The 72,089-nt window shown below is 45.3% G+C and overlaps 1 long non-coding RNA gene across 2 annotated transcripts; it reads left to right on the forward strand.

The window, feature by feature from the left end:
* The first annotated feature begins 23,085 nt into the window (after positions 1-23,085).
* On the forward strand, positions 23,086-23,842 carry LOC139436057 (uncharacterized). Of its 2 annotated transcripts, none has more exons than XR_011645266.1 (3): positions 23,086-23,112; positions 23,210-23,318; positions 23,592-23,842. It is a non-coding gene; the product is annotated as an uncharacterized lncRNA (long non-coding RNA). The 2 variants fall into 2 exon arrangements; XR_011645267.1 differs by having other exon boundaries at positions 23,091-23,112; positions 23,207-23,318.
* Positions 23,843-72,089: the final 48,247 nt, after the last annotated feature.

The raw sequence follows: 72,089 nt of genomic DNA on the forward strand, positions 1-72,089 counted from the left end.
GACGTGCTGCAGCCTGCAGGCACGAAACACATTACCAGTAGAAATACATTGCTTTTAAAATCGTGCTGTGCAACACGAAAAAAAAAGGGCAAATCGTGTTGGTGAACACGAATCAATAGATTAAAAATCTTGTTGGTGAACACGAAATGCCGTGAGACTGGGTTGTACCTTATTCTCTGCATCTAAACAAAAAACGGGTTTAAAATATGACACTCTGGGCTTTCCATACTAAATTGAATGAGGGACACAGCCAAATATGGGACTCAAATGCTAATGATAGCTCGGGCACAACGCCACAAGCAGAACTTTCAAAGGAGCATAAGGGCAACTTTATGGGAGAGGAAGCGGGAACACTGTCGTCACGAGAAAGTCTAAGGCAAACAAAAAATAAGACGGCAATCAGGACAACTTTGCTGGGAGAGGGTGCGGGGACACAGCCATCACCAGCAACAAGCTGACACAAACCGGTCTGTCGAGGCTCTGCACAGCGCACAGCCGGCCACAGCTCCTGGAGGACGCGTTAACGACCCGTAGCTCCGACTGTCAGTCGCGAAGCTGCACGCGGCCAGCTGCTTGAAGAGCAATCCCTCAAACCTGAACGCTGTAGGCTACAAAAATGTAGCCACTGTACTCTCGCGCAGCGAGAAGATGAAAGGAACAGATCCGGTGTCACGTGGGTCACAGGTGACTTTGTTGTTATTGGTACTCGAGCTGCGCATGCGCGCGATGGACATATCCAGTGCTTAAAGCACCGCCTCTGGCGGTCAGTAGGGATGAAATAGAACTCCTTCTAGAGCACCATTGTGTTCTTTTTAACCAATCATCTCGCAGTGGTGTGGGGAGTGGCACCTTATGTTCATCTAAAGCAGGGGTGCCCAACCAGTCGATCGCGATCGACCGGTCGATCGCGGGGAGATTCCCAGTCGATCGCGAGATGTGTCTAAAAATAGAACAACAATATTCAGTTGTATCGTTAATGTCCAATACCATAATCTTCCTGTGCCAGAATAATGCACTTGAACGCATCAAAGCTTTGTGATTGGCCGGCGTGACCCCATGTGTCGGGGCGTGGCTTGTGGGCAGTGGGCACTAGTTCGCTGACGTTGTCCGTGTCAACACACTGCAGGAGTGACAGTCCGCACACACACAAGACCGCAATGGCAGAAGCAAAAAAGCCCCAAATATATAATTTTCACTCCGAGTGGGAGGATGATTATTTTGATCTATTCCAATTCAAAGTCCATCTGTCTCATCTGCACTGCGAGCGTGGCTTTATCGAAGAACGGTCTTTTAGGAGCGGCATTTAAAAAAAAAATTGCACACACGCTACGAGGCGGAATTCCCTCCTAATTCTGCCCTACGCCCAAGCCCAACAACAAGAGCAAGACTGCTACCATAGCATTTTATCGTGTCAGTCGCATTCTTGCGAAACACATGAAGTCTATCAAAGACGGCGAAGTTGTGAAAGAAGCATTCCTGGAGGCTGCGATGCACTTTTGGGGGACAGTAAAAATAACAGTAGCATTTCAACAGGTTTTTGATACAATAAAAACTCAAGTTAGATACCGTTATTAATCAGCTGTAAGTTTTAGTTTGTTTGAACTTATTCATTATAATTATTGTACAAAATGGTATAAGAATGCAAACATTAAGATCTGTTCTGTTTAAATTGATTATAGTCTATTATCAATTCAGGTTAAGAAAATAGTGTTGCTTGCATCTTATTTTAAAGGCATTTATTTTTATACTTGACTAAAATGCAACAAAAAAAAGGGTTTGATTCTATTAATTTTGTCTTTTTTATTGCACGTTAGCAGCAGATTCCTGTGTAGCTTCAGATCTGAGTTGTCTTATTAGTAAACCTAATTTATACTTTTGTAGCAACACTATTTTTATATAATGGCAAAGAAAGGGTTCAGAGTCTTTTCTTTTTTCCTGTGTCATATGTGGCAGCACTGTTCAATGTTTCTTGAAAACATTACCCACTGTAGTGTGACGTGTGGATAAACTCCAACTCTGTATCAACAACACTGTTGTGTAACTTCAGTTAAATACTTGTATGTGTGTAGATTAGAAAGAGGAAAGATAAAGGATCTGCAGTATTTTATGGAGTATTAATCGTACAAAGGTCAGTTTTATACAAGTAGAAGTGTGTATTTACCTGGCAGTAGGCTGTCAGTAATGGCTACGCCTCTCTATTTGGACTGGTAGATCTCGGCAGACTGGCAACTTTAAAAGTAGCTCTCGGTTCAAAAAAGGTTGGGCACCCCTGATCTAAAGTAACAGACACAGAATCAGCACTTTTGAAACAGGGCTGAAACAGAGGGGATTATGGGATGCTACAATTATCTGTTTGGTATTTAGAGCCAAACACTTCAGAGACATGTTTTGCATATATCTGAGACCTATACTATATTGATGAAAAACAGTATAATAGGGGACCTTTAACCCTAAAACTAGCTAGTGGGCCTCCCTGTCGATCAAATAATCTCTAATGTCAACATTGTGACTATAGTGTAGATGAAAGTGTTTGCAGAGAAGACGCGCACAGCTAGCTAGCTACCTTCAAGGCCTCACATCTGACCGTTCTGCATTGCACTGTCATCCATTCGTTTTTTGGGTTTTGTGATGTCATGTAATAACTAATTAATAGGAGCATAATTTACAAAAAAAATAACATCATGCTGTATTGAAGATGCCTTGACACCTCCAAAGGTGAAAAGCCCTATAGACACTCTGTGTTCTCTCTTCTTTGTACAGTCTTCTTACAGTTGAGCTTAAGTATTAGCATGAATAATGTTGCCCCATTATCAGTATATGCTGATTTAGCATATTTTAGTGTTATCAGTTAGTGAATGTTAAGTGTACAGACCCTATTAAAAAAGGCGGACCATGGTAATTCTATGGAAATACAGTGTGGAGTAAAAAGATAATGAGCGTTGGGTTAGCATTAGAAACCGTAGAAACAGAATTGTAAAGGATTAGTGTGTATAATGTGCCGCTAACCACTTAAGCAAATTTGGCTGGATAAGAAACAAATTAATATCTCAGTATTATTCTATTATACCTAGATACTTAACCCTTTCATGCATGAATTATGAAAGCCTCAGTCAGTATTTTTTTACCAAGTGTTATTATTGCTTTTGGGGCATGAAAAACAAGATTTGAACTTTTTTTTTTTTAATCTAGTTTTTTCAAAGAGATTTTTATATGTCCACTCAGGTGGACAGTATGCGTTCAGGGTTTGAAGGTTGAAGAGATGTACATTTTGAAAAAATGATAAATAAAAATGTGAAAACTTAAAATTACATTATAATAACATACGTTTATTGATTTACAGCCCAAAAATATATTGCAGATGAAGTATTTTCAAGAATAACCAGGGCCAGGGGCCAATTTGAGGCCCCACACACAGTTATTTGATGAGTGCTAGTGGAGCCTCGCAGCGGTGAAACTGTGCCTCGCCACCCTAATAGGCCCCCCTCCGCAAGGTGTGGTCTCCTCCACAAGGTGAGGCCCCACACAGTCTGCATGATCTGCCTGTAGGGAGGGACGGCCCTGGGAACAACAACAGCAGCAGTACCAGTATGAATTGTAGTTGAAATATAGCCAGTGATGCATGACGTCCACCGTAGTGGACAGGTGGTTAACCATGATTTCCTGCAAACATGACAGCAATACTTTAATCATTTATGAATTATATGATTCCTTAGTTGTTACTTGATGTCACCACCTTTTTTATACCTGCACTTTCCATAAAAGGATTGACAAGATATAGATGGGTGACTTGGTCCATTGTTTGTTTGTAGCCTTTATTTCACCAGGTGAAAGCCCCTTGAGATCAAAAGATCTCTTTTTCAAGGGTGACCTGCAGGACATTAGTTACACATGTAACATAAAAACAACAGAACAACAATAAGGATGACATACAACATAATGTACAGGTGACAGGTACCATGAGTATCAAACAGCGTGTCACCCAGCCGAGTTTTAAAATGATGCAGGGGAACCAAAGTGCTCAGTCCATGTGGCTTTCTGTCGTCCATTTTGGTTTAGAGACATGTATCATGCACTTACACTGACTTGGCAGTGTATGGGATGATGCAATAGGGTCCTATGTAGTGGCTGGTGGTGCAACTATGCAAAAAAAACAATGCATATACAAGAAAACACCTTTTGAATAGCTGTCCACTGTAGTGACCTCTATGCATGAAAGGGTTAATTATTCAGCTCGTTTTAGCAGACTTAAATACTTACCCAGAGGTGGAAGAAGTACTCAGATATTGTACTTAAGTAAAAGTATATACCAGAGTGTAGGAATACAATTAAGTTAAAGTAAAAAGTCCTGCAGTTCAAATTGTACTCAAATACTCAAGCACTCATTTTGCAGATTAGCCCATTTCAGAATCATATATATTTTTGTTTTGATTGTAGTTATTGATGTATTGTTGTGTTTATCAAGCTGGTAAAACTAGAACTACTTTCATTTACTTTATTAGCTGCTGGGTAGAATGTGAAATCAATCAAGGTGTATCTAAAGTTTGTTTAAGTGTTCATCCTATTGTTTATCATTAAGCAATATCTGCAAAGTAACTAAAGGTACGAAATAAATGTAAAAGTACAATATTTACCTCTGAATTGTGCAGGTACTTGTACTTTACCCTATTCGTAAGAGAGTAGACAGAATAATTTTATGTTTCAAATGAACACTTTAAGAAAAAACAATAAATAAAAATATGTATCACATTACTAATGACCAGGTTGGTTTAAGGCACCCTGCCACCAGCTCTCACATCCCCAACAATGTTGCAGCACATTTCTGAACAGGATTTTTTAGGAGACATCAAAAAAGTTACATTCTTGTTCGAAAACAGATAACATTAATTCTGGCTCAAAATCTCACATAACAGCCAGTCACAAGGTACCTTGACAATGCATTGTGGGGGCAGTTTTGTATGTGCAGTAAGCTTATGTCTTATACTCAAATGATTGCTAGTGTACTATAGATCTGGACATTTCTCACATACTGTATACTAAGTAAGCAATTTTGAACACTGTGTGTGTGTGTGTGTGTGTGTGTGTGTGTGTGTGTGTGTGTGTGTGTGTGTGTGTGTGTGTGTGTGTGTGTGTGTGTGTGTGTGTGTGTGTGTGTGTGTGTGTGTGTGTGTGTGTGTGTGTGTGTGTGTGTGTGTGTGTGTGTGTGTGTGTGTGTGTGTGTACACCTTGTCCTTTGGCTATCTCAGCCAGGAACATTTATTTTTCTCTTGCTTTAATTTAGCATAAACAGAGGTTAGTGTTTTTATTACTTTTTATTTGTGTTTAGAGATGAGGGGAATAAGTGATGTAAAATTAGTTGGGAATAAAACCAAATGTACAACTATGTGCAATAACATTCAACTGCTTATAGTCCTGGGAATATCCTACATCTTAACAGAAAACATTTCGGCAGCAAATCTTCCACTGGGCGTATAACGATAGTTACGGCTGTAACTACGGTTCTATGAGTCCCGGATGACCGCCAGAGGCGGTGCTTTAGCACTGGATATGTCCATCGCGCGCGCATGCGCAGCTCGAGTACCAATAACACCAAAGTCACCTGTGACCCACGTGACACCGGCTATATCAGCCGGTATTGTCAGAGGATCTGTTCCCCGAATCTTCTCGCGAGCACACAAGAATTCTGAGTGACAGGGAACTCTGGCGGTCATCCGGGACTCATAGAACCGTAGTTACAGCCGTAACTATCGTTCTATTTCGTCCCTACTGACCGCCAGAGGCGGTGCTTTAGCACTGGATGACCTATACCAACAATGTCATGAAGAATCCAAGCCCTTGCTCACCACTGGAAGCAGCGGAGCTCGGCAAAAGGACCACGCCCAAAGAATGGGGAGTGGCGACATTGACCTGATGACAACTGGAGAATGTGCCAGAAGACGCCCACGACGCCGCGGCGCAGATGGTCTCCAGGGGCACCCCTCGCAGGGCAGCCCAATATGTTGAGATGCTCCTTGTAGAGTGGCATATCAGCCTGGTGGCAGGGGGCGACCACTGGCCCCGTAAGCCTGTGAGATGGTATCGACAACCCAGTGGGGAAGCCACTGGTTAGAGGGCCTAACCTCCTTTAGTGCCGCCAGGGCAAACTCAAGAGTTGCTCCTCCTGCCGTATACAGGCAGTAGCCTTGATATACGCCCTTTGGGCACCCCCCGGGCACAGCAACTTCGATGTGCCGTACTCCTGAATATCAAAGCGTGCCAGCTGGGCAGGCTGATTGAAGTGAGTTTGTGGAAGGACCCCGGGCGGGAATGCCACATTTGCCCCAAAGGGCAACGCATGTATTGTTTATGGAGAGGACATGCAACTCCCCGACTCACTTCCCTGAGGCTATGGCAAGCAGAAATGCTGCCTTTGTGGGCAGCCACCTAAGCCCCACCTGGGCCAGGGGCTCGAAGGGAGGAGGTGATAGGGCATCCGGCAGCAAGGGCAGGTCCCAAGCCGGAGCCCTCGGGGTGCAAGGGGGACGCTGCCGTAAAGCCCCTCTCATAAAGAGGGACACCGACCTGTGGCACCCCGCCGTGGCGCCGTCGACCCGAACATGTCGGGCAGAATCGCAGCCACATAAATTCAGAGTGGAGTGAGAACGTCCACTATCTAGAAGGGACTGTTGTCTAAGCAACAATGTACATGCTGTCACCAAGGAACACGCACATTCTTGCCCCCCAGTTGGGGTAGAAAGTGCATGAGTGCAAGCTGCACGGCCCGAAGCTCTAGCACGTTGACCCGGCGCGCACTCTGCTGGGCAGACCACTGACCCTGAACGGTCCTGCCCTGCCGCACTGCACCCCACCCTGAGAGACATGCACCTATGGTGATGGTCTCCTGGCGGGATGGGATGGCGCCCATGGGCACGCCTACCAGAGATAGGCCCTGCCCCCTCCAGCGTGACGGAGAGTGGAGCAATGCTGCGACACCCTGACTTCACTTGGCGTCCAAGTGAAGGCTGTTCAGCCACATCTGCATGGGGCACAACGACAGCGGGCCTAAGGGCCCAGCGGCCGAGGCAGCTGCCAGTCTGCCCAAGGGCCGGAGGAACTGAATATAAGGCACCCTCTTGCCCGGCCCACGTGGAAGTAGGCATCCCTCGGTTGGGAACCACTCCACCTGTGCGTATGCAGTAGTCAGCATATAGAATGGCAGCACCTTCAGGAATCTGTTGATTCCTCTGAGGTCCAAGATCGGGCGAAATCCGCCGACTTTCTTGCTCACGAGAAAGTATGCCGAGTAGAACCCCCTGGCTAAGCAGAGGGTATACTGGGTTGATTGCGTCCTTGGACAAAAGGACGGACAACTCTTGGCCCAGAGGTAGGGCCCCTGCAGGATCGCTGACGACTGTCAATTAGACCCAGCCGAAGGCTAGGGGCCGGGGCTGCGGTCCGTACCCCTGGGTTAAGGTGAAAATCACCCAAGGGACGGAAGTACAGACTGCCCAGAAACTGAGCTGCTGCTGGGAAAGCAGCCGCCGACCACCCCCGGGATTTCAGAGCCCAGCCCCCCGGACCCTGGAGCCTCTTGGGGGGTTCCGGTCAGGCTCTGGGGCACGAGGCCGCCTGGAAGGCGGGCGACATGGGGCACGAAAGTCATTGGGAGGCGGTTGAGTGGGCCGCTAAAACCTCTGCAGACCACCCCTGTAATCCAGCGGCTGAGTGCGGCTGCTAGAGCGGCCCCTGGGCCTGCTGGGAATGGGCACAGGTCTGCGAGGACCCGAGTGCTGCTGCCTGGTCTGCCTAGCTTGGGCGGCACACTCCAGTGCCTCCGAGGGCAGCTGATCTAAACAGCTCCCCTGGCTCGACTGTAGCAGCCCCTACACTGGGCCCAGGCTGAAGGGCCAAGAGGCGACTTCATCATGCCCCTATCGGCAGCTAGCCGATCCACTTTAGAGGACAGCCTATTTCTAGTCCTTCTATTGGGGGGAGCACACAAAGCCATCGCTCCCTCAAGTCGCCGGGAACGGCCGAATTGATCTGGAGGAGTACGTGACAAGGAGAGGTGTCTGTTGGCTGCTGCCAGACGTTCCACCTCAGTGATTCGAGCCACTCTGAGCACCCGAGGCATGCAGCTACAGCTCATGCAGGCGTTTACCGTGAGAACCTCCCTCAGATGCTCGAATTTCGTCCCCACTGACCGCCAGAAGCGGCCGAGGCAGGAGGGGCAGCGGTCGTGGCCGTCCTCGGGCTCAAGAGAAACCCTACAGGCGCTACATGAATGAACCATTCTGTGGGTAGCCAGATGCAGCGTAGCCTGGAGCGGGTGCGGGAACACGCCTTCACCAGCTACCTGCTTAATGGAAAGAGTAGAGCGTTGCTGCTACTCGCCGAACAGAAAGAGGGATGTAATTACACCCACGTTACGGCAGAGGGAGCGGGATCACTGCCTTCACCTAGCTGGATTAGTAAATAAGGCAGTTTACCAAGAGCGGGGGCGAAAACACTGCCTTCACTGGCTGAGCTAGAGGCGAGTGCCAGATGCAGCGTAACCGGGAGCGGGTGCGGGAACACAGCCTTCACCAGCTACCTGCTTAACGGAACCAGGCAGTTTAGCGTCTACCAGGAGCGGGGGCGAGAACACTGCCTTCACTGGTTGAGTTAGAGACGAATGCCAGATGCAGTGTAACCGGGAGCGGGTGCGGGAACACAGCCTTCACCAGCTACCTGCTTAACAGAAAAACAAGGCAGTTTGGCGTCTACCAGGAGCGGGGGCGAGAACTGCCTTCACTGGTTGAGTTAGAGACGAATGCCAGATGCAGTCTAACCGGGAGCGGGTGCGGGAACACAGCCTTCACCGGCTACCTGCTTAACGGAGAAACAAGGCAGTTCCGCGTCTACCAGGAGCGGGGGCGAGAACACTGCCTTCACTGGTCGAGTTAGAGACGAATGCCAGATGCAGCGTAACCGGGAGCGGGTGCGGGAACACAGCCTTCACCAGCTACCTGCTGAACGGGAAGAGTAGAGCGGTGCTACTACTCGCCGAACAGAAAAAGGGATGTAGCTACATCCGCATTACCGGTAGAGGGAGCGGGAGCGAGCGCACTGCCTTCACCTAGCTGGGTAAAATAAAGAAGCTAACAGTATACGCAAGACGTTAGCCGAGCGGCTGCTGCTAACGATCAAGCGAGATCAAGTCAAATAACACACATGTTTAAGACCAGATAACTAGCTTCTAAAGAATAGAATAGCACAGAGCCGTAGTTACAGCAGTAACCATGGCCAGGGCTCACACGGCATCTAACCGTAGTTACAGTAGTAACTATGGCCAGTACTTACACGGCTTAGCACCGTCGTTACAGTCGTAACTCTGGCCAGTACTTGCACGGCTTGGATACTTACACAGCATAGAGCCGTAGTTACAGTAGTAACTCTGGCCAGTACTTGCACGGTTTAGAACCGTAGTTACAGTAGTAACTATGGCCATTACACGGCATAGAGCCGTAGTTACGGTATTGCCTATGGCCAGTACGTGCACGGCTTGGAACCGTAGTTACAGTAGTAACTATGGCCAGTACTTACGGCTTAACCCCGTAGTTACAGTATTAACTATGGCCAGTACTTACACAGCTTGGAACCGTAGTTACAGTAGTAATTATGGCCAGTACTTACGGCTTAGAACCTTAGTTACAATAGTAACTGTGGCCGGTGCCTAAAAGTGTCAGCCAACGGCTGCCCACTAGACAATATAATATTGGGAGGATGAAATCCTCCTTAATGGCCATACATGCAGAGCACACAGCACACACAGTGAAGATTGTTCTCTGCATATCGTCCTAGTGCTAGGAGTCTAGTAGGCCTACTAGGAGCAGTAAATACCACGATATAGCGCTACTGCAACCATACCATGCGTTTACCGGGAGCAGCAGCGAGAGCACTGCCCTCACCGGCTGAGTTAAATAATGAAGCTTAACCGTACATGCAAGGTGTTAGCCAAGCGGCTGCTGCTAACAATCAAGCAACCAAGTCAGAACACAATGTTAAGACCAGATAATTAGCTTCTAAGAAAGAGAACAGCCCGCATAGAACCGTGTCTGGTTACAGTAGTAACCGCACATGCCGAGCACACAGCACCCGCCGTGAAGATGTTCTCTGCATATCATCCTAGTGCTAGGAGTCTAGTACTAGGAGCAGTAATACAACGAACTAGCGCTACTGCAATCAAACCCTATGCTACAGGGAGCGGGAGCACTGCCCTGAGTTAATAGTTAAGCTCAACAGCAAGGTGTTAGCCAAGCGGCTGCTGCTAACAATCAAGCGACCAACTCAGAACACAAATGTTAAGACCAGATAATAGCTTCTAGAAAATAGAAAGTACTTACCTTACTTTCTGCATCTAAACGAAAAACGGGTTTAAAGTATGACACTCTTGGCTTTCCATACAATCGAATGAGGGACGCAGCCAAAGCTGGGACTCAAATGCTAATGATAGCTCGGGCACAACGCCACAAGCAGAACTTTCAAAAGAGCATAAGGGCAACTTTATGGGAGAGGAAGCGGGAACACTGTCGTCACCAGAAAGTCTAAGCCACAAACAATAAGACGGTAATCAGGACAACTTGGCTGGGAGCGGGTGTGGAAACACAGCCATCACTAGCAACAAGCTGACACCAACCTGTCTGTCGAGGCTCTGCACAGCCGGCGCAGCTCCTGGAGGACGCGTCTAACGACCCGTAGCTCCGACTGTCAGTCGCGAAGCTTCACGCGGCCAGCTGTTTGCAGAGAAATCCCTCCGATCAAACGTTCAAGCCTGAACGCTGTAGGCTACGAAAACGTAGCCACGGTACCCTCGCGCAGCGAGAAGATGAAAAGGAACAGATCCTCTGACAATACCGGCTGATATAGCCGGTGTCACGTGGGTCACAGGTGACTTTGTTGTTATTGGTACTCGAGCTGCACATGCGCGCGCGATGGACATATCCAGTGCTAAAGCACCGCCTCTGGCGGTCAGTAGGGACGAAATAGAACTGCATCAGATCCACAGCAGGTCTCCCATCTGATCTGTTTGCACCCTCCTGACATTTACCGGGATATGATGAACCTAAGGATAACGGCTTCAATGTTTTATAACCGTAAAGCTACTGCCACCATGTGTAACATGATTTGCTAGAAGAAAACACCCAGCAACACTTCCACATGCAGTTCTATTAACATAAAGAGCATGCAAACACTCACAGGCTGTGTATTTAGCCCTGCTGATTTAGCCTGAGGTTCATCAATGGTAAGGGAAAGGTAAGGGGTTTTATGCGTATAATCGAAATGTTGTAATATAACCAGGATTTCCCCCTTATTTTAGTCCCACTGGAGTTATCTCTGTATTGATTTTTAACTATGGTGTAGGAATAGATTAGCGTTCTACTGTTGATCATAAATTAAACACCGGATCATCGATTCCTTCAGACTGCAGTCCTCGATCAGTGTCATGGACAATGTACAGTGTGTGACGGGTCACTGGTTTCTCCGCCTGTCAGTGGGAAGGAGTGTGGGATAGATAGGCTGGCCTCCCCCCAAGCCTCTGTCCTGGGAAATGCTCCATCATACAAATAAAATGATATAAATTGACTCTACCAGCTATGGGGGAGGATTGATTATGACGATTTGGGTCAAAGAGTTGAACTGTTTCAAAAAGATGGTTGCAACTTTTAGAAGTTAGTGCCCATTTTGGGACTCACAGGTGCACAGATAATATTGCAATTTTAATCGTACAATTATGAATTGTAAATGGTCTAACAGTATGAAAGTGATACACCAACTATTAAGTTCCTTATAGCTAACTGTTTTTTCATTTTCTTACCATGCGTCTATGTTACTCTATTTTGAAAACCATTTTTCTTCTTTTAAATATATTCACAAACTGGATTTCAAGGACCCATAGGAATCATGCTATAAGTCTAAAATGTCAATGAGGCCCATCAGTCCCTTTCCCAAGTCAACTAAAAAGAAGTTAAGTAGCACGGCGCATGCCATATAACCACAATCTCTAAGGTTTGTTTCCGGCCTTAGGACTTTTTATACATGTGAGACCACTCCCCTCCAACAATTCCAGAACTGAATTGCGCCCAGGCTTTGATTCTGCTAGGTTAGTAGAGCTGGCGAGTAGTTTGGGTTCAGCAGCAGCAGCAGCAGCAGAATGGTTCAAATTACCCAACACATCAGAAGATGTTCCCTTCTGTTGTTTTTAGACACGGTAATTATAACAAATGAAGTCTGGACCGAGTCGGATTATTTGCTTTTCTTCCACATATGGAGAACAATTAATTTCTAGTGAAGGGCCCAATTCGAAGACAAACGAGTGTACTTTACTTCCCTGTACACATAACGCTAATCTTTGCCAAGGAATTAATGTGATGCAAAGAGCTACTGACTGCAGGATATTCATCTCTGCAGCATAACGTTCAACATCATTTGATTTAGCTTTGTACTTCATGCTATTGTGTCCAATAAAGTGTGATCTTATCTGACAGTAAACAAACAGGGCCGTGCATACAACATATCCATATCATGATCATCTCAGTGATCATCAATAGATGCTATTAACTCTGGTGTGTGTGTGTGTGTGTGTGTGTGTGTGTGTGTGTGTGTGTGTGTGTGTGTGTGTGTGTGTGTGTGTGTGTGTGTGTGTGTGTGTGTGTGTGTGTGTGTGTGTGTGTGTGTGTGTGTGTGTGTGTGTGTGTGTGTGTGTGTGTGTGTGTGTGTGTGCGCAAGCAAATGAGCGGTACAGTTGCCCCGATGTCATTGGATGTCCCGCCTTGGACCGACGTCATCCAATCCCTGCCTGCTTCCGGCACATCTTCCGGGGGAGGAGTACAAAGGCCGGGGACGGAGATCATTCGGCAGGCTCTGTGTTGTGAGACAGACACCTCTAGCCTCTTGTTGTGCTCACTCGTTATGCTCGATAATTCAGTGAATGTTCTGTGTTTTGTTATACTGCTTAGCAGCGTGTTAAAGTAGTGTTCTGTGTTTAGTGTTGTGTGGGTAAAGAAGACCTGGGGCCTATACTACGAACCTGGTTCAACCTAACCTGGATATGTTTGAGTTAGCCGGTTGGCATAATCCAAAACATACGCGCTCTCGCTAAACTGTACTACGACGCTGGTTATCAAGTGGATCGCTCAAGCCAGCCGTGTCCCATCTAGTTAGGTGCGCGTTCACATGAAAGGGGTGGTATTTGGAGCATTCGACCAATCACAAACATGGAGAAGCGTACTACTGACAGCGCAGCGTCATACTTCCTGAATGAAAAGTGAACTTTAATACTAGTCAAAAATGAAGAAGTTAAACTTTAAACATCCATGACTTAAACACTTTATCCAGGATAAAAGCCACATAGCTGCACCTGCAAGGTGAATACAGCTGGCAAAAGAAAAAGTGTTTGAATGCGTACATTAACAGGTTTATGATATCACTGCCCCGTCTAAAACACGATCTGACTTCAATTACATTTGTCTCGAGTGTTTCGTCAACTTATGTGTTGCTTAAAATAATACTTCTGCATACAGTATGTGACACTGTGAGTGTTGCACGGCCAGATACGGCTCAGCTGACTCAGATAAGGAGATATATGATACATTATGAAGTGATATGCCGCGGACTGTACTTAATGTACTCTGATCCGGTTACTTATGTTGTGGCCGATATTTAAGTAAGCTTTCTTAACGCTAATGTTATAATAGTCAGATTGCTCTGAAGATGGGAGGTGATATTCTATTAATGTTCACGTTCACACAGTCTGTGATATTTGCCGGCCGTCTTTCCTGCGACGGCAGTTTTTCTGTATTTCCTTTCTCCTGTAATATGACTTGATCGCTTTAAACTCCGCACACTGAGCTCTGATTGGTCAGCAGGCGGTGCTTTCACTGAGTTGAGCTCTTAGCCTGCAACCTAACCTGGTCCCGACCAGGTTAGCTGCTTAGCATATATTACCATGGAGATCTAGCCTGCTAAAAAGAGAACCAGCTTCGGATGACCGGAAAGCCGGAGTTTCCCCTGAATTTAGCCGGCTAAGCGAAAATCCTGCTTCGCAGTATACCCCCCAGGTTAGCTTAGCGGTTAGCGCCTGTTGATTAGCATCAGCTGTGTTTTGTTACAGCCTTTTCAGTTTCATGCACCACGTTTTAGTGAGGTTTTTGTTTCTCTTTTGTACTAATTATTAATAATAATAATAATAATAATAATAATATATTGGATTTATATAGCGCTTTTATAGTACCCAAAGACGCTTGCTGTGTATAATCTGTCAAACTCTCTTTTGGAGTCTCTTTATTTTGGTTGTTGTCAACCAGTCTTATTATTTTGTTTCACAACTAATAGTTATAATAAAACCACTTATAACTTTTACCAATTCCACTCTGGTTTGTGTTGCTTCCCTTTGGTTCCCTTAGCCCAGTAGGGAACGTAATACTTAGTCATTTATTCTTTGTCAATGGAGATCATGAAAATTCAGTTATGTGCAAGTAATGTGAAGCTTTTTGTCATGCTATTGGAGAAGAAAACTCCAATGTAATTAATATTGATCTAGAAATCCACACACTTTATAGGATTGTAACACTCAATTTCATGACATGAAACCAGAGTTGATTAACAATTAGACATAATATTACTGTCTACTGTGTTTTCTGGTTTTACACATGAATAAATATTGCATTATAGACTAATGTTATACAGAAATTGATAAGTTATTAAATGTTCACATATTATTCAGTTTATGATACTGCAGTATTTATATTACATACAGTCAGGCTTCTACCACTGTAGAAATGGCCCTTTTATACACAAAGAGACCATGCAAATAGACAAAGTATGATTAAAAGTATAGAGCTTGGCTGCAATCTCACTTGGTCAGAGTTTAACATATTAGCATGGTTATTTAAGCATTCAACTATAGCAAACAAGTCCAGTTTATCTTAGTCTTGAATTATACATTGAGTCAAGTCTATTATTTATAGGCTATGTCTGAGGTAGATGAAAAGTAAACGTTTTCCTCACTAGTGGAGAGTTTCTAGGAAAGCAAAGTTGCTTTATAGGAAATGGTTAGGATCGATGAAAGGGCCAAACAGATTCTAAAGTCAAACAGATTCTTACGTTAAAAACATCTAACTAATTTATACACGGCATCTATTGCACGTCTGGCCGTTCTGGGAGAGGGATCCCTCCTCTGTTGCTCTCCCTGAGGTTTCTCCCATTTTTCCCTTTAAACTGTGGGTTTTCTCCGGAAGTTTTTCCTTGTACGATGTGAGGGTCTAAGGACAGAGGGTGTCGTATTGTCATACTGATATTCTGTACAAACTGTGAAGACCACTGAGACAAATAAACATTGATTGATTGATCTTGGTAACATTCCCATTCACAACAAATTGTTACGTCTGTATGATCACCTTTACACGTTCAATGGAGATCAATCTGTATATGACTTTAGATATTTTTTTAACTCATTCATGTATGTTTGGTATTTGTCTCTCCTCTGTTCACATTGAGATACGCACTGCCAGAGAAGGGGTAGGTAATACAGGGAGACATCAGTCTGAAAACACCACCTTTTAGGGCAAGGGGGCCTGGAAACTGTCTTTGAGGTATGTCTTCACTCGCACACAGAAAAGTGTGGATAATTTCTCTGAGAAGCACAAAGTTTAGCCCTCCTCATGTCCAGACAAAAGTTTGAATATTTGATGTTATTTACTACTGGAGCTCTGTCGCCCAAAAAATGGTTCTCTGGATATCCCTGGCATATTTGTCATGGATATATAATTCGGAATGAATTTGTTATTTCAAATATACTGTATTCCTAACAATGTACAATAACAGTAGGCCCTACAAGTATTTTGCAATAAATCACAAGAGAGATCATTCGTGTTTTCTAAATTGTACTACAATGGCTAGCTAGTTTTTTTATTAACGCTTATGTGCCTAACTAACAAAACTGCTAGCAAACGGCTGTGGTTAGCTAGTCAGTTAGCTAGCTAGCTTAACCTGCTAAACCAAAAACTGAAGCCTTCGTAATAGTGTGAATGGCACATTCTTCAAAAATATGAATTTGTTAAGAATAATTGTACTTGTACACGGACCAAAGATCGATGTCTTGCAACTAGAAAATACATTTCTTAAAGTCACATGTGCATTAAAGCTCAACTTTTGTATTTGGCAGCATCTGAAAAAACGCTGTTTATTGTAACTCTAAACACCACAGCATAACCATGTAATATGTTTTGAAAAATTAATAAATTGCTTTACAGTAAGACGTTGTGGGTCAGCAAAAAGTGATGTCACAGTAAAGACAAACTCAGAGCTGTGAATGTACACTCCATCTTAACTTCGTTCCCCCATCTTTGAGCGTCCCTTTGTGATTCACCACCAACACTTTTAATTGAATGTCAGTCAAAATGAAGGGGTGTTTAGGGGATGTAATGGTATGGTAGAGTGGAGTGGAGTTGGAAAGTGTAGGGGTTGGGGGTAGTCAGGATTTCATTCCAGCCCTTTAATCAAGGGGTGATTTACACCTGGGAGGCCAGGTGAAAGCAATTAACTTGCCAGTAGGAGAGAAAACCAACAGTCTTGATTTCAATCGATTTAGTAGCACTGCCTTAAGGTACCTACAGTATAGACTGTGACAGCAATCTTGATGTTTTAGAAGACATTTTTTACATATCACAGTAATTGTAGATGATAACATGAATGACAAATATATTCCATTAAGCTACTGCATTTCATTGTGAATGCTGGCTCACTGCCATCGCTTAAGGAGACACTTAAATAGAGCAGAGCCATTGTCAATGTTGTCAATTACACCTGTGCTTTTCCTACTATGGCAAGTCAAAATGTGTGCTGGCTTAAAGGCCTAATGCACTGAGATGGTAACATTTGTGTGTGATTACTTTTCCATTTATCCAACTCATTTATTAATTTTCTTATTGTGCTTGCATTTTTGTGATGTATTGCTTTACTGTGACATTGTTATATATGCTGGAAAGAAACGTCATCCATCCATCTTCAATCACGAGAAGAGGGCCGCAAACCTCCTTTCCATTCCATAGCTCTGACTGGGATTCCAAGGCGCTCCCAGGTCAGCGTGGAGATAAAATCCCTCCACCTTGGTCTGCGCGTTGGTTTACTCCCAGCTGGATGTGCCTGAAACAAAGGGACGTACACAGGTACGGGCTAATGTTGCCCGGGCAACGGCCCGTTTGCAATTTGTGTCTGACCTGCCCCTCTGGAGAGAGTGAGTTTTTTTTTTATTTTCTGTTGTGGCCGAATAAACATGATAAGCCCACAATTAGTATTGTAGCGTCTCACTGCGGGAAACACACCGGAAGTCAGCGCTGTCATCTGCCCCCAGTAACGTGACTTTGTTTACAATCTGACGGCTGGAAGCAAAGGAAAGCCCTCTGAGTCCGGCCTCATATGGCTATGGTGATCATGTCAAATGCCCGCCTGGCTTTGGTGGCCAATCCCCGGGTCAATCTGTCCCCGTTTTTAAATATGCTTGTAAGACCACCTCTAGTGTCGCATTTTGGAAAATAGATTTTGAGTTTTTTCATGGCAGTTATAGTGTCACATGGCAATGTATTTTAATTATTCATTATTGCATGGTTTTAAGTATGTGTGTTTTATACATTTTTATTGTGTGATTTTACTCTGAAATGTGTTTGCCTTTTTAACTGGTTTTAAGTTCCTGCTGCATGCTTTTATTTTGAAATGTTTGGATTGGCCTTGCCATGCTGTTTGACAATGAGTGACCACACCTGGAGCCAATTTACACGCCTATAAAAGGGAAGGAGAAGAGCAGCAGAGGACAGACGGAAACTGAGAGAGGCTGAAGGAGACAGCTGAGGCAGAGCGCACCAGGAGCAGAGACGGAAACTGAGACTGAGAGAAACTGAAGGAGACAGCGGACAGAAACTGAGACGGAGAGAAACTGAAGGAGACAGCAGAGGCACACGCAACAAAGGGATTAAGAGACCACGGCAGTCCGAGAGAGGGTCGACGGAACACCTTTGCAACACCTGGAAAGACTCTGGTTTTGAGAAAATACTTTTAACCCTTTTAACATTTGAATTATTTGTATTGTTTTAATTGTATTTTAACATAGTTTTAGACTATCTTTTTACTGAGATTATATTTTAGACAGCTCTGATTTTAGTTCTCATTCATAACACTCTGTTCGATGTCTGTAAACCCGTTCCCGCACTTTACCAAGCTGGGGCTCCCGGTTAGATCTCACCATGTTCTCACCCGCGGAGGATGTCCTCGAGTTGGACTATGAGGAGGACGAGGAGGGGGACGCCCTGGCGTTCCTCCTGTCCGAGTCGGATGACCAAGAAGAGGACACCTTCATGTCATCGTCCCAGGCTGCAAAGCCTGGAGCGAGGGCTGCTCTCCCGGGCGACAGCACACCAGCTTCGCCCGGTCTGAGCATGGACCTGCAGGCCGTGTGCAAACGCGCTGCGGTCAGACTCAACGTTCCGTGGCCTGAAATGGCCAAGGAGACCTCCAGGTCCCGCTACGAGGGGAAGCATCGGTGAAGGTGGGCCCCTCACAGTAGAAGGTGGGCCCCTCACCGAGCAGGAACCCCACGCTGCCAGCAAAGGCGGACCGCTTTCAGTCCACAATGACTGAAAAGTCCTATAAAGCTGCAGCGCTGTCCGCCAGGGCCCTGAACGTGTCCTCGCTGCTAACCGCCTACCAAGCGGAGCTCTGCGAGGACCTGTTGGGTAGCCCGGGAGCAGCCACTCTGGACGAGATGGCAGCGGTCACGGACATTTGCCTCTGTGTCCAGCGCTGCGCCGTCCAGGCCACGGGCAAAGTCATGGGGATCATGGTGGTGCAGGAAAGAGCGAGATGGCTCAACCTCACCAACCTCCCTGACCGAGAAAGGGAAGATGTGCTGGATATGCCCATCGTTCCCGAGGGAATTTTCGGCTCCGCTCTCGCCTCCATGCAAAGGAGGTGCGAGACGAAGAAGAAGGAGGACGAGGGACTCCACTTCTGCCTCCCTCGAAGGGTCCAGCCGCTGCCCTCGCAGCAGCAGTCCTTCACCCAAGCAAACTCTGCCCGGTTCAAAGCACCGGTCAAGCAGAGGTCGCAGCCCACCCCGAGTCCCCAGCCCAGGCTGGAGACAAGGGCAAGTTGGCCGAGAAAATCTCCGGTTCCGGCTGCAGCTCAGGCTCAGCCAACCCAGAATTTCGGCCAGCAGTCGAGGAAGAAGAAGCGAGCGGCGTGACAGCCCCTCCTTCTCCCCTCCGTGAATGTGTTCCCGCCACCTTGAGAGATGCCTAAACACCATCCTCAAGTCTGCACAAACACATGTCACATGCTGATTGATTCCTCTGTCATAAAACATTTGCCGCTGACGCATCCAGGCCTAGGGCGCAGCTCAACAAAAAAATGAAAAGAAAACCAACAAACAGCCTGCCAATTCTTCCCCTTTTGAGAGCAGCTACGGCATCTCTCAAAAGGCGGATTATTGACGGGTCTGTGAAGGCACCACCGCCACGCGCAGTGCCGGCTGGGGCTTTAAGGGCACCACCGTCACGCGCATGCGCTGTGCCGGCTGGAGCTGTAAAGGCACCACCGACACGCACAGGTGCAGTGCCAGCTGGAGCTGTGAAGGCACCACCGTCACACGCATACGCAGTGCCGGCTGGAGCTGTAAAGGCACCACCGTTACACGCATGCGCAGTGCCGGCTGGAGCTGTTACTGGCCCTGGCATCAGCCAAGCGGGTCAGCGATATTCATGCACTGTCTGTACATCCCTCATGCACTCAGTTTGCCCCAGGGCAAACGAGAGTGTTGTTGAAACCCAACCTTGCCTTTACACCAAAGGTGGTTGGTTCGTGTACCCCAATTGACATTGAGGCATTTCCGCCGCCGCTGGTTTCCTCCGAGGAGCAGCAGCAGGATCTGTTGTGTCCAGTCCGGGCTTTACACACATATATGGACAGATCAAAAGAGCTTCGTCTTAATGACCAACTTTTCGTGTCCTGGGCTAACCCTCACAAGGGTAAGCCTGTTACTAAGCAACGGCTCTCCCACTGGATTGTGGAGGCAATTGCTTTGGCCTATACGAGTCAGAATTTGCACGCACCTTCGGGTCTGCGGGCTCACTCGACTCGGGGCCTGGCTACATCCTGGGCTTTGTTCAAGGGTGTTTACATCCAAGACATCTGTGCAGCGGCGAGCTGGTCCTCGCCGCTCACTTTTGTCCGCTTTTACAGGCTAGACGTCTCCGCTCCAAGCGTGGCCCGAGCAGTGCTGGGCACCTTGTTGAGTCGGGACTCTACCTGTTAAATTCTGGTTGATCGGTGATTTTCGAGATAAGCTCGTCTGGCAATACGGGAGCTACAATATCCCATAGTGAGACATCGAACAGAGTGTTATGAATGAGAACTATAGGTTACTTACGTTACCCCAGTCTCAGAGTAACATGAAGTGAGATGCTTATTTGGAATGACGCATGCGTTGTGGCGCAAGCTACTTATAGGGGGTGATTTCCCCTGACGCGGACGTCAAGATCACCAGCCAATCAGGATTGGCGTAATGAGATTGATGCTTCTGTTTGCTCCGCGATGAGGCGCATCCCATAGTGAGACATCTCACGTTACTCTGGAAACTGGGGTTACGTAAGTAACCTATAGTTTTCTTACTAAAGATTTTATGTTCTACTGAATAAATTATTGTGTTTTAAACTTAGTAGTTGGCTCCTTGATTACCCAGTTTTGCTCTCCACCTGATTTAAAAGAACCCTCTCCATAAATTCCCCCTCCCCCCTCCTTTACATAAAGTGGCGTTGTCTGCAGGATTGGGTTTGAGAGCAGTTGTGGTAATCAGGAGCCTAGCTTGTATCATAGTTTTAGCACCATTTTTAGCAGATATTTTAAGCACTTTTAGTTTTTAACCATGATGATGCCTGTGTATCCCGGTGCCCCTTGGCTCCCTAAATTCAATGGGTCAGGTGATGACTTAAAATACCAAGATTGGAAGGCACAAATGCAAGGTTTATTGGGCTCACAACAATTAGCTGAAGCTAGTAAAGTTGGTATTGTGTTGGGAGCGCTTGCTGGGGAAGCTAAACGCCAGGTGAGTGTCCTTGAGGACAAAGAGAAGAATGAGGTCCGCCAGATATTTTATTATTTAGATTCCCTTTATGGCGATATAACCCCTACCTACAGTGTTGAGGTCACAATTCTTTAGCTCTTCACAGAAACCAAATGAGACAATTCCATCCTTTATTCTAAGGTTGAGAGAACTATGTTGCAGGCTGCGGCGGCACAACCCACGTGACGCCCCCTCCGATGTCACCCTGCGGGACCAGCTCTTGCTCGGGCTGTGTGAAGGCCTTCTAGCCCCTGAAGGTATTCGCCTTGCGAAACCCTGATGAGGGCTTTGCTGCAATACGCCAGGAAGCGCTACTGCTCGAGGCTGAATATGGCAGATCTCAACCAGAGGGAACATGCCATTTGGTTAGTGGCTCACATGTCCTCCCTAACCAGCTGCAGGCAGAAGGCTGGAAAGAGACACTGAAGAGAGAGATCATGGATGATGTGAAATCCCAGATGCAAGGACTCGCACAGGAACTGATGAAGGAAATCAAACCACTTCTTCAACCAGTCACTGCTGCACCCCCACCACCAACTCAGCCTTGGTGAGAGCGATGACAACCAACATCACAATCTAACAACCGGGATGAGCTTGGGAAGACCCCTGTAGTTTTTAAGTTGAGAGCTGCCAATGGCCTTGAGATTCCTTACACTAGCTATGCTGTGTTGGATATGGAAGTTGAAGGTGTTAAAGAGCTTACGAAATGCTTTTAGCACCTGTTAGTGGGCTTAGTATATGATAGAGGTTGCATTTGTATTGTGGAATGTGCCATATGATTTTTTTATTATTGATCTATTTTTAATAAATCACGATTATAACAGCATACAAAAGTTGTCAGTTAGTAACAATCGTTCATTGCGCCGGAAACATCAACTTCGGCCATTTCCGGCGGTGACGTCATGAGTGGAACACAGCTGAGCTCAGTCCCGTTTGAATGCATTGAAGGGCCAAATATTACGACAAAGGATGCACAGCAATAAGACGCCAAGAATAATTGGCAAGCGATATGTTGTATGGGGATGTGGGGCCGTCTCAACATCTGGTTATGGGATGGTTTTGTGGCCAAAAAATGATCAAATGTTGCGTATATGGACAAAACAAGTGCGTCGTACGAGGCGGACATTTGCTAGACCAGGTAACCCGGGGTCGATGAAACCGACGATGTGTGGGCAGCACATCAAGAGATCGTGTTTCGAACAATCAACAATGCCCGCTAAGGAGAGAGAGTAAACGCTTTCTCGAAGGTTCGTTTTGCTTTCTTACAACGTTACGTTAACTCAACCTTACGTTTGCCATGAGGCTATGTTACTTCCCTTAAGAGCTAGCTGTCTTAGCTAACAACAGTTAGCAGCTAACGTTTGTGTTTCCACTGAAAAACGTGATGTAGTTATTTAAGGGTAAGTTAACTAAACGTTATCTTACAAGTAGAGAAAGTTAAGTTGTGTTTAAAATCGTCAATGTAATGCACGTTAAAGGTTTTGTGTTGAGCATGAAGTTAGCTTTACTGTAGCTCACCAAAGGTTAGCATGTTAAGCTGCACTTTCTGTGGCAGCTCGCTTAATACAAAGAGGGATTTTGTGCTTCATTGTAAACATTTCTTACAAATGTGTGTTAATCTACCTGAAATTGTAGGGACAGTTTTTTTCTACTCAACTATACAGACCATTGTTGAGGAGATGCAAAACATACTGTAAATGAGTTGGGTCTCACATATACTTTGAGTAATGTTACTATGCTGCTAAAAAATGAAACTTTATCAGATGAGGACATCACCAAAGTGTGTGAGTCTGTCAGGGGATTTGATCTGTTCTTTGCATGTCGTACAGGGCCTGGACACACTGCTCTGGTATGAATTAAAAATATAATTATAAAATGTATGTCTCTTGCTCTTGTCATCATTCAGGCTTTGCATTTGAACTCCTATGACTGGTTGCGGACTTGAAGGGAACGACTCAATGGCCTTCCTGACATCCAGGAAAAAGGTGAGATTCTAATCCATTTCAATGCCAACAGCCAGTCATTGTTTTTAACTTTTTTAATATGATTTTTTTGGGGAATTTCTGTTTTATTGGATAGTAGAGATCTACTGGAACCTAACACCAGAGAGAGAGAGATAGAGGGAGGAGATGATATGCAGCAAAAGGCCGAGCCGGATGGTTGCTGCTCCGTGTGGAGCGTGTTCTATCAGGTAAAGCACTTTGGTACCCAGTTATTTATGGTATTGAGTTTAAATTTAGCCTTTGGAAGGTCATTTCTGCATTGTAAAGACTGAAAAAACATTTATTTGTCTCAACATTCCTGTAATAATTTGTTTTTTTATTGTTGATATTGTTTTGTTCTTTATTTTTGTTGTGAGAATCACTTTGCAATTGTGTAAGTGCTATATACATAATTATACTAATATTATTGTTGTTACCATTATTAAAAAGAAAATCTTTGTTTTCTTTATTTATCGCTGCAGAAAGGATCATGCCAGCCCACATCAAACACCTGATCAAGAACTTGTGAATCTTCAGGCAGAAAAGATGAAAACACCTGTTCAAAGTTCCAGTTTCCTGTACATGGAACCATGCCTGTCCTCTGTTCCACATGTCTTCAGTCAGTCCTGAGGCCTGTACTACGAAGCAGGATGTTCTCTTCGCGGCTAACTTCAGGGAAAACTCCGGCTTTCCGGTCCTACGAAGCTGGTTCTCTTTTTAGCGGGCTAGATCTCCATGGTAACTGATGCTGAACGGCTAAACTGCCCCGGAGCAGGTTAGGTTGCAGGCTAAGAGCTCAACTCAGTGAAAGCACCGCCTGCTGACCAATCAGAGCTCAGTGTGCGGAGTTTAAAGCGATCAAGTCATATTACAGGAGAAAGGAAACACAGAAAAGCTGCCGTTGCAGGAAAGACGGCCGGCAAAAATCACCGACTGTGTGAACGTGAACATGAATAGAATATCACCTCCATCTTCAGAGCAATCTGACTATTATAACATTAGCGTTAAGAAAGCTTACTTAAATATCTGCCACAACATAAGTAACCGGATCAGAGTACATTAAGTACAGTCCGCGGCACATCACTTCATAATGTATCATATATCTCCTGATCTGAGCCGTATCTGGCCGTGCAACACTCACAGTGTCACAGACTGGATGCAGAAGTATTATTTTAAGCAACACATTAAGTTGAGGAAACACTCGAGTCACATGTAATGTTTAAGTCATGGATGTTTAAAGTTTAACTTCTTCATATTTGACTAGTATTAAAGTTCACTTTTCATTCAGGAAGTATGACGCTGCGCTGTCAGTGCGCTTCTCCATGTTTGTGATTGGTCGAATGCTCCAGATACCACCACTTTCATGTGAACGCGCACCTAACTAGATAGGACACGGCTGGCTTGAGCGATCCACTTGATAACCCGCGTCGTAGGACCGTTTAGCGAGAGCGCGTATGTTTTGGATTAGGCCAACCGGCTAACTCGAACATATCCAGGTTAGGTTGAACCGGCTTCGTAGTACAGGCCTCTGGACCCTATGACTCGGACACTAGTTCTACCAAGGCTTATTAGAGGTAAGAGTGGTAGGAGAGGAGTGGAGTTATCTTTGTATTTAGGCTGCAAGTCGACAAAGGTGATCAGATGCTAATAATGATCCGATTCATTTGATATTGATTGTCTGCCAATACCGAATCCTGATCCGATTCTTCTATTTCCCAGATAATACAGCTGCACCGTGTACACTAGCTCTATTTGTTTTTGCCATTGTAATTCACCATAAGCAATTGTTGACTGTAACGTCTAGACTCTATGCCAACCAACTGTAATTTGTAATGTATTATACTTTAACGGTTCTGGCAACCACAGCAGCCCAAATGTTAACGTAAATATTAAGTTTTCTTTTTACAGTGTACTTATATCTGTACATTTCTTTTCAGTTTGCTTCAAGAAGTGGCTTCAACAGACAGAAGTGCAGGCCAGATTGGGAAAGGCTGGACGCTACACAACGGGAAACATTATAGACATGAACAAGGAAAAACAACAAACACTTTCTTTGTTGCCTTGTTCTTATCATACATAGTGTTACGGTTTTTGTTACCATTTAAATATTGAATTCTATGTATTACTTTTATTTTAAATCAAATGCACCGGTTTTAGATAATATATTTATTTTGATGTGTAGGTTGATTTGCAGGTTGGTTGTTATTTGTATAATTATTGTATTGTTACTGTGTATTTTATTATATTAACTAGCTATTTATTAAATTAAAATACTATTATGAACACTATACAATGTCTTTATTTTGTAGATACCAGAATACATGACACAGTGAATCTTTGTAATATATTTATGTTCTCTTGTTTAAATAATCATACCAGTATTTAATGTATGCTGGTCACCTGGAATCCTGGTAAGCTCCCAGCAGGGTATATTTAATACTATTATTAAACATAAGCTGGTGATAGATGGATAAACCAGCCATCCTGGCCAGCTGAAGTGTCCAAAACCCCTCTAAACCAGCCAACCATTCCAGCCTAATATATACTGGCTGGTCAATTTACAACAGCCTGACCAGCTATATGTATCTAAACTGGTTATTTCAGCAGAGTCATTATTATTTATTTACTATTTTTTGAGAATCTCTGAATTTTAGTCAAATGTATATACCAGTCTCTGTTCTGTTGCCTGAGCCAAGTTTGCCTGCTACATTACGATGTATTATTATTGATTTACTATTTTTTGAGAATCTCTGAATTAAAGTCAAATGTATACCAGTCTGTGTTCTGTTGCCGCATCGGATCTCCGCCAAATGAGTCTTGTCTGTCACTCGATTCTGTCTCCAGAGTCCGACATCAGCCACAGAGGTAGTGTATTATTCAACAGGTGTTCTACTCGTGACGTGCGTGACGTCACTAACCGGCGAAAGCTGTTTTGTTCGGAGCGGTCGTCTAACATCGGAAGTGAGCATGGAAAGTTGTAATAAACTACGATTTATAAATACTGCGGGCATATTGTCATGAATGACATGATTTCCCATTAATAATAGTATATATATTATCGTAATAAGAACAGTATTGTCCTTCATTTCGTAAGCTCTTTAAGATACCAGGGCGGGGGGTGGTGATAGTAAAGGATGAACACTGCACACACCCGCTCATAATTGGTATGAATGTTGTAACTGCCTGTTGGAATGCCCTCTTCAAATGGCCCGGAAAGTCTGCGTTCCCCCCCACCACAGTTGAACAACAGAGTTTGGAGAGATGCCTTTGCCAGCTGTCGACGTGTCGAGGCCACCATGGCAGAGGACGGGCTCCTGGGATATGTGTGGCTGGCTGGCCGACACAACATTGTAGACCCTCCAAAGAGTGAGCTGCTGGTGTGGGGTCGTGATTGGATGGGCCCAAAAGGAGCAGACTACTGTGCCTTGGTGGAAGCACTGCCAGATGCTAGCGACGTGGGAGTGGTGAGGACACTGGCAGTGGTGAGAAATGGCAGAGTCCCTGTACGTGTTTACAACCCACACCCCTACAGCTTGTCTATAGGTCGGTACTAGAAGCTTGGAAAGCGGTACCATGTAGATGAGGCTGATGTCCATGGACCCCGTGACCTGAACCTGTCCCTTGATGACGACTGTGTCGTGGAAGTGCCCTTGGTGGATGCCGCAACTACAGAAGGAAAACAGGCATTACCAAAGGAGGTGAGAGACTTAGCCAACAGACCTGATCTGTCCGAACCGCAACAGGAAGAGCTAAGCACCCTGCTGCGCAAATGGGAGAAAGTTTTCGCCACACATGGGGAGGATTTTGGGCGGGCGGACCTGGTACAGCACCGTATCCACACTGGCAGTGCAGCACCTGTCAGAGAGAGGTACCGACCCCTTCCACCTATGATGTACAAGGAAATGAAGACTCTACTTGGCGGAATGCTAGAGAAAGGAGTGATTAAGGAGAGCTATAGTCCCTGGGCAGCACCTATAGTGTTGGTAAAGAAAAAAGATGGTAGTTGGAGATGTTGTGTTGATTACAGAAAATTGAATGCTGTAACCCATAAAGATGCCTTCCCTCTGCCCAGGATTGAAGAGACTCTCACTAACCTGACCCGAGTGGAGTGCATCACAACTCTTGACCTGGCCAGCAGCTACTGGCAGGTCCCATGATCGGGAGAAAACTGCTTTTTCCACCCCACTTGGCCTGTTTGAGTTTGAGCGAATGCCCTTTGGACTTTGTAATGCGCCTGCAACATCCCAACGGTTGATGCAACAGTGTTTTGTTGCTGGTTTTGCTAAATTTTCCCATGGAGTTGCTAAATATGGCCGCCCCTTGAACACTCTACTGACAGGCATCCCAGCTGATAAGAAATCACAGACACGTAAAGTACAGTGGTCCTCTGAGTGTCAAACAGCATTTGATGCATTAAAGACTGCACTGACGCAAGCACCTCTTTTGGCATATGCAGACTATTCCTTGCCATGTATAGTCTACACAGATGCCAGCAACCAAGGCTTAGGAGCAGTTCTGTCCCAAGTGCAAGAGGGGCAAGAGCGAGTGATAGCCTATGCCAACCGCAGCCTACACCCTACTGAACGGAACAATGCCAACTACAGCTCATTCAATCACCAGCAGTGACTTGGAAGAGGCACAAGGTAATGATCCAGACAGTTAGGAGGTATGTGGAAAACCGGCTGGCACCTAAAGGACCTGAACGCCAGGCCTTGTCCTGCAAAACACAGAAAATATTGCAACAATGGAAGAAATTGCAAGTCAAGGAAAATAAACTGTCGTAAGGTGATTGACTAGCACGCCCATGAAGTACACTACCAGATTGTGTGTCCAAGCTCCAGGTACCAGGACGTCTGGGAGAAATTCCACGAAGCTGCTGCCCATGCTGGTGTGGACAGGACCCTCCCCAGGATGCGTCAGCACTTCTACTGGCCAAACATGGAGGGGGAGGTATGTCAGTTCCATCAGGGTTGTGTCACCTGCAGTCTGCAAAAGGTAAGGGTATAACCAAAGGCCCTAAAACCTATTGCTGTATCTTACCCCCTAGAGGTCATAGGTTTATATTTGTTGACCCTCAGTAGACCCACAGACACATACCAAAACATCCTTGTTGCAACTGACCTTTTCACTAAGTTCTCTTGGGCCATACCCACACATGACCAGACAGCACACACAACAGTTAAAGCTTTGTGGACACATGTAATTCAGCCATTTGGTTGTCCAGCCAGATTTCCTTCAGATCGTGGACCAAATTTAGAGGCAGCACTAATGAAACAGCTGTGCGAGACCTATGGTATTGCCAAAAGTTGCACCACAGCTTATCACCCTGCAGGGAACGGTAGTGCAGAGCGGTTTAACCAGACCTTGCTGAACATGCTTCACACCGTTGAGACTGAGAAGCAAAGCCACTGGCATGAGTACTTGCCTGAGTTGGCGCATGCATATAATAACACGACACATAGTGCAACCAGTTATGCCCCATCTTTCCTGATGTTTGGCAGACACCTGAGACTACCTGTAGGATTAGGGGTGGCCTATCAACAACCTCGGTGTTACGTTACCTCCAAGTCTAGGGGTACCAAGGGGAGTAACAAAACACAAGGATGACCAAGCACGGAAAAAAAAGAGAGAAAACCGATCTCTGAAGTAACGAACAAGTCGTTTAATGAACAAGACAGGAACACGGGCTCACCAGCCAACTTGCACAGAATACTAAATAATCGATATATCTTGGAGCACATCTCCAATCAATCGGCAAGACACAGTTTTGTACACATGCAGCCAGAGGAGGAAAATGGAGGCCTCACTGCAGTCTTCCTCCGGTCCTATATGGAGGCCCTGATTGGGAATTAGGAGCACCTGGGGAGAGGCTGCACCTGGGGACAATCAGGCTGCACCTGGGGAGTCAGAGGGAGAGAGAGAAAGACACACACACACACCCACACAAACACTACGGCACGTAACACCCCCCCCATAAAACTAAACAAGTGTTTGGCCACAGTTACCAAAAACACTCAGACTATTAGACATAAATCGTGAAATCTCACCCACGGGACATTACATCGGCCACCACATTATCTGCTCCCTTCTTGTATTTAATGACGATGTTGAAGTCTTGTGCCAACAGGGCCCAGCGCATCAACCGCTGGTTGTGGTTGAACATCTGGGACAAAAATACGAGTGGGTTGTGGTCGGTGTACACCACCACTGGCGTTGAACTGGACCCAACATACACTTGAAAATGCTGCAGGGCAAGGAGCATGGCCAGAGTTTCCTTCTCAATGGTGGAATAATTCAGCTGATGCCGCTTGAACTTGGTCGAGAAGTAGCACACAGGATGGCACACACCCCCATCACCTTCCTGCAGCAGAACAGCACCAGCCCCAGAACCACTAGTATCCACCTCGAGTTTGAAGGGAAGAGTGAAGTTAGGCGCACACAACACTGGAGCACTACAGAGGAGAGACTTGGCAGAGCTAAAGGAGCGGCAACACTCCTCAGTCCATACAAATGGAACATTAGGGCTACACAGTTGAGTTAGCGGTACCACAACTACCGAAAAGTTATTGCAAAAACATCGGTAGTGCCCAGCCAACCGAGGAACCGCCGGAGTTCAAGTTGGGTAGGAAAGGATGGCTTCCACTTTAGCATCCACGGCCTCACATGCCCATGACCCACCTGTTTGCCTAGATAGGTGACAATGGCCTTGCCAAACTCACACTTTGCCATATTCACTGTTAGCGAGGCTCCTGCAAGTCGCTGGAACACACATATGAGAATAGCCATATGGTCAGTCCAGTTATTGGGAAAAAACCAACACATCATCAAGATACACATTACAGTTGGTCACATCCCCCAACACCAAGTGCATTAAACGCTGAAATGTGGCTGGTGCATTCCTCATGCCAAAAGCCATCACAGTGTATTGCATAAAGTGGTCAGGCGTTACAAAGGCAGAGATGTCTGAGGCCCTAGAAGTGAGAGGGACCTGCCAATATCCCTTAAGGAGATCCAACTTCGTGATAAACACACTAGGACCAATACTGTCGATGTAATCATCCATACGGGGCAAAGGAAAAGAGTCTGGAACAGTTAGGGCGTTCACCTTGCGAAAATCGGTGCAGAAACGCGGTGTTCCGTCAGATTTAGGAGCAAGCAAACATGGACTGCTCCAGGGGCTGCAGCTAGGCTTGGCTAAGCCATTTTCAAGCAGATAACACACTTCCTTTTTCATTTTCTCCCTTTTCTCTATGTGACAACGATACGCATGTTGCTTAACTGGATGAGCATTTCCAACATCAATGTCATGCTTTAACACATTAGTGCTCAATGGCACATCACCAAATAGGGTCGGGTGAGCATGAACCAAACCGACTACGTCGCCTCGCTGGCTTTCTGGAAGATATGCCAGGTTAGACTCTAAGCTCAAGATAAACTCAGAGTTCGATAACCTACCACACTGCTGACCACCAGAGGGCACTATCAAATCATCCTCAACCATCGACATTGCACAGGCTAGGGAAGTGGCCCCGCTGGGAACAGCAGTCACCACAGTGCCTTGCTGCTCCCCCTGGGAAGCTTCCCTGGCATAATAGGACTTAAGTATGTTAACATGGCACAACCTTTTTTTTCTCCTACGCTCAGGTGTGTCAATGATATAGTTGGTGTCAGACACTTGCCTTACAACCACATACGGACCTGAGAAACGCGCGTTGAGAGCAGATCCGGGTGTAGGCAGCAACACCAGCACCTGCTCACCAGGCTGAAACTGCCGCTTAACTGCTCTCCTATCGTATCTGTTCTTCATGCTTTCCTGCGAAGATGCAAGAGCTTCCCTTGCTAGCTTATTCGCCTGTCGTAAACGCTCACGACACTGGGACACAAACTTCTTCACATCAGTTTTCGGAAGGGACTCAGACATCAATTTATCTTTTAGCATCTTTAATGGGCCACGCACATTGTGCCCAAACACTAGTTCAGCTGGGCTAAACCCATTAGACTCCTGATTTGCATCACGAATAGCAAATAACACGAAGGGAACACCCTCATCCCAGTCCCTGCCTGTGTCATGGCAGTATTTACCAAGCATCAACTTCAATGTCTGATGCCAACACTCAAGTGCCCCTTGTGACTCTGGATGGTAGGCACTAGACACTGAATGGGAAACACCCAATGACTGCAAGGTTTGTCTAAAAATCTTGGAAAGGAAGTTAGTTCCCTGATCAGTCTGCAGAACCTTCGGCAACCCAAAGGTGGTAAAAAACTTGGTCAGTGCTTTAATGATGGCGGGTGCAGTGATTTTATGCAAAGGGATGGCCTCAGGGAAACGGGTTGATACACACATCACAGTCAGCAGAAACTGATTACCTGCCTTGGTCTTCGGCAATGGACTGACACAGTCAGCCATGATATGGTCAAAATGCTCACCAATAGCCGGAACAGGACACAACGGCGCTGGGGGAACTACCTGATTAGGTTTACCCACTACCTGGCATGTGCTACAAGTTCTACAGAAACACACTACGTCCTCTTTCAATCCTGGCCAAAAGAAATGTTGAAGGATCCGGTCATAAGTCTTAGTCACACCTAAGTGGCCAGACCACAAGTTCTCATGGGATAACGCCAGAACCTGCTGCCGACAACTCACAGGAACCACTAACTGATAAACGCTGTTCCAATCAACACCTGAACCAACATCTGCATCACTTGATTGGTCAGCCCACCGGCGCATCAGCACCCCATCATCCACAAAAAACAACTGTTTCTTGTTGCATTCGTTAGGGTTCTCAGCAGCGTCAAAACACTTGATCAAGGTAGGATCATCTCTCTGTGCCGTGATGAGCGCCTCACGGGTCAAAGGCATAGCCACCTCTGGAGCAATAGCGACAGGTTTCATTTCACCATCACACACCGTTGGAGGGCCCTCCACTAATCCATCAACAGAGGTCAACCTGTCGTTAGATAGGGCAGAAACAAGCCAAGAATCAGACAAATCCAGATCCTGAGCCTGCTTACGGACCTGAGCTCTGGTCAAAACACTAACTGCAAATACCTCCGGATGAGTCAGAGCTAGATTAGCATCTACAGCACCAGGAACTGGAACGTCAACAACCTCTGGAGTAGGATACACTTTACCTCCGGCTATATCGTTTCGCATTATGAAATCCACACCGTCCATTGGAAACCTGGGGAGTACGGCAACTGTGAAGAAACCAGTAGCCAGTTTGGACTGGACATAGACATTGTGGAGAGGTGTGGGCACAAAACCCATTTCAATACCTCTTACCACGGCACTTACATCACAGGCGGACTCAGTACTCAAGGGCAGAGCACTGGCAAGAATGAACGACTGTGAGCCACCACTGTCTCGTAACACAGTAACCTGCCGCTGATCCTCCACCTTCCCTGATAGAGAGACAAAAGCAGTGGAGATGAACGGCTTAAAACACTCATCAGGGCCCATTTTAACAGTGGCCTGACCACTAGGACACACTGTTTTAATCAAGCCCACCCCTTTTGGGTGCTTGCCACCTGTTGCCCGCTCTCGCTTCCAAGCTGCACAGTCTGCTATCACATGACCTGGGTCATGACAAAAAAAACAAGCTCTGTTTAGCCAGGGATCTAACACTGGAACACTGGCACAGGGAACGTAATTGTCAGGAGCTCTACGATAAGTGTCACGCTCTTGTGTATCAGTACAAACTCGTCTGCCAGAGTGGCAGCCTGCTGAAGGGTAGTTACTTTCTGCTCGTTCAGATAGACTACCGTACACTCCGGTACACAGTTTTTAAACTTCTCTAACATCATCAGCTCACACACTGAATTAATGTCATCAGCTTTACACGCTCTACACCACCTGTCAAAGAGGACTTTCTTCTCCCTCGCGAAGTCCACGTACGTTTGGCCAGAAGTTTTCTTCAGGCCGCGAAAACGCTGCCTGTAGGCCTCAGGCACAAGCTCATATGCCCTGGGAATAGCACATTTCACATATTCATACACCAAACTATCCTCGACAGAAAGAGAAGAGCAAGCCTCTTGAGCCTTGCCGACTAGCTTGCACTGTAAAATAATAGCCCACACATCTTCTGGCCAGTGCAGAGCAGCAGCAATGCGCTCAAATGCACCAAAATAGATTTCCACCTCTGATTCACGAAACACAGGGACCAAAGAAATATGCCTACTCACGTCAAAGGAGGCAGCAGGACCAGAAGGTGTAACGGCAGAATCACCCACCACAGCTGCTTGGAGCTCTAGCTGCCGCATCCGGACAGCAGTGTCTGCCTCCAACTTCCTGATCTCAAGCTCCCTCCTGAGCTGAAAATCCCTATCACGCTCCTCCCTCTCACACTGGAGACGAGCCATACGCACTTTTACCCTGGCATCTAATTTAGACCCCGTAGGTGAGGATCCTGCCGAAAACGAGTCAAACTGAGGTATGGTGAAAAGTTTTGCCTGTTCCATAGCACTCTGAACACCAGGAGTAACACCAATGCGGCCTCCACCATGAGATACTGCTGCTACAGCCCCAGCCACCGTGCAAGGAGATTCCACTAAAGTAGGCAGACGCAAAACCCCCTGTTCAACTAGTCTAGTTAGCAAAGTAGCATTGAGTTCACTTTTAACAAGAGCAGAGGAGACAGAAACGTCATAATGGTCAGTAACTAACCGCAAATCAACCTTCCTACACCAGTCTAGCTGACCCATAGTAGGACTGGCCACAAACTGCTCCAAAACAAAAGCCATCCTTAGCAACGGCTACTTACAAAAAATGTATTTATTTTTGTACAATTCCCCAGATCCTGCCTACCAAATGTACCTAACTATCTTCTGGAGCGTGCCGGGCTCGAGGCGACTTTAAAAAAGGCAAACATCAGCGGCCGAAACCCTGAAACGCCTGCCCCCAACAGGGAATAAATCCCCACCCAGGATTACCCCGAAAATAAAAAAGGCAAAATAAAAAATGAGTGCCTGAATGAAGGACTCATTCAGCGCAGCTAGACACTCCCCTATCTAAACTGAGGAAGCTTTTAAACCACAATGGGGTTTTTTTTCGGTTTTTTTCTTCAAATTTAAAACAGCCAATGCTACCAAACACAATATCAACGCTAAACCACAAACAGATACTCACTCTTTGTCTCAGAATCCCAGACGTTCCCCCATTTGTTACGTTCCCTCCAAGTCTAGGGATACCAAGGGGAGTAACAAAACACAAGGATGACCAAGCACGACAAAAAAGAGAGAAAACTAGTGATGGCAGTTCGACACTGAAGCTTCGAACGGAGCTTCAACCATGGACTTCCTATTTCATAGAAGCAGTGCTTCGAAGCTTGCTTCAAATCACGTGACATCTGACGTCCGAAGCAGCAACTGCTTCAAATCACGTCACATGTGACGTCCGAAGCAGCAACTGCTTAATTTCCTGAATGAATCACTTGACTGGTTCGCGGTCCATTCATTAAATGAAAACAGAGGAGCGACATTTCGCCACAACTGCGCCGAGCACTTGACTTGATGCAGGAAGCAGACAGCGGGACATTGGAGGAGAAGTCAGCACACTCATGATTGCAGCAACATGATTGCAGCGTCCAGGCAGCTCCCGTTCGAGCATATGCCTTGAGTTGCACAAAGCTCCAACAATCCAACACACACACACATACACACACATATATACACACACACACACACACACACACACACACCCCATTTGTATTGTATGAGAGAGGTTCTAGGTTGAATTGAGGCGAATATTTGTAATGTTCAGAGGTTGTTGTTTAATATTCATGAGAATATTTGTCATTGTTCAAATGATAATAAACATTAGCATAAAGCATATTTGTCCACTCATATGTTGATAAGAGTATTAAAAACTTGAAAAATATTCCTCTAAGGTACATTTAGAACAGATAAAAAATGTGCGATTAATTTGCGATTAATCGCGATTAACTATGGACAATCATGCGATTAATCGCGATTAAATATTTTAATCGACTGACAGCCCTAATAAAAACAGTTCAATATTTCAAGGAATAGATAGCCCAGTGGGTAGAGCCGGCGGCCCGAATGCGGCAATGTCCTCCGCGCAGCTGGTTCAAAGCCCGGAATGGATGTATTTTAATCATTGCTTTTCAACTTTAATTACTGATAAAAGGCCCTCTCCTCCCAATTAAATGTCCAGCACTCTCTAGTCTCTTCTCAATAACCCAATACACACAATTATCAATCTTTAATTGCAAATAGAACATGATATTCAGTCTTAGAACGTGTGTGCATCGAATATTTTTCAAGGCAAAGATACGTTAAAACCCACTGCAGCCTTGCACTTCGCCAGGAGAGGTCGCTGTAACTGAAGCTTCGAGAAATGAACCTATTTCCGACACAATTGTCCAAGTGGTTCGATGCTTCATTCAAAGCTTCATGTTGCCATCACTAGAGAAAACCGATCTCTGAAGTAACGAACAAGTCGTTTAATGAACAAGACAGGAACACGGGCTCACCAGCCAACTTGCACAGAATACTAAAGAATCAATATATCTAGGAGCACATCTCCTATCAATCATGCAGCCAGAGGAGGAAAAAGGAGGCCTCACTGCAGTCTTCCTCCGATCCTATATGGAGGCCCTGATTGGGAATTAGGAGCACCTGGGGAGAGGCCGCACCTGGGGACAATCAAGCTGCACCTGGGGAGTCAGAGGGAGAGAGAGAAAGACACACACACACACCCACACAAACACTACGGGACGTAACACTCGGCATGACCTTAATGGGTGGGTGAAGGACCATCAACAGAGGCTCTCACTAGCATATAGCTGGGCTAAACAAAAGATGGGTAATGCAGCCTCCCAACACAAACAACAGTATGACAAGAGAGCTAGAGCCTTACTACTGTTACCTGGGGAGAGAGTGTGGGTGTGTGACAGGAACATAAAGGGAAGAGGTCAATTGTGTACATGGTGGGATTCTAAACCGTATGTAATTTTGGAACAGGTTGGAAACACTGGGGTGGTGTATAGGGTTCAGCCAGAGACTGGGGGCCGTGAACAAACCTTGCATAGAAATGCTCAAAGTGTGTACAGCCCCCCCAGCAGATGTTCACTCTCCTGTCGAAGAACCTGCCACAGAGACTCACATAACCAATGTGCTATGGCTTCCTACTAGCTACAGTAGCTGTACTCCCTCCAGAAGTAGAACATTCAAGTGACCCACGACGCTCCACACCGACTAATCTTGGTCAACCACCGGTGCGTTACAGAGACTAATGGTTGCAGGGACTGGCAACATTAAAGAGTGGGAGGATGTCACATGGCAATGTATTTTAATTATTGCATGGTTTTAAGTGTGTGTTATATACCTTTTATATTGTGTGATTTTACTCTGAAATGTGTTTGCCTTTTTAACTGGTTTTAACTTCCTGCTGCATGCTTGTATTTTGAAATGTTTGGATTGGCCTTGCCATGCTGATTGACAATGAGTGACCACACCTGGAGCCAATTTACACGCCTATAATGGGAAGGAGAAGCGCAGCAGAGGACAGACGGAAACTGAGACTGAGAGAAACTGAAGGAGACAGCAGAGGCACACGCAACAAAGGGATTAAGAGACCATGGCAGTCCAAGAGAGGGTCGACGGAACACCTTTGCAGCCCTGGAAAGTCTCTGGTTTTGAGCCTCCAGTTCAGAGCACATTGGAGAGGCTGAACTGAACAGACTGAATAACGAATTTTAGCAGTTGGACATACAATTCAATTGAGTGTCACTTGCAATGAAAGTGTTTTTATTTAATTAACCTTTTACTTTAAAAACAAGTTAGAATTTTCAAAAGGTCTTATGTTTTTTTTCGGGAGGGGTGGCCCTTTTTCAAATGTCTGTGCACGTCCCTGCTGAAACACCTCTCTAGCGAGGCAGCCAGCTGGCTTCCTTCCCAGGTGCCCGATAAACCTCAACTACACTGAACAAAAATATAAATGCAACACTTTTGTTTTTGCTCCCATTTTTCATGAGATGAACTCAAAGATCTAAAACATTTTCTATATACACAAAATAACCATTTCTCTCAAATATTGTTCACAAATCTGAAAAGATCTGTGATAGTGAGCACTTCTCCTTTGCCGAGATAATCCATCCCACCTCACAGGTGTGGCATATCAAGATGCTGATTAGACAGCATGATTATTGCACAGGTGTGCCTTAGGCTGGCCACAATAAAAGGCAAATCTGAAACATGCAGTTTTGCTTTATTGGAGGAGTCTGGGGGGGTCCGAAAACCAGTCAGTATCTGGTATGACCACCATTTGCCTTATGCAGTGCAACACATCTCCTTCGCATAGAGTTGATCAGGTTGTTGATTTTGGCCTGTGGAATGTTGGTCCACTCCTCTTCAATGGCTGTGCAAAGTTGCTGGATATTGGCAGGAACTGGAACACGCCGTCGTATACACCGATCCAGAGCATCCCAAACATGCTCAATGGGCGACATGTCCGGTGAGTATGCTGACCATGCAAGAACTGGGATGTTTTCAGCCTACAGGAATTGTGTACAGATCCTTGCAACATGGGGCCGTGAATTATCATGCTGCAACATGAGGTGGTGGTCGTGGATGAATGGCACAACAATGGGCCTCAGGATCTCGTCACGGTATCTCTGTGCATTCACAATGCAATCAATAAAATGCACCTGTGTTCATCGTCCATAACATACGCCTGCCCATACCATAACCCCACAACATTGACATCAGAAAACCGCTCACCCACACAACGCCACACACGCTGTTTCCATCTGCCCTGAACAGTGAAAACCGGGATTCATCCGTGAAGAGAACACCTCTCCAACGTGCCAGACGCCATCGAATGTGAGCATTTGCCCACTCAAGTCAGTTACGACGACGAACCGGAGTCAGGTCGAGACCCCGATGAGGACTACGAGCATGCAGATGAGCTTCCCTGAGACGGTTTCTGACAGTTTGTACAGAAATTATTTGGTTATGCAAACCGATTGTTGCAGCAGCTGTCCGAGTGGCTGGTCTCAGACGATCTTGGAGGTGAACATGCTGGATGTGGAGGTCCTGGGCTGGTGTGGTTACACGTTGTCTGCGGTTGTGAGGCTGGTTGGATGTACTGCCAAATTCTCTGAAACGCCTTTGGAGACGGCTTATGGTAGAGAAATGAACATTCAATTCACGGGCAACAGCTCTGGTGGACATTCCTGCTGTCAGCATGCCAATTGCATGCTCCCTCAAAACTTGCGACATCTGTGGCATTGTGCTGTGTGATAAAACTGAACATTTTAGAGTGGCCTTTTATTGTGGCCAGCCTAAGGCACACCTGTGCAATAATCATGCTGTCTAATCAGCATCTTGATATGCCACACCTCTGAGGTGGGATGGATTATCTCGGTAAGTGCTCACTATCACAGATTTTTTCAGATTTGTGTGAACAATATTTGAGATAAATGGTTATTTTGTGTATATAGAAAATGTTTTAGATCTTTGAGTTCATCTCATGAAAAATGGGAGCAAAAACAAAAGTGTTGCATTTATATTTTTGTTAAGTGTAGCGCCTTACGCAAAGGCCAGCGACTCTACATGCTGACAGTTGAAAAGTAGTTTTCCTGCAAAAATACAGTATTACATGGCTAATTAAAACTGCGGTCACAGACGTGCGCGCAGTGATGAGCGGGCCCTCGCGTCTGTGCGCCTGTTGGGGAGGGCAGCCGGTCGTCCCAGCGTCAAGTTGACGCAGACGAGTCCTCCGAAATGAGCCATTTGTCATTTCTATAATTTTCGCATCCCAGACTCCTCGATCCTCCGGCAGCGACCCGGAAACGGATGTCGGCGCTCCGTCTCGAAGGAAAACAAATTTCTCTAAAGGCTCGTCGAGGATTGATTATCGAGGAGGCTGTCTGGAGGAGCTATAACCGAGGGTACACTGCATAGAGAGGAGTCTCTCTGGAGGAGCTATACACGAGGGTACACTGATGTAGAGGAGAGCGGAGAGAGGAGAGAGGAGTCTCTCTGGAGGAGCTATAACCGAGGGTACACTGCATAGAGAGGAGTCTCTCTGGAGGAGCTATACACGAGGGTACACTGATGTAGAGGAGAGCGGAGAGAGGAGAGAGGAGTCTCTCTGGAGGAGCTATAACCCGAGGGTACACTGATGTATTCTCCGGAGTCGATTTCAGCCAACAGTGATGTTGAAAAGAGGCGTGACCCATGGCTGGACTTATGTCAACGAAGCACAGCTCTGCAAACTGTTCCCGTTGTAATTATAAGTTACTTAAGATGATCAAATGTGCATCAGACGTTCTGCCCTTTACCGTTTGTTTACTCACTAATCACATCTCCCCTGGATGTTAGGCTATTTATTCTTTTAATACAACTGCTTTCATGGTGACGTAGTGTTGTCACGATACCAACATTTTGGTTTCGATACTGATACCAAGTCAAGAATTGCGATTCCGATTCTTTTTCGAGACTTTTCTTTTATTATTTTCATGTTCAATACAATTGTAGTTTATCTGTTAAGTGTTTTCTTACAACATGGTATGTTCTTTATACTTGAGTTTATGTGATTTCTTTGATAGTTAACTTTATATTTTATTAACATGTACTAGTACAGTAATACATAATTATTGACAAAATGTACACTGCAGATGTTAGCCACATTGGTAAGTTAGCTAAAAAGATAGCCATATTAGACAGTTATCATTGCCATTAATTGCCTCGTCAAACTACGAAAACATTCGTTTGTCACAAAATAAATTACACTTGTTTGACTTAGATTTGAGGGCATGGCTTGAGCATGATGTAATTATGTTATCTATCACATTCGCTAACCTGTCTGTCTTTCAATTCTTTAAACCGCTCTGGATGCCGGTCGGTGAGGTGCTTAGCCAAGTTTGATGTGTTGGCTCCTTTGGTTTGCAGGGATCTAAAACATGTCTGACAGACAGGCCTCGTGGTGTCCGTAGGCTTGCCCTCACTGTCAGAGATATAGCTAAAATACTTCCAAATTTCGCTTCTGGCGTCTTTTTTGTCAACAAGCGGAGGCGCAGTGTCAGTTGCACTCCCACTTGCAGCCATGCTTCTGGTTTTCTCAAATGCTCTGGTAGCTAGCGCGTGCATGAGAGAGGTGAGGCACTTAGAGCGTGCTTGAGAGGGGAGGCACTTAGAGCGTGCTTGAGAGGGGAGGCACTTAGAGCGTGCTTGAGAGGGGAGGGACTACAGGCACGACTGCAGTGCAGGGATTGGAAGCAGAGCGCTGAATACACACGGCTCTTATAAAAACAGCGCTTTCTCACTGGAGTACTTTTCCCCATCATTCTTAAAGTACCGATACTAATGAAACGGAGGAATCGTAACGGCCTTTGAGTATCTTGCCTACGTCTGTTTCCGGTTGCGTTTATGACGGATGTATTTTGTTATACACACACATTCCTTCAGATTTAAATTTTAATTTACATTAAAGTATTTCGTGAGGCCTTCTAACATGTTTTTAAATATAACTACGGTTGTAGTTGAAGAGTTTGTAAATTAACATGAACCGAAGCTGTTGCCTGGCAACGCAATCGCACAACGTCATGTCCGTTAATTCCACATCCACACGCATGGATTAACATTGATGTAATACATTAATGTAGCCTTTGTTTCTGCTAAAAGAGGTGTCGACCAGCTGGGGAAACAAGAAAATCGGCGTAATCGAGTGTGACTATTACAAAATAAATCATTATTATATTAATATTGACAATAACAACCGGCCGTCGGGGTAGCATTTGCTTGGCATTTCCGGGTATTTCTCCACTGGTTAACATGGTCACATGTTCACGTCTTGCCATGATACCGGGTTGGGTGTGGGTGTGTGTGTGTAGGTGTGTGTGAGAGTTGATGCGCCGGGCAAACAGGCGGGTCTCAGTAGCTTAAGGTAGTATCTGACATATAAATGGTCAAAAATGGTACATTCTCTCTTAGCCTACGAACTCCACGTTCAAGTCCTGGATTGGAATGTTTCCGATAATTTCCCTAGGAGGAGTTCGCAAAAATGTGATTCAAATGCATGAAAAACGCACATTTTTCAAAATAGCCGACTTTCCTGGGGGCGGGGCTAATGGAAGCCAATTAGAAATATGTCTGCAAGGAATGTGCCAAAATTCATGAAGTTTGGAGAAACTATATGTGACTACCACACAATAGGGGGCGCTACTGAGCTGTTTTAAGAAAATACGATTTTTATCTTGCATTCTCGAAAAGGTGTGTCCCAAGTTTTGCGTCCCAAGCTCATTTTATACTATCGCAATTAAAAAAGGTATAGGCCACACCCACATTCGGCATTTGTTGCGACGCTTTAAATCTCAGTTCATAGTTACCCCATAGTATGTCTACAAATGTTTTTTTATGTTGGCCCTCCCCTATATTTCAAAAGGAACATGCTTTGGTGTGCCTATTCCCCAAGACAGACTGAACCTATCCACCAAAATCTGTGATATTTGGATACATTGTTGATAAGTTATGTGCATTTATTTCTAAGCCCCGCTTTTTTGCAAATACGCTTTGATTAATGGTGGCCATATTTATCGACTGAACGTGCTCATTTCCTAGGGTAATGTTTGTGACCCTCCACCGATGCATTATGCTAATTAAATGTGAGTAGGCGGAGTTTAGAGGTTCAAGAGGACCAAATGTAGAGCAGGTCCACCCGGATAAGTGTGCACAATTTCAGATCAAACGGATTTACGTGCGACCATGTACATTTTTCCCAACATATTTACATATGTGGCGCTAGCGAGCATGTTGGACAATTTGAACCCATTGACTCCAGAATGTCAAATTTTCCACCGGTCCTGGTGTCCGTGCAAAATTATACAACTTTTGAAGAGTCCTAAAGCCCTTAAAAACAGGAAACGCCAGCAAAAAAATAATAGTTATGTAGGATAACAATAGGTTCCTCGCACTTTGCAGTGCATATTAGTTAGGGCCCGAGCACGAGAGTGCTAGGACCCAACGGTGTCCTAGCACTCTCGTGCTCGGGCTCTAATTTATGTAGGATAACAATAGGTTCCTCGCACTTCGTGCTAGGACACTATTGGGTCCTAGCACTCTCGTGCTCAGGCCCTAATTAATATGCATTGCTAAGTGTAAAGAATCATTTTGAAAATAAAGTACCTTCCAGTTTACCTGAATGGAGAAAAAACAGATGTATTAACCTGAATTTGTAAGTGTTAATGTAATATATAGCATACAATGAAAACACATTTTCCAAAAGTGTAGTAAATGTATTTGTCACTTTTTGCCACTGAAGTCAGTCATAAAACAGAATATTTGTATGTCAAGAGTTAAACAATATTTTTCTTGAAGTACAAACCCATGAGAATGTATATTCATTATAATCTAATTAAAAAAATAACTTGTCTTTCCCCTTACTGCAATCTATATAATAAAGCCAAAATCTCAATAACCCTAATTATGCTATTTCATAAGAAATCAAACCATTTTTTTCTCATACTGATATTCTGAACAATCTGTGTTATTGTATTAGCTGTAAAGTGTCTCTACTGTAGGCTATTTTTGTTATATGTACAGCACTTTGGCTCGACCAAAAATCGTTTATAAATGTGCTATATAAATAAAACTTGATTTGATTTGATAGATGGTACCACTTCTCATCCATTTCTTCTCCCATAAAGTAACGCTTACACATCTGTGGAATAAACTATGTTCTATGATTAATAAGACTGGTTCTACTGTGGCATTTAGATACAAACTCATTATTTCTCACCATCAAATAGCATATTTGACCATTAATGACCTTGTCCTCATTTAAGTTTTGATACAATTCTTTAATTGAATAGGAACTTTTATTTGACTTGTTTTCATGAACTGTCAGAAACATACAGTATGAACCCAGGCTGTGTGCATCAATTTGAGATGAAGCAAAACGGACCGTGTCAGAACTGCTTGTGGTGCCCATTGAATTTCATTGGGTGTTGCCTTGACAACCACTTACAGTGCCAAGGACCTGGAACATTATTCCCCTAGTATTGTTTACTGTTTGCCTCCATTCTCACATCCGGGCTCATCAAAGATCTTAGGCAGCCTCAGGAATTGTTTCATCTCCATGCGTGACAATTGGCATACGAGCCAAGTACCCTTGGAGGAAATTGGCCATTTTTTCAGACTGGGATGCTGGATGGTGATTTGAGTTGGCGCTCTCTTTTTTAGTGCCTTAGTCATTTAACTTCTGGGCCTGTGTGCAAGCACCAAATCACCCCCCCCCCCCATGCCATTGGGGTGGAGATGTGTCTTGGGAAACTGGTGTAATGACTCAAGTTTAAAAGCTTGTCGATCGGATGCGGTGACGAGGCTCAAAGCTTCAGATATCAGGTTTAAGGGCCCTATTTTCTCCAGTAACTCTGCAAAACAACATTTTATTTCATCCATTTGATGAAGAGCGGGGAACATATTTCTCCTGGAGTGTGTTTCATATTTCAGGTGCAATCGGAAAAGGGGGATGAGGTTTCTCTCAGGCTGATAGGGCTGGGTATTAGTGGATTAAATATTATATTGTTATACTAGGATACGAGTAGTATCCTCACATAATACTGCAATAACTCATCAGAGATAGATGATTGAATGCTGCTTTTGGAGAAGCAGGTTAACATTGGTGGCCAAATGCTGCTGTTTGAAGGAAACAAAACACTATGAAATAATATACTCTTCCGAATGACACAATTGGCTCATGACCAAAATGCATGTCACCAGAAACAAGGTAAAAATTAGCAAAGGCTTTCAATCAAGATGTTGTATAAAAAATACAGAAAAAACATAAAATGCTTACTTGGAGGATCAAAAAAGCAAAGCATAAATTGTCTCTATCCATCAATAGAGTATCCAAAGAATACACAATATCAATTCATGAATTAAAACTCTCTATAATAGACCAATCTACCACCCAAACAGAAACATATGGAGGGACTGTTTTCTAAATGAATCTGTCTCAGAGCCTCTCCTCTATCCCTCCTCCCCCCCCACTCTTGTGAAGTAGCGAATACTTTTTAAAGTCTATCTTGACTTATTTTACCTAGCATTTTTCCTCCACCTTGTTCTAGAAAAAGTTTCTTATACCTGTTATAGCAGCTAGCTTACCGATGCTAACAACAATCCCTGTAACCGGTGTGCTCAGACCCATAAGTACTTGTACTGCTCTGTCATATTTTTTTCAATGGCATCATTGTATGATCAGTTTCACAGATGAAAAGATCCTGATTATTTTTTTAAACATTATTTTTGTTGTGAAAAAAACGTGATCTTGAATCCGGGTTTCTTTCTTAAACAACCAAGGCTTAAACACCCAGGCCAGACGACGCCACTGTCAAAGGGAGATGCACACTATATATGCTCACGGTAAGGGGGCGCAGATTAAGACAACCAGCATTGTTGACTATTTTCACCCTTTGCGCAAATAGCAGTGTTCACCATAGACACCCGGGTATAACAATCATCTTCCTTAAAACAAAAATGTAATATAAATAATAATAAAAGTAGCCTAACTGAAAACCAACATGAAAATGCAGGCAGCACTGTACGGCAACCTTTAAAATATTTTAAAATAAATGGATTGTAAAATTGTAATCCTGCTAGTAATGCCCATTTCTTTGTAAATGTATTAGTAATCTGAATCTTCATTTTTGTATTTAACTGTAAGGGATTACGTAATCCTGTAACATGTACTACATTATTCCCCAAGCCTGATACCTGATATATAATTATTTAACAAGTCTTTTATTCCAAAAGTGTTGGCCCAATCGTATTGAAATATCAGCCACAATTCAGAATTATTTTGTGTTTCCCTATCTTGAAGTGGTGCCTTTAAAGTGTTGTGACTTGAGGCAAATATGTTTATGACCAGTCTAAGAACCTGTTACATGTGCAAACCCATGGAGGGACTGGCAGAATAGATGGCAGCATACAATGTAACTCTGTACTTGTATTCATTTTACTGTTAATTTTGTATAATAAAGCATCAGTTTGTATGACATAAATTCCAGCTTCAAGCAGCCTCTTGTGCTTTCTGGTAGTTTAGCTCAAAAAAAGAATTCCCATTTCCCAATTCCATCACAATACCTCAAGGGAGCGACCATAACAGGGAACATAATATAACATTTATGAAAAACAGAGACGATAAATAATGTTAAGGACTTTTTGACCTTTTCAGTGTGCAATGCTACTGTATGTAGAGTTTGTGATGACTTGCAAAACATCCCTAAGGTGCTAAATATGAAGCAAAGTTACAGGGCGGCACCCCAATCTAAATGTAGTCAAAATGTATTACAAAAATGTATGAATGTAATTTAGTTTTTTTGACACACCTGCAAACATCCACTATTTTCACCTCCTGCTCCTGGAGCACTTTATGATCAGAATGTTTGATGTTGTTTTGAATCCATCAATTGAAGTGGCAAATTACAAGTGTACCTGATTTTTGAATAATATGCTCAATATTCAGGTAAAAAGGAAAGGCAAGTTTATTTATATAGCACTTTTCAACACAAGTACAAAAAATGAAAGACATTAAGAAAATGGCATTTAAAATCAGTCATTAAAAAGAAAAGCTAATAAAATAAACATTAAAATAAAAAAAAACATGGATAAAAGTTACAGTGCAGTCTAAGATATGAATAGTTCAATTAAAAGCAGCGACAAAAAGAAAAGTATGCAGCCTGGATTTAAAAGTAGTCAGAGTTGCAGCGGACCTGCAGGTTTCTGGGAGTTTGTTCCAGATATTTGGAGCATAATAACTGAACGCTGCTTTACCATGTTTAGTTCTGACTCTGGGGACATAAAGCTGACCAGTCCCTGAAGACATGAGAGATCTGGATGGTTCATAATTTAGCAGGAGGTCAGAAATGTATTTTGGGCCTAAACCATTCAAAGCTTTATAAACCAGCAGCAGTATTTTGAAATCTATTATTTGACACACAGGAAGCCAGTGTAAAGACTTCAGAACAGGAGTGATGTGATCCACTTTCTTAGTGTTAGTGAGGACTCGAGCAGCGGCGTTCTGAATCAGCTGCCGCTTTCTAATATATTTTTTAGTGAGACCTGTGAAGACACCATTGCAGTAGTCCAGTCTACTGAAGATAAAAGCATGGACAAGTTTTTCCAAATCCTGCTGTGACATTAGTCTTTTAATCCTAGATATGTTCTTTAGGTGATAGTAGGCTGATTTAGTAATTGTTTTAATGTGACTGTTGAAACTCAGGTCAGAGTCCATGACTACACCTAGATTTATGGCTTTATCTGTTGTTTTGAACATTGCAGACTGAAGCTCAGCGTTAACTTTTAAACGTTCTGCCTTGTTCAATGCACTTACTCAGTGTTTGAATTGGAGCATAGTCTCCCGGTGAAATTGTTACGTACATTTGTGTGTCATCTGCATAGCTATGGTAACTTATTTTGTTGTTTTTCATTATCTGAGCCAGTGGTAGCATGAAGATGTTAAAGAGAAGAGGCCCCAGGATGGAGCCTTGAGGTACCCCACATGTCATATTTGTTAACTCAGATGTGTATTTACCTATAGAAACAAAGTTGTTTCTGTCCTTTAAGTAGGATTCAAACCAATTTAGAACTGTTTCCGAAAGTCCCACTCAGTTTTCCAGTCGGTCTAGTAATATGTTGTGGTCAACAGTGTCAAACGCAGCACTGAGATCTAATAATACTAACACTGAAGTTCTGCCACTGTGTGTGTTTAAGTGGATGTCATTGAAGACCTATACAAGAGCAGTCTCAGTGCTATGGTTTGGACGAAAGCCTGACTGGAACACATCCAAACAGTTATTTAAATGCGAGAAGTTACCCAACTGTTGAAAAACAACTTTTTCAATTATTTTACCTAGAAATGGGAGGTTTGATATGGGCCTGTAATTGTTAATTACTGAAGCATCTAGATTATTCTTTTTTAAGATCGGTTTAATGACTACAGTTTTCAGGGCCTGTGGGTAAATACCTGAGTCAAGAGATTTGTTTACTATATGAAGTAGATCTGAGGCCATGCAAGGCAACACATCTTTGAAAAATCCTGTTAGAATAATATCAAGGCAGCAGGAGGAGGATTTCATAAGTTGAATAATGTCCTCCAGGTTTGTATCATTAATCTGATGGAATTGTGTCATGATGTCTGAATTGATATTAGGTGGACATAGGGACAACACATTTGCTGTACCTGATACAGAGGCACTGACTGCTGTGTCTGATTTTCTGAATCTTGTCAGTGAAGAAGGAGGCAAAATCATTGCACGCCCTGGTGGATAGAAATTCAGAGGCTACACTGGGGGGTTGGTTAGTCTGTCGACGGTAGCAAACAAGGCACGTGCGTTGTTTTTTTCAGGGGAAGTTGCACCAAATCTGTACAGATCAACCCCACCCTTTGATCAACTATTTCTAAATACAGGTGAATGGAAATTCTGACAAACCCCCCTCCCCCCCAGTAAAAACCCCAAAAACATAGTGTCCCTTTGTACAACATCTTGTCAATCAACCTTCAGATATAGCCATGGTCCTGATGTTAAAGTGTGTCAAACAACAGAAGGATGGAAAGTAGATGGTGGTAGGCCTTGACAGCCACAGGAATCGGACTTTTCAAGATTGGTCTTATAACTTCTAACATACAGTATTTTCTAGGATCAATGACCAGAGTTTTACAAAGAGTGCATCAACCGCCTTATTTGGTTGACAAACACCACCCGGTTTTCAAGGTACAGTACAAACTGTTTAGTCAACCCTGTCTCCTAAAAATTACGTTCCCACAGAACTAAACTGCATTACGTTTAGCAAGAAACGTATTTTCTCCCACGTTACGTTTGTTATGAACGTATCTCAAATACGTTTATTTTCTACATATCTTCTAGAAACATATTTTCTCCCACGTTACGTTTGTTATGAACGTATCTTAAATAAGTTTATTTTCTACATATCTTTGCCATTTATTGTCTTGCTTATAATAATGATAATAGTCATTTATAAATATCATTTTAGAGCACACATTTGAAATCGAGAATCGGGCTCGATATATGATTAAATTAAAATCAGTAGGCGAGGCTGTAATTTCGCCAGCTGTTACTCTCATGAGCGAGGCAGAAAATAATCCTTTTAACATGCCAAAAAGCTGCTGTGTCGTTTATTGCACCTCAAACATTAATCCAAAGTTACGTGTTTCTGTACTTCCTCTAAGAGAAAGGACAGTAAAATAAGATCTCTGTGGCTTCAGACTTGATCGCCGTTCAAATGACAGCGTTGGTTTCCCCAAAAGTGGGCGGGGCTGTAAAGTGACGTAGATTTTACTCTCACTAATTATTCAAAACCATTCTATTTATTCTAACGTAAATTACATGCCAGTGTTTTATCTTTTTATTTAGCGATTTGTTTTTGCGTGTTTAACTGGGAATGTTTTCATGTTCGCTGATTGGATGTTTTAGCCGCAATGCACGTTGGGATATGGTGTTAATGCGATACCCGAATTTTTTTTTAGAGTTTTGGATGGCCGAAGACACTACACTACCCATAATCCCCAGCTATCGTTTGGGACTACAGTCCCGTTGACAAACCCTGTGATTAATCTTCCAAGAATGCAGGCTTGTTGGTTGTTCCTCGAGTCTCTAAAAGTACAATGGGAGCCAGAGCCTTTTCTTATCAAGCTCCACATTTGTGGAATCAGCTTCCAGTTTGTGTTCGGGCGGCAGACACCCTATCCGTTTTTAAGAGTGCGCTTAAGACCTTCCTTTTTGATAAAGCTTATAGTTAGGGCTGATTAGATTCAGCCTCTAGTTTTGCTGATATGGGCTTAGTTTGTCAGGGGACATCTTACTTCTTCCTTCCCTCTGTCTATACCTGTGTACTCTCATGTTCCGATTAACCCAGCTTCCCCAAATGTCTTTCTTTTTGGTGTCTATATACGCCGGGATCCGGAGTCATGAATGATCCTGCGGTCCTGTGTCCTGGATCGCGAGCCCTGGATCTTGAGTCGTGGCTGTGGTCCTGGATCATAGGTCCTGGATGGATATCCTCGTGGATTCACTTCCTATTATACACACATGCATTTCCAAACATGTGGACTACCTATGTTGCAAATAGTGCTGCGTACCAGTACGCCGAACCGGTACTGGACTGCGGGAAATGTGGTGATTCAGGCCGCGGAGATCTAGAATAGGTCTGAATTCCCCTGTCTTCTTGGGAACCAGGAAGTATATGGAATAAAGACCCTCTTCCCTGCGCTGAGGGTGCACAACAGACACATCCTGTTTCTGCACCAGAGCCTGAATCTCTGCTGAGAGGAAACTCATCCCCTCTGGAGAGGATAGCTTCACCTCTTGCATGCCCATAAAAGGGGGTGGGACGCTGCAGAACTGGAGTGAATAGCCCCGTTTCAGCGTCCTGTCCATCCACTTTGATAGTACACAGCTGAGTTTCCATTCCCCATAACACTGTTAAAGGGCATGCCCTCAGCTGTGGGGCCGCAGCTATAAAGCTGTGGTACTCTCTGGCGACCCGTCCCGCCGCAAAACTCCCCGTGAAGGGAAGATTCGCCCATGGAGGGTCGACACAGAAAGGGCCGATTATTTACTGAGGACCCTGAACGCACCGCCGCACGCTCATGTGTGAGCACGCGCTCCCTCAAAATGCTGTTTTCACCCTTACGGTGAACATCATTAATCGGAGTCCTCATAGGAGTAGTGCGGTCTACTAAGGTCCCTGAACGCACCGCCACGCGCTCTTCTATGAGTGCGGGCGCTGCCATAATGCAACTCTGGTAACCTGCATTAATTGGAGTCTTAACCCCAGGCTTAGTGTGTTCCCCAACAGCAATATGCCGGCCATAATGCCTCTGTACCCGTATAACATTACGATAGCTTTGTTTACGTTTCATCACTCTCATCTGCGCACTCCCACTAGCCTCCTCCCTTACAGGAGCTATGGCTGGGGCGGCGAGTGGGGAATCTGTACAGACATCATGTGTAAGTGTAGCATTGTGGAAACAAAGGACACTTAGACTTGGATACAGATCAACTTTTTCTTTATTTTTAAATGTTTTCAAAGGAATCTGTGCATCGAATAGGGAGGAGGCGGGATTCACCCTCGCGTCCCGGGCGAAGAGATTTCCCCCCCCCCGCCGAGACGCTACCTCCCCCCGCCAGTCAGCTTCGGGCAGACGGCGCACACCATCCGGCCGCTCTCTGCTGCTGATGAGCCTGCCAAGGTCGGGCAGCCCTTCCCCGTGATGCGCCGTAGAGGTGGATGGCCCCGCAGCTACGGGACCCCCGTGCCGGCGCCTCTCCTTCCGCTTCACTGTCGCACTGCGCTCCCTCGCCTGCATGGAAACGCGTGGAGGAGCGCGTAGCGGGGCCGGAGGTAGCATCCTGCTAAGCTGGACCCTTTCCTCCTCCAGCCGGCTGAAGCGCTGAGTGACCGAGGAGATTGACCCAAAGAGCCCCTCCGTGGACACGGAGGCTCCGAGGAGATCTTCTCGGTCTTTTCTAGATAGGGCAGTGAGTCCCAACCACACATGACGAGACGCCACTGTGGCCAAGGAAATCACCCGCCCTGCTGCAGCGGCCACGCCATGAATCAGATTATTCATCTGACCTATAGCGCGGTCTGGATAATCGCTCCCATCTTGTGACAGGAGGGCGGGGGCGGCTGCCTGAGGGGTGATCAGGGAGACGCCCAACACGCCGAGATTATTAGCTGCAGCCGCCATCTGCGTACCGAGCTTGAACATCTTGTCCAGATATTCCAGAGTGTCTCGGTCCCGGGGCAGCGGGGGCAGAGGTCGCTTACCCTCCGCCCAACCAGCCGCCTGCGCAAGCAGATGGGCCGCCAGGCTCTCATCAAGGGGGGGCACCCCCGCACACGCTGTGTCCGAGCGGCCCTCCACCTTGATGATGCCTGCCATAGCGGCTACTGGGGCCTTCGTCTTGAATGGCTGCTGCCATGTCGCCTCCACACACCGCCATATATCAGGCAGTTGGGGCGAAACGAAAGTCGGTTGCGCTGGATGCACCGGGCCGTAAAACCCCTGTCTCAGGCGGCTTATAGGCCTCGGTGGCAGCGGTAGGCCTACGCGCTCCGCTGCCAGGGTCATCACCGCTGGGAAATCCAAACGTGCAGACCTGAGAGTCGGACCTCCCGACACCGAGGCGTCCTCGTCCTCCTCCTCCGGAATCGGGGTTGTCTGGCCCCACGGAAGGGAGAATCGGAACGGCACTTCCTCCTCTCCTGTCTCGCCCATCAGGAGCCTCTGCTGACAGGAAATGCTGCCCACGATGCTCACGCGTGAGCCGAGGAAGCATCTGGCAGGCTGAGCATGCCGGCGTCGGGCCCATACCGCTCACAGCGTGGTTAGGCCCCATACACAAAAAACAGCAGGGGTGTGGATCCGCTCCCGCGATCAGGTTTGGACATTTCGGGCAGGTCCTGTGGTCAAGAACTGACTCCATTACTCTAAATCTTTCGTCTTTCTAAGCTCCGTGAAAACACTTCCGCTTGCTGAAGACAAAAGGATGATAGTCAGGAGGCCAGGCCTCCTTTTATACGGTGTGATGTGCGCGCATTCAGGTAGGCCCGCCCAGGGCCGGCTACGTCTATAGAAGTCTCAGTGGGAGAATGCTTGCGGGGTAAGAGAGTACCCATAGAGTCCAGTAGAGGGCGGAGCCTGTGAGAGATATAACAAACCAGATTAACCACCTGGCGGGACATGTTCACCACCTGCTCACTCACCTCAAGGCTGAGCTCTCACCCCCACCTCCAGCCCGACCCGAAGCGAATGCAGACCCGGCGCCCGCTTCCCACACCGTGTCAATCCGCCTGGCTCTGCCTGAGAAGTTTTCCGGGGAATCCCATGACTGCCGTCCCTTTCTGGTGAATTGCAGCCTACATTATAGTCAACTTCCGACAGCCTTTCCCACGGAGAGATCCAAGGTGGCTTTTATGATTTCCCATCTCACCGGACGAGCGGTGGCGTGGGCTACGGCTGAAAGGTCACGTGACTCGCCGATATGCGAGTCTTTGGGACAGTTTACAGACTCCCTGACGAACATTTTTGACCACACGTCCCCATGCAGAGAAGCAGCTCGGGTCCTTTAAAAGTTAAGTCAAGGGAGACGCAGTGTGTCAGTGGAATTTCGCACCATTGCGGCCAATAGTGGCTGGAATTCTTCTGCTTTGTTCGATGCCTTTATTAATGGACTTTCGGACCCTATTAAGGATCAGCTGGCGCCCTTAGAGCTGCCTGTGGAACTAGACTGTCATTGCCATGTCCACATGGATTGATAACAGACTTGCTGAGAGGAAACGGGAGAAGGACAGGGCTGCACTACCCTATTCCCACCCTAGAGGGCACCCCTACTCTGCTCACTCTCAGGAGACTGCCATGCCACGTTCCTCTTTCCTTCCATCACAGAGGTTAGCGTCCCCCAACAAAGCCGAGGAGCCAATGCAGCTGGGACGTGCCAAGCTGTCTACAGAGGAGCGGCGGCGCTGCCTGCTGGAGGGAAGATGTTTTTACTGCGGCCAACAAGGTCATCTTCTCTCTGGATGCCCGGTAAAAGACGGGGCTCACCAGGAAATGGAGGGTACTGGTGAGTCGTCTTTCTACAGCAGAATCTCCTCCCCGCAAGTTGACCAACATAAAGGTAATCTGCCATGGAAAAAGTAACTCTCAAAGAGTGTTAATTGACTCTGGGGCTGACAAAAGCCTGATGGATTGGGATCATGAACTGAGACTTAAAACTGAACTGTTGCCATCCCCTTTGAAAGCCAGTGCTCTGAATGGCAAACTTATATTTTATGTCACACACAAGACCGAATCCGTCACTACATGATTGATGAACATTGTGAACTAATGTTGTTTCACCTGTTTAATTCTGCTCAACATCCTCTCATCCTAGGTTTTCCCTGGCTAACCAAGTATAACCCCTATGTTGATTGGCGGTCAGGTAAAATTAAGGAGTGGGGGCCGGAGTGTTCACAGGATTGTTTTAAGTGTGTGGGACACATGGCAGTAGGAGGGGTTTCTGGGGAACGTAGTACCGATCGGGTTACTAATACTCAACTTAGACTGGACCGCAATACTCAACCCCCAGATTTAACTTATGTTCCTCCCTGTTACGATGACCTGGCCAAGGTATTTTGTAAAGTGAGCACCACCTCCCTTCCTCCTCATAGGCCGTATGATTATGCCATCAATCTGTTACCTGGGGCTCCAATTCCGAAGGGAAGGTTATACTCCATTTCGGGTTCTGAGAAGGAGGCTATGAAGGAGTACATTGACACCTCTCTTTGTGCAGGTCTGATCCGCCTGTCTTCCTCCCCGGCTGGGGCAGGTTTTTTCTTTGTGGGAAAAAAGGACGGATCCATTAGGCCATGCATTGATTATTCTCCTTTACATGACATTACGGTTAAGAACAGGTATCCGCTCCCCCTCATGGCTACTGCTTTTGAACAACTTCAAGACTCTAACATTTTTACCAAGTTAGACTTGCGTAATGCCTACCATCTGGTGAGAATTCGTGAGGGGGATGAGTAGAAGACCGGTTTTAACACACCCACAGTGCACTATGAGTATCTCGTCATGCCATTTGGTCTCACCGATGCTCCAGGAGTTTTTCAAGCACTCATTAACGATGTTTTAAGCAAGTTTTTAAACCGTTTTGTGTTTGTATATGTTGACGCTATTTTAATATACTCACCTGACAAAGACTCATGTTCACCATGTACGTCAGGTCCTCCAAAAACTCATGGAGAACAAATTGTATGTGAAGGCAGAGAAATGTGAGTTTCATGCTAACACTGTATCCTTCCTAAGGTTTATCATAGCTCCTGGTCTGATCCAGATGGACCCGGCCAAAATCAGTGCGGTGGCCTACACCAGACAACCGCAAGGGGGTGCAACGTTTTCTGGGCTTTGCAAACTTTTACAGGCGCTTCATCAGAAGTTTTAGCGCCATTGCTTCTCCCCTTCATGTTCTCACGTCCCATCAGGTGCCTTTGTGTGGTCTCCTCAGGCCGAGGAGGCTTTCCACCGTCTCAAGGAGAGGTTCACCTCAGCCCCCATCCTCATCATCCCCGACCCAACTCGTCAGTTCGTGGTAGAGGTTGATGCCTCAGATGAAGGGGTGGGGGCTGTCCTGTCGCAGCGGTCCAAGGAAGACAACAAACTTCATCCCTGCGCCTTTCTCTCCAAGAAACTCTCCTCTGCTGAGCGGAACTACGACGTGGGGAACCGTGAGTTGTTGGTGGTAAAGATTGCTCTGGAGGAATGGAGACATTGGTTGGAGGGGGCTCAGCTCCCTTTTATAGTATGGACCGACCACAAGAATCTCGAGTACATTAGGAAGGCTAAAAGACTAAATTCTCGCCAATCAAGATGGTCTCTGTTTTTTAACCGTTTTAACTTCACTCTGTCTTACAGGCCGGGGTCCCAGAACGCCAAGCCGGATGCCCTGTCCCGTTTGTTTGACCCGAGCTGGTTGCCAAGAAGCCTGAATCCATCCTCCCACTGAACCGTGTGGTAGGGGTGGTCACTTGGCAAATATAATCTGTGGTGAAGCAAGCTAACGGTGAGAGCCCGGCACCTAGTGGTTGTCCGCCAAACCGTCTGTTTGTGCCTGTTACTGTACGTCCACAGGTCGTCCATTGGGCTCACTCATCGCTGCTCACCTGCCATCCTGGGGTCAAGAGGACCATATTCTTTATCAAGCAACGTTTTTGGTGGAGATCCATGGAGCGTGAGGTCCGGGAGTATGTGGAGGCCTGTCCTGTCTGCGCCCGCAACGAGACATCCTCCAGGGCACAGATGGGGCTACTCCGGTCGCTCCCGGTTCCCAGCCGGCCCTGGTCTGAGATTTCCGTGGATGTCGTCACTGGGCTCCCGATGTCAGAAGGTAATACCACCGTACTCACGGTGGTGGACCGTTTTTCTAAGATGGTTCATTATATTGCCTTACCCAAGCTGCCGTCTGCCAAAGAGATGGCGGAGATCATGATGACTCATGTGTTCCGTATCCATGGTTTCCCCAAAGATATTGTCTCATACCGGGGTCCGCAGTTCATCTCACGCTTCTGGAGGGAGTTCTGCAACCTCATCGGGGCATCAGTGAGCCTGTCATCCGGCTACCATCCGGAGTCCAATGGCCAGACCGAACGTCTTAATCAGGAATTAGAGACTGGACTCCGCTGCCTCATCTCCCAGAACCCTTCCTCCTGGAGCAGGCATATCACATGGGTAGAGTTCGCCCACAACACGCTCCCCACGGCCCCTACTGGGTTGACTCCCTTCCAGGCTGCCTATGGGTATCCTACCTTCCCGGATCTCGAGAAGGAAGTCACAGTCCCGTCTGCCCACGCCCTGGTTCGGCGTTGTCACCGGATCTGGTCCGCCACCCGCAGGGCTCTTCTAAGGAGTGGGGAACGCATGAAGGTGGCGGCCGATCGGAAGCGTCGGCCAGCTCCGGCCAGAGGGTCTGGCTCTCTACCAGTGATCTTCCTTCATGTGGTGTCAAGAAAATTGGCACCTAGGTTCGTAGGCCCATTCCCAGTGACCACAGTAATAAACCCTGTCTCTGTCCGCCTTCGTCTCCCCAGGGCTCTGAGGGTTCATCCCACTTTCCATGTGGGACGACTGAAGCCGGTAAAGGAAAGCCCCATGGTTCCCGCAGCCAAACCCCCTCCACCCCCCTGAATGCTCGACGGCGGCCTGGTCTATACGGTCACGCGCCTGTTGACGGTCCGGAACAGAGGCAAAGGGAGACAGTTCCTGGTTGACTGGGAGGGTTATGGACCAGAGGAACGCTCCTGGATCCCATCAAGATTTGTTGAGGATCAAACTCTCATTAATGACTTTTTTCGACAGCACACGAGTTCCTGGGCCGTCAGGAGTCGGCCTTAGAGGGGGGAGTACTGTCATCTCTCGCAAATGGTATTGCTAGTTCAGTTAAATGTCTTTGTCTTAGTGTTGCATGGTGTACCGATACTTGAGTGGGTCCTCACTCCTGGACTGCCTCGATATCACACAACATGTCAACCTCCCAACACATAACAAAGGTCACATACTGGACTTACTCTGCTGCACTGGCATCACTCCCATTAACCTTGCTGTCATTGAATTCCCAATTTCTGTCCATAAAGCTGTAATTTTTTATATCCATGCCCCCCTTTCCAAAACCAAAGAACAACGGTCCATCACCTTCAGAAACATTAAACACATTAACCCCACAGATCTCACCACTCTGATTAATTCCTACCCCAATCCTCCAACATCCAGCCACCCTGCTGACCTGGTGAATCACTATAATAACTGTCTCTCCTCTTCCCTCACTGCCCTGGCTCCCCTGAAAACTCGCAAAGTTTCATTCACCCACTCCGCCCCCTGGTTCACCTCTGAGCTACGTCAGCTCAAAACAACTGGCCGCCGACTGGAGCGGTTGTGCAAGAGCACCGGACTCTCAGTTCACACGCAAATGTACTCGGATCACCTTCACCTCTACAAGAACGCGCTTTCCAATGCCAAATCCTCATATTACTCCAACCTCATCAGCACTGGTAACAACAGAGTTCTTTTCTCCACAGTCAGTCACCTACTTCAGCCTCCTCAAACCCTCCCTCCAGATATCTCCATTGACCAATGTACTGACTTTCTGCAATTTTTTCACTCCAAAATGAACACCATTCACCTAGAGCTGGCCTCAGCATGCACCTCCTCAAGTGATCCACCCTGGATGTCTACCACTGGTCCATCACTCATCAGCTCCCTCTCTATCTTCACCCCAGCATCGGAATACACCATCTCAGAGCTCATCCGTAAAGCTAAAACTACCACCTGTGAGCTTGATCCTCTTCCCACCACCCTGGTCAAGGCTTGCCTACCAGCCATATCACCCATGATCACTGACATAATTAACTCCTCCCTCACCTCTGGAATTGTACCCACCTCCCTCAAACTGGCTGCAATCACTCCCATCCTCAAAAAACCCGGTACTGACCCAGCCGATCTAAACCACTACAGGCCCATCTCCAACCTACCCTTCATGTCCAAGACCCTTGAGAGGGTGGTTGCCGCACAGCTTCAGTCCCATGTTGACACAAACAACCTCCATGAACCCTTCCAATCTAGTTTCCGCCAAAAACACAGTACTGAAACAGCCTCCTCCGTGCAGCTGACTCCGGACTTCTCACCATCCTCATCCTCCTTGACCTCAGCGCTGCATTCGATACCATCTCTCACCCACTACTCCTGGACCGCCTGGCTGGCATTGGGATAACTGGTGTTGCACTATCCTGGTTCTCATCATACCTCACTGACAGACAACAGTTTGTACAACTCGGTAATCACAAGTCACAAGAAAGTGCTATTTCACTGGGTGTCCCCCAGGGGTCAGTACTGTGTCCACTCCTATTCATCATATATCTCCTCCCCCTGGGCAAAATCCTCCGTCACCATGAGGTTAATGTTCACTGCCGATGACACACAGGTCTACATTTCCTCCAAACCCACCACTGCCCTCCCCCAAACCTCCCTCACAACCTGCCTTGAGGACATCAGGAGCTGGATGAACAGGAACCTCCTGAAGCTTAACGGTAGCAAAACTGAGGCCCTGCTCATCGGCTCCAAATCCACCCTCACCAATTCACATATCACCCCAGCATCAAACATCATCATCGACGGCTTCCCCATACCATTCGCTGCCCAAGTGAAAAGCCTTGGTGTCATTCTGGACAGCTCCCTCTCATTCGCACCACACAAAAAAAACTAGTGCTGTCAAAATTATCGCGTTAACGGCGGTAATTAATTTTTTGAATTAATTGCGTTAAAATATTTAACGCATTTAACGCATGTGCAAAATGGCCCGCCCCATACATGCCACCAGTGGCAGCGCCAGGCTACACCCATACCAAGAAATGGCTTAGCCCCACCATGAAAAATGATGTTAAAGTAAGCAAAATAAAGTCTGCCAACTCGCGGAGTAAATTGCACAGACAGCAGTTAGTAAGATTGATTTCAGTCGCCACGGTTTTGAAAACTTTTGTCACGTAGTGATCATCTTCTCAATAGAGCATCTTTGATAACGGCGTGGTGTTGTTGCAGGAAGTCCCGACGCAGAATACTTTTGCTGTAGTACAGGGCAGAGCCATATCATAGTAATAATATGGCTCTGGTACAGGGGTGCATATAACTGGTACGCAGGTTATGTGCGTAATCTGAAATGCGTAACGTCACTTGTGTCACAAAGCGCATTTGCGTACCGACGTACTTGTGAAGCTTTTCCAGAAGGCGGTTAGATCACCGGACGACAGAGTCGGTCTCCGTGTGCACAGACAGGGCTGCTGTTAACGTCGGTCTGTACAACGGAACTGTGCCAAAACTACGCCAACCGGCTGCGGAGGGAGACTCCCCCCTTCACTGGAGAACTGCGCTAAAACAGCTGATCACAACGTTCACACTCTGTGGTCACAAAGTACTCCACTAGCCCCCACCCCCCCTCTGTCGACTTTCCTGAAGTACTCCCCCGTTGATAGAAATCAACACGTAATGAATTAAGACCCCACGGTTTGATGATTGATAGGTGTGTGGGTTGTCTTTCATTTTGACATGCAGAAAAATGTTATAATAAACATAGATACTGTATGTTAAATTGATATATCCGCCTTCTTTCATTTATCTTTCCATTCCCACGACAATATACATAAATAAATGGCATATTTTGGACATAGTTCGAATGGTGATTAATCATGATTAATTAATTTTTAAGCTGTGATTAATCTGATTAAAAATTGTAATCGTTTGACAGCCCTAAAAAAAACATCTCCCGCACCGCCTTCTTTCATCTTCGGAACATCTTCGGAACATCTCCAGACTCAGCACTGAAATCCTGGTCCACTCATTCGTCACATCCCGGATTGATTACTGCAATGCACTTCTGACTGGCCTTCCCATCAAGCTCCTCAATAGACTGCAAATAATCCAGAACTCTGCTGCCCGGATCATCACCCGCACCAACTCATCCGACCACATCACCCCCATTCTCACTCAGCTACACTGGCTTCCTGTACGCTACCGTATTTACTACAAAAACATTCTACTCATATACAAAGCTGTCCATAACCTTTCTCCCATCTACATCTCTGACCTCCTTCAGGAGGACACCCCCTCCCGCACCCTCCGCTCTTCGTCCGTAGGACTTCTCACCGTCCCAAGCTATCGCCTCAAAACCATGGGTGCTCGAGCTTTCAGCTGCTCGGCACCCAGACTCTGGAACACCCTGCCACTACACATCCGACAGTCTGATTCCATAACAACATTCAAAACCCAACTCAAAACCCACCTGTTCAAACTGGCATTTTCTCTATAATCTGTACCCTGTGTCCTTTTGTAGTCAATTTCCTATTGTTTGTCTTGTCTTACCCCGGCTGATACTTCACTAAATCCACTGTTTTAATTTGTGAGGTAAAATTGTAAATCTGTAACCCTGTAAGGTGTCCTTGGGTGTTATGAAAGGCGCCCCCCAAAATAAATGTATTATTATTATTATAATTTTACAGGATATTGCTATATTATTTCTCATGTTTTACTTCTACACATTAATATCTGATTTGTAAAACATCACAGACAGAAAGGTATATCCGTCATTTAATGGTAAACTATTGAAATTGTGATTCCATAGATGTGTCTCCCATCACCCACATCCCCTGACTATTCTCTCCCTCAGTATTTACATTCTTATATTCAAAGAAAATCAGTAATATCTTTAACAACTACATGTCCTTTTCTATCAGCTGTGCACCGTTATGGTGTAAATATAACCTATCTACCAATTGGATCAAATATAAAAGTTAGCCGAATTACTATTGATACCACAAGGAGATGTATTTTGTGAAAAGAAATGTAAGATGTTGTTTCATTGTTGATATTTATGATCCACGTCACGTATTCAGTTTTGGCGGCAGTTCTTCAAGTTTGTCCAGAAGTCTTCTCATCAGAGCTCTATAAATAAAGAACTACGGCAGATGTGTAATATTTAATGCAGCTGGGAAAAAAACACTGGCATGTAATTTACGTTAGAATAAATAGAATGGTTTTGAGTAATAGATGAGAGTAAAATCTACGTCACTTTACAGCCCCGCCCACCTTTGGGCAAACCAACGCTGTTATTTGGACGGCGATCAAGCCTAAAGCCACAGAGATCTTCTTTTACAGTCCTTTCTTCTTAGAGGAAGTACAGAAACACGTAACTGTGGATTTGTTTTAATGTTTGAGGAGCAATAAACGACACAGCAGCTTTATGGCATTTTAAAACTATTATTTTCTGCCTACAACTAAGAAATGCAGATATATTATTGTCTCACAGATGTTGGTTGATCCACTCGACCACCTCTACGCCACTTTTCAATCCTTGCTTGAAATGTGCTTTGCATACAGATGTCAGTGACCGTCCATATTGAAGACATTTAGCAGAGCAACACACGCTTGGCTATTCCTCTCAAAGATCTGTCTCCATCAGGTTGAGATCTACTTCCCCTCAGCTGTCAGGACAACTAGGGTCTGGTTAAACCCTGTAAGTTCCCCGGTTGTAATTTTACAACATTACTTTAAGCTATCCTAAAAAAGTCAGCAAATGTTTTGTTTTTTTAAAAGACTACATTTACATAGTCAAAAGGTATTTTTGTTCACCCTCACTATGCTATTGGCTATTAAATGTGTTTATAGGTCCTGCCCTCTGTCCATACACTCACACAACTTCCAAATCTTCAAACGAGCAACATATCTTTGTTTTATTGGACTGGATTTGTCAGATTCAAGTAAGTAAAATGCTTCAAATATTTTTTGGGTGATTATTACAATTTCTAGAACATGAATATATTCAGTTTTTGTGGAATACATTGAGCAGTTTACGTCTTTGTTGCAATATTACATACCTGGGTCAGTGTGGTAGTCAAAATAGCATGTGCACCTGTCATTGACATATGTTCACATATGTCAATAAAACACAAATATAAATATAATGGCTTTGATAATTCACTATAACTAAGTTCTAAATGTGTCCTCTGTTAAGATGTTGTATTAAGACCAGAATTGAATACATTAATACATTATTTCTGATAGCAGTATGTGCAATTATATCTGTAGCAATATTTTAAACTCTACTAAGTTACAAAAATACATTTAACTCATCTCTGGTTCTGGCAGAAACAGTTCTTTCTGAAATGTTTTGGGACACTTGGATGTATCCCTTTTAGTATGATAATTAGCCTATTATCATTAGCCAGACAGCATTGTGTGACTTGTTGAACTGGTTTACCTGCATGTGTGGGTGTAGGTATTTCTTTTATTATGATAATAGGCTAAGCCAGGTAGTATTGTGTGACTCAAGTGTACAATGTTAATAGGATTCAGATGCTTGTTGCATCGGGACACCTGGAAGGAGGCGGTGCATGTATTCCTTTTAGTATGATAATAGGCTAAGCCAGACAGAATGAACACTTGTTCCACCACCCTATCTATTCATTAATGTAATCTATTACAATACAATAAGCATATGTATTATTGAAACATATTTATTAAAACATCTTTCCATTTTAGAATGCCACCTGCAAAGAGAGGTCCTCGATTCAGTGTGCAGGATGTGATGACATCCAAAAAGGAGAAAGTGAGTTTTAGATGGAATCAGAGGACAGTGATACTGGTGGACATCAAGCCCCAACCAAATAAACACACCAAGTGCCGTGACAGGTATCGCTGGCTAAAACAATATGTTATCAGTGCCAATACTGATTTTTCTGATCCAGATTTGTCATTTACAGGTACACACAATGCAGCAAGTGTGATGTCCATCTTTGCTTTTCCGATGACGGGAACTGTTTTTGGGACTACCATGGCATTATTATTAAATAAATGACTATTCATAACAAATATGACTGATGTGTGATTAATATTCATGCTATATACTGATATAGGGCTAAGTAAGCAATCAATCCTGCAAATTAACCCTTAGTTGTTTAATATATTTATTCAGACGATGTGAGTAGAAATACAGACATTCTGCTCCCACCTAAGGCCAACGTTGCAATATTACAAAATGTCCCTAAAAACTTACCAAAACATACAAAATTGGAGAACTCTTTCATTTTTGCTCCAGAGGCTCCCTACAACAACATCTGAATGGTCAAAAAAATAAATTCTAATGTTTTTCTATATTTTGGCTTTACAGGGTTAATCTCATTGCCCAGAAAGGCTCGTCCAAAAAACAGTCCTCTTGCCAATACCAGACACATTTTTGTTGTAATTGTGATCCAGGGGATAACGGTGGTGGGTACGTCTTCTTGTAAAGTAGAAGGGCTACAGGAGACCATTGATACATTTCAATAGTGTTCATTGGCGTTTCTGTTATGGCTTTTTCAGTGCAGATTCAAATGGAATATTTTGGCTTTTAATAACAACTTTCAATTTTTGCAGAAAAAAACATGTTTCCAGGAATTCTCCAAGCTAAGTAGATCAGTATTGACAGGATGAAGCCGCAGAGGGCAGTGATGGGTGAAGGTGCCAGTTGCTCTTGTCCATCGTCTTTGTCTGAATCAATCAATTATCGCCTCCTCCTCCTCGGTGTTGTTTTGACTTTAGAATCATTACTAAATGTTCTTTTTAGAGTCTGCAGGGGGTCACAGCTGTTACCAGTTTTTTGAAGATTCAGGACAGATGGCTATTTATTTGTTCCCCTTTCTTTTCCTTCCCTGAGTAGTTGGCCCATTCCTCACTTCTTTTAACCTCAGCCTTCAATTTTGACTCAACTATACACCTGTGGTGTTCAAAGACCTCAATTCTACCAGCAGTGTAAGCCAGGGTCATAAGATGGCTAATGTGCCGCTCTCCACCGTGTTCGAACCATGACCATCTGTGAACTCAACCTTGAGATTGGAGGCTATCTTTGTATTGGGCCTGTTGCATTAGATGACTTACAATTGTTGCTCTCATTTCTGCACTTAATCATTTATCTGCCTGAAGATATAAAAATAAACAATGGAAATAGTGCTTTTAAATAACAAAAAACAAGGGGAAATTGTTCAGGAAATGTAATGCATGATGTCTAAGCGTGTGACACATTAATCAACCACACTGTATGACTATTAATTTCCCCGAAATGTTTTATAATTGGATCTGCTTATTTCCTGTTGTTAAGCTCACGTTCAAACTCATTACATTTTCTCAGGATGTACCAACACTCCAGGTACTTTGTCATTTACTAAAAAAACTAAATTGGGAGAACACTTGACAATAATTCAGTCTCACTTTTGTAGATGTGAAATCTTACCCTCAATGATTTCAAACTGTTCCAGCCAATTCACTTTCTATTTAACTGTGACATGCCCATACAGCTGTATGCACAATAATGAACTATTCCCCTCCACAAATAGCACAGCGCCTTGGCAGAAAACTGAATGACACACATGCGATTAAAACAAGTGTATGCGCCCTTTCTCCTGCACTTTACAGAGCGCGACATCCTCCTGTGTGTTTACTCATAACACAAATGTTTTTCAAGACGGTACCTGGCTCTCTCTCCATGTTCTCTTGTTTCACATCTTAGGTGCTTCTTTCAACCTCTCTATCTTATCCGTCTCCAATGTTCGAGAATAGTCCTCCCATATGCGGCTTCCAAGTTTAACTCTGCCAGGCTCATTTGAAAGTCAAATATTCGCTCTCACTTTTTCCCACCACACTTCAAGCGCAGCGCTGTGGCTGAAAACACTTAATCAAGCTTCTGTCACAGTGCAACAATCAGAGATAACAGGCCAGGAATATGGGTCATCTCATGCTCCACACTGAGCTTACCGAGTGGCGCCAGATGCACCCTAATGAGGGGGACCCCACCTTCACTGTTGTTGTTTCTGTCAGCCCTCTTGGCTGGTGTTATCATAAAACGGCATGCGAAGAGTAAAAAATACTAACAGCATGGGGCAGGAAAATATTTCAGATTCAATGCTCTGTTTCGGCATGTTATTACACTTCAACAAATGTTAAACATATAATTTGTGCCTGTAACAAACTCAGCTTTTTCAATATTGTTTTCCACATCTAAATTCACAACAGAATTGGTATGAAATTCCTCCCAAAATTAACAATGATTTGGAACAGTGTGTAGTTGTTTTCAAGGTTTCATGTTCAAGGGCTTTATTGTCATATGCACAGATGGTAGGTGTTATGGAAACTTCTGTGTAGCAATGCAGTGGGAGTCACCGACTCAGGAAGGAGACACGGTAGAGCAGGAGCTTCAATGTCAAACACTGGAGGTTTATTTGGAGTTACGGCCGGAGGATTCACATCACAATCACAGCTGTCACGGTCTGACTGCACGGGTGGTTCCCACGTCAATTCTGGAGCACCTCTCTCTTGCTAGCCCATTTAACTGGTTTCAAAAGAGAGTAATCAACATGTTTTGATAAGATAGCTTTAGACAGTTTGGGCACACTGAGTTACCTGCGTCCGTCACTTATGGCCTCGAATATGTCATACCCTGGAGTCCACAAACAACAAAGAAGGAAGTGTCCCAGTGCACCCACAACAAAGACCACCTGTGACCTAGTATTGACCGGTCACAGAATGGGAACAATAATATTATTGGCTGAAGCAGCCTGTGTCCTTAAAGGACAGGAACAATAACATTATTGGCTGAAGCAGCCTGTGTCCTTAAAGGACATAAATAGACGTCAAGGTTGGTCCTGTATGTCATATCTAGGAGTCTGAGATAATTATTTCCCCTAACAGTAGGTACAGTGTAGTTTTTTTCCAAGATACAAAAAAGATACTGTGACTTGTTTACATGCTTTAACCCATTTAATCCCACATTTTTCCCAGACATGAACATATCCATATCTTGTGTCATTAGTAACCCTTTGAAAAATCAATCCTTGTTTTTAAAAAAATTCATGGAAAAGTAGTTGAAAGATTATGTTTTATTGCCGGTCACAATTTGTGTTGCCGTGAAAATAAATATATGGAATTAGCACACTTCTCCTGTGCAGTCTGTGAGCCTCTCCGCTCACACAGGGTTCAAAGAGGGACGGAAAGAGCAGGGTTTGGATTGAACACAGGCCTTTATTAGCACCAACACAAAGTACACAACACGGGTTGCAAAACGTTGCCCGTGTGGGATCCTTCACAGGTCCTTTGGCGACCTTCCAGGACCTACTGCCAGACAGACCAGAACCAGGTTACCACATGCTTTTATTCAGTGACTGATTACCTGATTCCGATCAGCTGTCTGGCCTCCGGCCAAGCCACTCCCTTCACTCCAGCAGCCGGCACCCTAACCACACCCCGCTGCCACACAGTCATCCAAATTTGTATACATCCCAGCCTAGTTATCTAAACATTTAAAACTCTGTCACTGGCAATCCCCATCAAATTCTAGTTAGACTTTTTACATATCAAAATTCCTGATACAACACCAATATGAACAACCATCAACGTTTTTCAACATTTCTATTTTAGTGCAACATGTATTGAAACATTAATATTATACATCTGTTGTAACATTTGAACTTTTACTTTAGTGCAATATTCTTTGTAATATTGTCTTTCTGATATTTTAGTGCAACATTCACAAACAACTGTACAGCCAGTTGTGTGATTCATTCACATTGAACATAAAAGGTAACATTTAGAAAAGGTAGCATGTAGAATAGGTGTCCTACACTGAACAAAAATGCAATATACTGTATATATCATAGGTTTTAGAACCAAATGCACAATTAGTTTGTGCATCAGTATTTTGAACTAAAATCTACTAATTGATTAACTTGAACTTCTTTTCCAAAACCATCCAGTCAGTTTTTGGACTTTTCCCCTTTGTCATGGACTTGTCCTTCAACTGCATCTCCACAGCCTTTATTGGGTCTGCTTTGTTTTTTTTGATAGCTATTACAGCCTCTTTGCATTCACTTATAGTTCCCTTTCTACTGTCCATGGTACATCTTGAAGGACTCAATGTGCTTTGCATATCAAATGCAAAGGTAGTGCGTTTGTCACAGTGACGACATCTCTGGAAACGATGCATCGTGTTGATTGGCCAGTGAGAAGTGTTGTCATATCTTGCCTGATGTTCAACAGTATCTGCCAGCAGAGATCTCCTGCCCTGGCTCAGTGGTTTTGTGCCAAACTTTTGTATAAGTGGCTGTGCCACTATCCGTGAGAAGGTCAGCAGATCAATAGGCGCTTTCACACCGGAGTACTTTTCCCAGGAATAGTTCCGATAGTTCTTGGGATTTTGCTTTCACACCAAAAAGATCTGGAACTAGAACCTAGTTCATGCAAACCTTTTCACCCCTTTTCAGTCCCGGCTAGAGAGGTGGTACTTTCCTGGGGAGGAAAAGGTTCCAATTTCTGATTGGCTGGGCGAATTGCAAACTACACCCCGTAAAACTCCGAAAAGTTTTGTGAAGCCGCCATTTCATTTGCTCGCATTAGCATTATCAGCATTAGTGTTAGCCCAGTGCACCAACGGAGAGAGATTAACTTATGGCAACACAAAATAAAACGTGGGAGCGGTGGATTGATGAGGAGGTGTCAGCGCTTCTGGCGGCTATTTACTTCGGGTGGCTATTTACTTCGGGTGGCTATTTACTTCGGGTGGCTATTTACTGCCACCAGACTCCGGGAATTCGGGTGGCAGTATACGCCGTGAAGTTGTTTGCGGCCTGCCAGTAAACCCAAAGCAGAAGAAGAATAAGTGACGTCAGCGGCTTAATTTGCGTAATCCTCCCTCAGGGACTTATTCCGGTGTGAACGCGATCTACTCTTTAGTTCCAGGAACTAAAGAGTTCTGGGGAACTAAGTATCGGGAACTAAGTGTAACCACCTCTGACTCAACTTGATCAAACAGCAAAAACTCCACAGATTCAATTTAAAGAAAACATGATACAGTTGGCAGTCAACAAAAAGGCCTAAGACAAGGATTTTCTCCCAAGAGTATGACATTTATTATCATATAGACACATTTACAAACAATATTTTAACCAGTAAAAACAACAACAATTTATTAGGAATTCATCTACTATGCTATGTAAAATGGTATCCAGCGTATGAAAACCGACTAAATGAGCGCAGAAAGTTACTGTTGGGAGGGGGAAACAAGCAGGTCAAATCTGAATACTACTCACCGGCACTCACACGTGCCCTGAACAGACACAGCAACTGAAAAGAAAGTGATAAATTAAGAAAAGTGCAAAATTAACTAAACACACACACATTTAAGGGGCAGTGAAGTGCACGTGAGGGCCTAACACCGCTGAATCCCAACTCCCAAGGTTGCCGCTCACGTCAGGGGTGCTGGATCCCTCAACAAAAGACACAAAGCACAATAGTACATCAATTCATTGAGATAGTAAAAACACTAATACTCTTGGAAGATTAGGAATTGAAGCAACAATGTAAACAAAAGCATCAAAACGAACAGCTATAACAAACCAAAATAAGGAAAACAGAACGGTAAAACAAAACAGCAGTGGCGGACAATCTATAAAAGAACAAAGCACATGTTACAGAAATGCTGCCATGATCATAGTCTTTGTAAAAAACCATGATCGTGCATACCTTATGTCCCTCGGACGGCGCAGCCCCTCACACACACAATACCGCCGGTCTTATCACCGTCACGGGCAAAGCTACAGTCTGCTGGAGTAATGTGTAAAAGTTAAACACCCAGAGCCTAACATGCCACTAACTCGATAATTGTGGAGACTTACCGGAAACGTCTCGGTCGAACGGGAAATAACTATCGGGTATCAGCTGTATAAATATTGTTTACTAAGTGAAGGGAATGCGGAAGTGGGCGGTACCTCTGTGGCGCAATACTACGGTGGCCGAAAAGTACTTTACCTCTATGGTCGGCTACATTCTACCCCAGGTTCTTAAATTGGCGGCCCGACAACTAAAGTAGGCTAAGGTAGAACTGCTAGTGCTAGGTAACTGGGAAGCTGTAGCCCCACTTGCTCTATTCCCTACTGCCACTGGCAAATGGTGAGGGTTAGAGTGTCTACTAGCCGTATCACGTGCAGATCTCCTTGCCACATCAGGACTGGGGGCTGGGCCAGAGATTGTCACATGGGGAAACTCTGCAGGAGTTGCCACAGCTGGAGCTGCCATCAGTGTTGAAGGACGAGCCATTGAGGCAACCCTGGGATGGGTCTGCCTTCTAAGAGGATGAGGGGCTCTTTCCTCAACAGCAGGATGAACCACAACCACCAGGTCTCCTTCCTCTTCATCCTCGATACTCCTTGTCCGTGAACTAGGGGCTCTTTCCTCCACAGCAGGATGACAACCAGGAACGGGCTTAAGCATAGAGTGATGAACTCGACGTACCTCGGTTGGCCTCTCTTGTGGTGCAACAGCATACACTGCAGCTCCTGGTTCAGGAGGTCTCACCACCTGAAAGACTCGAGGGGCCCAAGCATCTTGGATTTTGTTCCTTCCTCTATGGGAATGATCCCGCAGGTAGACAGGCTGTCCCGCTGATAACAAATCCTCCTGGGCTTGTTTATCTGCTCTCTCCTTTCGCTGGGCTGCTGCATGTCTCATCCTGTCACGGGCACCGTCGACTGCTACCTGGAGCCGTCGTTGATGCTCCCGGACCCAGTCACAGACCTCTCCTGCCGTAGGCTCTTCCACACGACCTAATAGGAAATCTACTGGAAGCTGGGGTTCCCGGCCAAACATCAAAAAGAAGGGGGATTAACCTGTGGTTTGATGTGGAGTAGTATTATAGCTAAACACGACCTGTTGGAGATATTCTGGCCATCGGCTCTTCTGTTCAATGGTCAGGGTGCGTAGAAGGTTGTGCAGAGTTCTATTAAAACGTTCACATTGTCCATTACCTTGTGGATGTTAGGGGGTGGTTCTCGACTTTTTAATGCCGTAGAGATCACACAGTTGCTGGATGACTGTGCTCTCAAAACTGCGACCCTGGTCAGAGTGCAGTCGAGCTGGGACACCATACTTATAGAACCACTCCTTAACAAGCACCTCCGCCACTGTAGCAGCTCGCTGGTCACGAGTAGGGATGACCTGGGTACATTTAGAGAACACATCAGGCATTACCAAGACTTGTTCTCTCCCATCCCTAGCAGGCTCTAAGAAAGAGAAATATATAGCCAGTATTTCGTTAGGTCTTGAGGCTAGCAAATGGCCCATGGGGGCTTTGACTTGTGGCTGTGTATTTTTAGCAACACTGCATCTTTCACACAGTTGACACCAGTCTTTGATTTTTCGTCTCATACCTGGTCAGTAGCATCTCTGTCGGATCAGCTCAGTAGTGCGCTTGATACCTTGATGGCCATGGTGGTTGTGCAGCTGCTGAAACACTTCCTCCCTCAAGCACTCGGGAAGAACCAACTGGTCAACACGTTACACCCATCAGGCCGCTGGTATGTCCTATACAAGAGGTCCTGTTTCATCATGAGGCGGTCCCACTGGCACAACAACCCAAGGGCTGCAGGGGGAAGACTCATCTTTTCCATCCGCCCTGGCATCCGCTGCTGTCTCCAGAAAGGAAGGACTGTGCATATGGTGGGGTCAGCACCCTGCAGTGCAACCAGGTCAGCAGTTGACCTCTCAGGAATGGCAGAGATAGTGGACTGGGCTGCAAGCACAGGGTCATTCACAGCTGCCTTCCTGCTCCTGGGATAAGACAGCTCCCAATCTGTCATGGCTGGCATCCACCTCTAAAATGAATGGAAGTTTAAAGTCAGCATAGGTGAGTACAGGTGAGGATACCAGCATTGCCTTGAGGTCCTTAAAGCCGTTTTCACACTCAGCTGTCCATACATCACTCAGATCAACATCCCTACCACGGGAATTCTTCTTCCTCTTCCCAGTCAGCTCCGCCACTAACTTGTGGAGAGGTGCAGCCAACTGGGCAAACCCCTCAACAAATCACCTATAATAGCTGGCAAAACCGAGGAAAGACCTTAGCTGTGACACAGTACCTGGTTTGGGCCAGTCAGCCACAGCCGCAATTTTCTTTGGGTCGGTAGACACACCTGCTGCAGAAATAACATGTCCCAAGTACTGCACCTCTTGTTGGAAGAAATGGCATTTCTCCAGCTTTGCCTTCAACCCCTCTTGTTTGAAACGTCCTAGAACAAGTTCCAGTCGCTTGAGGTGCTCATCTACTGTGGAGGAAAACACAATGACATCGTCAAGGTACAGAAGAAGAGAATGGCAGTGCTGGTCTCCAAACATCCTTTACATCAGACGCTGGAATGTACTGGGAGCATTGCACAATCCAAATGGCATCCTTTCAAACTCAAAAAGGCCAAAAGGTGTGCAGAAAGCCGTTTTTGGTTTGTCTTTCTCTGCAACAGGGACTTGATGGTAACCACTGGCCAAATCTAGTGTGGAAAACCACTTGGATCCGGACAGTGCGTCTAAAGTCTCTTCAATCCTTGGGAGTGGAAATGCGTCTTTGCGTGTTTTGTTATTCAACAGGCTGTAGTCCACACAAAGTCTCAGGCTGCCGTCTTCCTTTCTCACCAGGACAATTGGAGAGGCATAGGGGCTACAGCTTTCCTTTATAATCTGGCTGTCTGGCAACTGACGAATGTGAGCCCTAACTTCGTCGTAGTCAGATGGGGGAATTTTCCTGTACCTCTGCCTAATTGGCACCTCATCAACTAGGGGGATGTCATGCGCTAAAAGATTGGTGCAACCCAGGTCAGAGTCAGAAGCTGCAAAGACGGACTCATACTGCCTCAACATAGACCTTACCTTTTCCTGATCTGACTGAGCGAGGCCAGATACATCTGCAGTCTCGATATGCTGCCTTACTGGGTTCACCTGAGCTTCTTGGGAGGAAAGGGTAACTGTCACACCACCTGACTCATGTGCTACAGTAGAAACACCATCTGGCAAACTTACAATTTGAGCCTGACTCAAATGTCCTATAGGAAGGCGAGGATCGAGAACAACATCTGTCTCACCTACATTTACCAATGGAATGTACACAGTGCCATTGGTGACTGTGACCATTGTTGGGGAGAGCAACACACACTCAGGAAGGGAACGACCATCATCAAGGGGCTCAATCAACACAGCACCTGTAGGTTCACTAAAGTGAGAGGAACATGTTGCAGTCACCCACTTTACTGTACCCCCTGGTATGATTATGGGATGCTTACCTCTAACTCTTGCCAAACCTGGGCCAATGGGGCCCTCAACTGCTGTCCCTGTGACTCAACCTGACCATCACCGCACTCCCTGGCATAATGACCTGGCTTTTGGCAACGCCTACATATAACATGGGCTGGGCGTTGCAGTGTAGCAGGGGGTTAAAGCTTGTAGACCCTGTGTCAGCTGGTTAAGCTGTTCTTGTTGCTTTCTAGAGAAGAAATGTTGTTGTAAAGTAACATAAGACTTTGCACAACCATACATCTCCCGGAGAATGGTGAAAATTCTCTTAGGGTCCTCCCTCTCTGCTCTAGGCCTGTACCTTATCTCATCTTTAGCCTCCCCGTCCAAATGATCATATATGAAATACGGTTGATCAACTGGCCTCAAGTGCCTTGCCCTCAACGTGGCCTTCATCTCCTCGACCCAATCCTCTACAGCAGGGGTGCCCAACCAGTCGATCGCGATCGACCGGTCGATCGCGGGGAGATTCCCAGTCGATCGCGAGATGTGTCTAAAAATAGAACAACAATATTCTGTTTTATCGTTAATGTCCTGTAACATAATCTTCCTGTGCCAGAATAATGCACTTGAACGCATCAAAGCTTTGTGATTGGCTGGCGTGACCCCATGTGTCGGGGCGTGGCTGGTGAGCAGTGGGCAGTGCACTAGTTCGCTAACGTTGTCCGTGTCAACAGGAGTGACAGTCCGCACACACACACAAGACCGCAATTATGGCAGAAGCAAAACATATATAATGTTCACTCCGAGTGGGAGGATGATTATTTTTGTA

The sequence above is a fragment of the Pseudochaenichthys georgianus genome, chromosome 22 (genome assembly GCF_902827115.2).
Source record: "Pseudochaenichthys georgianus chromosome 22, fPseGeo1.2, whole genome shotgun sequence".
Lineage (NCBI taxonomy): Eukaryota > Metazoa > Chordata > Actinopteri > Perciformes > Channichthyidae > Pseudochaenichthys > Pseudochaenichthys georgianus.